Genomic DNA, 72,089 nt, shown 5'->3' with positions numbered 1-72,089 from the left:
TCTGATGATTTTTTGAATTTCCTCTGAATCTGTAGTTATGTCTCCCTTTTCATTTCTGATTTTGTTAATTTGGACGCACTCTCTGTGTCCTCTCGTTAGTCTGGCTAAGGGTTTATCTATCTTGTTGATTTTCTCAAAGAACCAACTTTTGGTTCTGTTGATTCTTTCTATGGTCCTTTTTGTTTCTACTTGGTTGATTTCAGCTCTGAGTTTGATTATTTCCTTCCTTCTACTCCTCCTGGGTGTATTTGTTTCTTTTTGTTCTAAAGCTTTTAGGTGTGCTGTCAAGCTGCTGACATATGCTCTTTCCTGTTTCTTTCTGCAGGCACTCAGCGCTATGAGTTTTCCTCTTAGCACAGCTTTCATTGTGTCCCATAAGTTTGGGTATGTTGTATCTTCACTTTCATTGAATTCTAAAAAGTTTTTAATTTCTTTCTTTATTTCTTCCTTGACCAGGTTATCATTGAGTAGAGCATTGTTCAATTTCCACGTATATGTGGGCATTCTTCCCTTATTGTTATTGAAGACCAGTTTTAGGCCGTGGTGGTCCGATAGCACGCATGGGATTATTTCTATCTTTCTGTACTTGTTGAGGCCCGTTTTTTGATCAATTATATGGTCAATTTTGGCGAAAGTACCATGAGGAGCTGAGAAGAAGGTATATCCTTTTGCTTTAGGATAGAATGTTCTATAAATATCCGTTAAGTCCATTTGGCTCAGGACTTCTCTTAGTCTGTCGACATCACTGTTTAATTTCTGTTTCCATGATCTGTCCATTGATGAGAGTGGGGTGAGGAAATCTCCCACTATTATTGTGTGAGGTGCAATGTGTGTTTTGAGCTTTAGTAAGGTTTCTTTTACATATGTAGTTGCCCTTGTATTTGGGGCATAGATATTTAGGATTGAGAGTTCATCTTGGTGGATTTTTCCTTTGATGAATATGAAGTGTCCTTCCTTATCTTTTTTGATGACTTTTAGTTGGAAATTGATTTTATTTGATATTAGAATGGCTACTCCAGCTTGCTTCTTCTGACCATTTGTTTGGAAAGTTGTTTTCCAGCCTTTCACTCTGAGGTAGTGTCTGTCTTTGTCTCTGAGGTGTGTTTCCTGTAGGCAGCAGAATGCAGGGTCCTCGTTGCGTATCCAGTTTGTTAATCTATGTCTTTTTATTGGGGAGTTGAGGCCATTGATATTGAGAGATATTAAGGAATAGTGATTATTGCTTCCCGTTATATTCATATTTGGATGTGAGGTTATGTTTGTGTGCTTTCATTCTCTTTGTTTTGTTGCCAAGACGATTAGTTTCTTGCTTCTTCTAGGGTATAGCTTGCCTCCTTATGTTGGGCTTTACCATTTATTATCCTTTGTAGTGCTGGATTTGTAGAAAGATATTGTGTAAATTTGGTTTTGTCATGGAATATCTTGGTTTCTCCATCAATGTTAATTGAGAGTTTTGCTGGATACAGTAACCTGGGCTGGCATTTGTGTTCTCTTAGGGTCTGTATGACATCAGTCCAGGATCTTCTGGCCTTCATAGTTTCTGGCGAGAAGTCTGGTGTGATTCTGATAGGTCTGCCTTTATATGTTACTTGACCTTTTTCCCTTACTGCTTTTAATATTCTTTCTTTCTTTTGTGCGTTTGGTGTTTTGACAATTATGTGACGGGAGGTGTTTCTTTTCTGGTCCAATCTATTTGGAGTTCTGTAGGCTTCTTGTATGTCTATGGGTATCTTTTTTTTTAGGTTAGGGAAGTTTTCTTCTATGATTTTGTTGAAGATATTTACTGGTCCTTTGAGCTGGGAGTCTTCACTCTCTTCTATACCTATTATCCTTAGGTTTGATCTTCTCATTGAGTCCTGGATTTCCTGTATGTTTTGGACCAGTAGCTTTTTCCGCTTTACATTATCTTTGACAGTTGAGTCAATGATTTCTATGGAATCTTCTGCTCCTGAGATTCTCTCTTCCATCTCTTGTATTCTGTTGGTGAAGCTTGTATCTACAGCTCCTTGTCTCTTCTTTTGGTTTTCTATATCCAGGGTTGTTTCCATGTGTTCTTTCTTGATTGCTTCTATTTCCATTTTTAATTCCTTCAACTGTTTGATTGTGTTTTCCTGGAATTCTTTCAGGGATTTTTTGTGTCTCCTCTCTATGGGCTTCTACTTGTTTATTTATGTTTTCCTGGAATTCTTTCAGGGATTTTTGCGATTCCTCTCTGTAGGCTTCTACTTGTTCTCTAAGGGAGTTCTTCACGTCTTTCTTGAAGTCCTCCAGCATCATGATCAAATATGATTTTGAAACTAGATCTTGCTTTTCTGGTGTGTTTGGATATTCCATGTTTGTTTTGATGGGAGAATTGGGCTCCGATGTTGCCATGTAGTCTTGGTTTCTGTTGCTTGGGTTCCTGTGCTTGCCTCTCACCATCAGATTATCTCTAGTGTTAATTTGTTCTGCTATTTCTGACAGTGGCTAGACTGTCCTATAAGCCTGTGTGTCAGGAGTGCTGTAGACCTGTTTTCCTCTCTTTCAGTCAGTTATGGGGACAGAGTGTTCTGCTTTCGGGCGTGTAGTTTTTCCTCTCTACAGGTCTTCAGCTGTTCCTGTGGGCCTGTGCCTTGAGTTCACCAGGCAGCTTTCTTGCAGCAGAAAAGTTGGTCTTACTTGTGGTCCCGGGGCTCAAGTTCGCTCGTGGGGTGCTGCCCACGGGCTCTCTGCAGCGGCAGCAACCAGGAAGACCTGTGCCGCCCCTTCCGGGAGCTTCAGTGCACCAGGGTTCCAGATGGTCTTTGGCTTTTTCCTCTGGCGTCCGAGATGTGTGTGCAGAGAGCAGTCTCTTCTGGTTTCCCAGGCTTGTCTGCCTCTCTGAAGGTTCAGCTCTCCCTCCCACGGGATTTGGGTGCAGAGAACTGTTTATCCGGTCTGTTTCCTTCAGGGTCCGGCGGTGTCTCTGGCAGGGGTCCTGCCGCTCCTGGGCCCTCCCCCACGGGAGCCCAGAGGCCTTATACAGTTTCCTCTTGGGCCAGGGATGTGGGCAGGGGTGAGCAGTGTTGGTGGTCTCTTCAGCTCTGCAGCCTCAGGAGTGCCCACCTGACCAGGCGGTTGGGTCTCTCTCTCAAAGGGTCTGGGGGCAGAGAGCTGTTATTATTATTCTAATCTGGGATCAGTTTAGACTTAAGTTTTATGTATTGCATAAAAAAGGAGAGACTCGATATTTTCACATGGAGCCATCAAAATGTGTCCCTGTTTTTCATGTAGGGCAGTGGCAATACCGTGAACTGCGTACTCAAAGATGCACTTTGGACTGTTGTTCATGGACTTAAATATGTCGAGGCAGATCAGATCCTGTACTCTCACAGCTGGATATAACTAGGACCAATTTGAGTAGAAACTGCCCACATCACACTTGATGGGGCTCTGGCCAAGGTCATGTGTATTCAGGCTGAAAGCCCGAGTCTCTGCCATCATAACAGAAATATCAGTGTATGAAGAAGATGGCAAAACGACACAGGCATCCCTTGAAGTGAATGTTTATTGTGCTTGAACTCTTGCTTCTCAGCTAGTGAGAGGTTTCAACCAGGCTCCAGGATAAGGAGACCCTCTTCTTCCTCATGGCCCCACAGTTCTCCTAGATTTCTATCCTACTTCAGTTTTATCCCATATAAATCCCTTGGTGATATTATCTATCTATTTGTCTACTGTAGCACCATGAGTGTGTGTGTGTGTGTGTGTGTGTGTGTGTGTGTGTGTGTGTGTGTGTGACTTGGAAAATGTAAGCAGTTTTTAAAAGATTAATAAATAATAATTTTAATTTAATTTTGTATATAACAAATTATTGTAAAAAATAAATTTAATTTCAAGAGGAAAAATTCACTTGTAATAATACCTTATTCAGGGCTGGAGAGATATCCCAGATCAGCAAGTGCTTTTGTGTACAAATGTGAGGTTCTGAGTTCAGTCTCCAGAACACACGTAAAACAAAACAATGAAAACCTACAAGTATAGGTTTAAACATTCACTTGTAACTCTGGTACTGGGTATATAGAGACAGGAAGATCCTGGCCTTGCTGGTCAGTCAGTCTAGCTTAGTCAATGGGTCCCAGGCCACTGAGAGACCATGACTCAGAAAATAAAGGTGGGCCCTGGTTTCACATCAGGTGTGACAGCCCAGTCTGGTCAGCTCTCATGAATTTTCCCTGTCCAAAACACCTCCAATTTCTAGGCCTTCACACACTACTCATTCTATGTCATGGTCCAGTCTGACCTAGCCTGGAGTGCATACTGCACCACTGTGCACTTATCTAGCCACAGGAAGTGACCGTCATGCTATCTCCAATATCCAGGCTTTGCTTAGGCTATGCACCCTGTGTGCTAGCCTAACCTGGTGACTTACTAAGTTATCAGACCACCCATGTCATTCTCCTGCTCCCAGGTATGTCTCAGGCAGTGCAGCTTGTATGGTAGATTGAGCACATCTGTTCATTTGTCATGTCCTCAAACTTTGCAATCACCTTCACTCCTGTGATCCAAATCCAAAAAAAGAAAAAAGAAAGGAATACAAAAAGAAACACTGAGTGTGTTACCTGATTACTAACTCAATAACATGATCTAAAATCAACAATGGTTGGACAACAACAAAAACAAAACACAGCTTCCACTCAATGGAGGCAACCTAGAAGGTTACATTAGAAGCCAAATGAACAAAAAAAGAACAGACCTTCAGGCCTCACTAGAAAAACACTGACAGTATAAAAGACCAAGCCTGTAAATCTCCCCATAAATCTACATGTCCTATAGAAATATTCCTCAATGAGAACTATCTAAACCTTAGGACACAGAACATAAAACAGCAGTTCAGCAAGTAACCCAAAGAAGACATAGCTCTAATGAGAACACTGAGAAACACCTGAGTGATGCCCAAGAAAATATAAACATAGGAAAGAAATGAAGAAGACATGTCTAGGATTTGAAACCCAGTAGGAAACAGGAAAAATGATGAAAAAACTCAAGGTGAAATGGAAATGAAGTGGAATAAATAAATAACACAATTAGGAAAGCTGGGAGAAGCCGTAACATAGGAAGAATCAAGTTGATGAATTACTCTACACTAGGAAAGAATTTGAAAAATTAATACGTGAAAGGAACATGCAGAAACTCTGAGATGCCATGAAAAAAATCTAAAACTTTGAAATCATAGACAGAGATAAAGAAGAAGAATCCCAGACCAATGGTATAGCCCCAGTCTTTAACAAGATCACACAGGAAAATTCCTCTAAGACGAGGAAAGACACATGCATACAATACAAGGACACAAAATACCAAATAAGACACAAAACAAACTACATGGTATATAAAATAATATGATGCTAGCATTAAAACAGATGGATCATTAGACAACAAAGATTCAAATACTAGTGCACAAAAGTTTAGCCATTTAATATTTGATAAAGATGCTAAAAAGACACACTGGAAAAAAATACAGGATGTTCAAGAGATGATGCTGGGAAACTCTGATGTCCACATAGAGAAGAATAAACTTACTTACCTATCACCTTGCACAAAACCTAACTCCAAAGAGATCAAAGAACTTCTTGTGAACCTGGAACACTAAAATTGCTAGAAGAAAACATAGACAGTGCCTTAGATCATATAGATGTTGGAAAAGACTTTCTTAAGAGGATTCGTGTAAGATGATGTCATTGTGCAGCAAGGCAGGTTCAGGATAAGGCAAAGCCTATCATTGGATGAGAAGGAAGGGTAGGTGTTGGGAAAAGTCTAGGAAAGAGAGAGAAGGAAAAGAAGCAGAAAAAAATCAAGATGGAGACAATGGAGCAGGATGATCCAGATCCAGGCGGACTGGATCAATTTTATCTTGTCTAGGTGTGCAGTTAATATCTTTATTAATTGGCAGTGAATTTGTTGTGTGCATGTATTGTGGATTGAGAATTTAACATATAAATCTGATTGAGAAATTACAAGTTTCTAGAACTTTGATTTTACCAGGGAATGTGAGGAAAGTTCCAGGTGGGCAGAGAGGTTGGCAATAGAATGCCTGGGGCTAGAATGGCCCACGGAATGGATGTGTGTGTCAGGTGTGGTAACAGCCCACCAAGGGAAATGTGTGAAAAAGTGGCTGGCAGAGAGGGAGAGAGAGAGAGAGAGAGAGAGAGAGAGAGAGAGAGAGAGAGAGAGAGAGACTAGTATTGGTAGCCTACCATCCGTTTTTTATGTTTAACAACAGATTCCTTTTGTCCGAGAATTAAGGCTAACAACTGACTTGTGGGATTTTGTAACTCTGCCAAGCTTTACACAACTAAAGAAACAAGTTAATAAAGAGGAGGCTCACAGAATGGGACAGAATTTTTACCATCAAGACACCTGACAAAAGACCAATAGGTATTTAATAAAAAGAAGGGTTTTCTAATAGACAAAAACAAGTTACCAATTACAAATCATTTAAAACAGAAAGCCCTCCAAAAAGAAATAAAAATGGCTATAAAAATTGTCAAAGTGTTCAACATTCTTAATGATTATGGGATTAAAAGTTTCAAATACTTTGATACTTCTTAGTATCCCAATCAGAATAGCTGAGAACAACAAAACAACTGAAGATAAATGTTGGACAGAATGTGGGGAAACCAGAGCCCCTATTGACTGTTTGTGGGACCTGGTCCAGCCACTCTGGAAATAAATAAATCCTAAAAAATAAATCTAGCAAGTGATCTAGCTATACTACTGACATTCTATTCCATAGACACTGGCCTAGCTGTGCTCATTGCTGCTGTGTTCACAGTGTCTGGGACACGGAAATGACCTACGTGCCCTGCATCTACTGAGTGGCTCATGGAAAACTACTATATGACCTATAGACTACTATTCAGTTATGAAGAAAATGAAATCATGAAGTCTGTGTGTAAATGGATAGAACTTGGAAAATACTATGCTGGGTGAGGTAACCCAGACCCAGAGAGACAAGCACCCGCGTTTTCTCTGATTTGTGGTTCCTAGATCACAGTCTTCAGATGTATGTGCATAACCTAAATACAAATACATAACAAATACAGAAACTAGGAAAGCAGAAAGTATCCAGTGAAAGAAAGAGCGCTCCCAAGAAGCTGAGGACCAAGGTGCTATTAATAAGAAATATGAAAAACAGGAGCTGATCTTTGACTGAAGATGAGAGATAGAGAACAGTAGATGGAAAGAGGAGGAAGAAAGAATAAGTAACACTAAGTATGTTTGTAAAAGCCACACAGGAGGCACCTACAGTGCCATGTGCCTTTGATTCCAGCACTCGGGAGGCAAAGACAAGTGTATGTATGTGATTCCGGTGCCAGCCTGGTCTACAGAATGAGTTCCAGGACATCCAGCGCTAATAGTGAGACCCTGTCTCAAAAGATAAAAACTAAGAAGCCATAGAGGATCATATTTATAGTGTATATAAATTTATTACATATCATACACAAAACCAAAGGTCAGCTACTTGATGTAGTAACGCTGTCACAAATTGTCTAATGACAACCCAATAACAAAGGTGAAAAATTTTGTTTTGAGTTGTTGGTTAAGGAAGGCCAAGAGTAACACACACACACACACACACACACACACACACATGCACACATGCACACATGCATACACACACACATATGCACACACACACACACACACACACACACACACACACACACACACGCACACAGTAGAGGCCATTTCAAAATTTGCAGCTAAGTCCCTATTGTTAATAACAGTGCAGTGGAAGGGAAGCTGCCAAGGACAAAAACAATCAACATCCAACCCTGCTGCAAAGCCTTTGAATCACAGCCATGACAGCCGCACACCCAGATCTCCCCAGAGATGGAATAGTGTCCGTCAGATCTTGGTAGTAACCCGCAGCCATCTCATTGTACCTACAGCCAACCCATTAGGAGGGAAGTCTTACCGGGCACGGTAAACGCAGCCAACTTCCTGGGGTTGGTGAGGCCATGGAACCCAGATAAGAGCCTACTACTGCCACTTTCCTCAACCAGCATAATGTCTACCTACATTCTCAGAATTTACCTTGTCTTATGCCCCCAGATAGGATGCAACCCTCACCATTAGAGAAGCTTCCTTTTGCAGAAGGTGGAGGGTACTACAAAGATCCCAAACAGGTCAAACTTCAGACACAACTGAACATGGGCTGGTCAACCCCACATCACACAGGTAGACAGTAGACTGCACTGGGAGACTGTATGGTGGAGACCCTTCTGCTCTATCGACATGGCCAAGTGACCAGTCTTACCAGGTGCAGACATGCTGGACTCTCAAAGACCCCTCTGTATTTGTCTGTGCCTGGAATGTCTGTAATAATAGAGCATGCCCAATAATAAAACGAAATGGAAAAATTGAGAATGTTCGATGTCACAATAAACAAGAGAGCTCTATAACAGCAGAAGGACCTGAGAAAACCTTATTCTAGAGAAACTTCAATGACATCAAGAACCAATTTATCTGTGCAAAATGCAACACCATACTTCAAGCACCATCTTCCAGTGCAAAGGAAAGATTATTACTATAGACGGAGAAGAGTGATGTATAAAATACATCATAAAATCATAAAAATGGATGGGCAGGGAGGAGCAGGAAGGATATGGTCCCCATCAGGCTCCATGAGGCAGGACAGTGTAGAACAAGTGAATGATAGAGAGAAGTAAATGATAGAGAGATGGGATACAAGGAGAAGCAGAACCGTGTACGCACAGTGAAGAGAGGCAGAGCTAGAGACGTGAGGGTAGGGAGGAACCTGACAGGAATAGCCTGTGATGGCACCTGCACCCATGGTGGGGTCCTGGCTTGTGCTGCCACTGAGGGCCATGTCTGGTTCTGTGTTGATGTCCATGACCCATGTTACCACCAAAGGCCATGGAGACATCCCTGGTCTGGGTTGGCACCTGGGACAATGTCCCAGGTCTGTGCACAGCTGGCTCCACACCTCCAGCTCCAGCACTGAGAAGAACTATCCCTACCCCTTGCCTTGACAGTCTGGGAGAGCTGGCCTCAAAGGCATGAGAACAGAGCTGCTGCTTCTCCCTGACTGGAGCACTGAGGGAGAGTGGACCCCACAGTAGAGCTGGACTTGCTAGCAGAGGCATAAGTTAGCCAGTCACGAGGGCATGGCCATTGGAAAGCTGGCCTTGCTCCTCCCCTGGGAAGCATGGGAGAGTTAGCCACTATAGCATGAGCATGGGAGAGAAACTAACAGTTACCACACAGATCCAGATTCAGGGTTTTGACTTGACTCACCCCAACATCTACCCCATGTATGCACTGCAGGAGAACATGAAGGGGCAGGTCCTGCAGAATCAAAACTGCAAGATCTCCATGAGACAGAACAACGATGGAATATCCAAGAGAAGTCCAGGTGAGGATCTGGAATTGATAGTGTAGCAGAACCAGAGGTCTCTAGCCAGACCAATAACTCATTGTAATGACCATTTGCAAGTAAAGCTGCTTGACAAAAGGGTATACTGTGTGACACAAATTGTCACATGGGAGCTTCTACATCAAGATTTTGGGGTGTTTTGTTCATTTTGGCAGAGAAGTTTTAAGAGCAGAAGGGACAGATATGAATAGGATTCTGGTGAGTCAAGTGAAATTCACAAAGAACCAATCAGAAGTCTTTTTAAAATCATAAAAACGGGGTTCATGGTTGGCAATTGTGAAATGCTTAGGCTAGGGTACACATGGAACTGAAAACTGGACTGTATGGCACTAGTTTTAGTAACAATATAAAGAAAATTTTGGTTTATATCTTAATGATTTCCTACTCGGTATTAACAACCTAATAACATGCTAAGTGTCATTATTAAAAGACGAGGAGCTTTCCGTTATGATGAGAGTTCTCTTCCGGTTGCACTGAGATAGCTTAGGAGTGGGGGCAACCTCAATGGCACCTGGCAGTCAACCCTAGAGTTTTCACCTCTAATGAGTTATCCTCACTGAGACATCATTCAAGATGCTCTAGCACTCATTGTATTTCTAGACACAGGAATTCAAGATGTTCTAGAGCCTCTGTCTACTGAGTATAAAACACAGGAGACTCCTGGTCTCAACAGAGGGAAATGTGTTTGTCTCCAGCCTTGGTTTAGATTAGTGCGCAGGCAGGAGGTGCGTGGGGAGCACTGTGCACTGTCTGTGCAGAAGTATATGGATGAGTCCTCGTGATGGGCAGCTGTGATGCTCAGAGATAGAGGTTTGTCTGTCTTATTCAGAAGGACAGTGAGTCCCTGTTCTTCCGTTATGTCCACATTTGAAAGAACACTCAAAAGCAACTGGAACCCTGCCCCCGGCTCTTGCTTGTACCAGGAGACATAAGCAGTGGCTCTGGCTGTAGGTGCAGATGATGACAGCTCTGTCTCCCTCCTGAACTCTCAGGTGAGACGGGCGCTGCTCCACCTGCTCCCCTCTGCTCACACCTGTGCAAAAGGAAAGCAGGAGACCATGAGGCTGCCATTCCCAGACATTGCTTTCCTTTCTACAGTGATTTCAGGCAAACTTGAGGAGGCCGCTCCACAACTGACAGTGGACACTGACAAATGACTCATTTCTTAGAGTCACACACATTCCAGCTGAATCCACAAGCATAGGAATAAAGGTCCAGTCAGTGACTTCATTGTTTTCCCTCAAGACTGTGGCCAGCAACACAAGATGCTTCTGTTATCAGCTCACCTCCTCTGTCCTCTACAGCACTGAAGATTATTTAACTGTTTCCCCAGAAGGCTAATGACTGCAGGCTGCTCTTAAGCAGGTAACCCTTTGTGAGTTTTCAATCCATTCCGTGTGCAGAAACTAAACCTAGACACTATTGCTGATGCCAAGAAGTGCTTGCAGACAGGGCCTGGTATGACTGTCCTCTGAGAGGCTCCACCAGCATCTGACTAAGACAGATGCAGATACTCACAGAGCCAAATGTTGCCCCGCCTTCCCAGTTTCCCCTCCACAACCCCACTATCCTATCTCCCTTCCCCTTTGCCTCTGTGAGGGTGCTTCCCCACCTGCCCACCCATTCCCTCCCCACTGCTACCGCATCCTCTTACACTGAAGTATCAAGCCCCTAAAGGCCTCTCCTCCCATTGATGCCAGATAAGGCGACCTCTGCTACCTATGTGCCTGGAGCCATGGGTCCCTCCATGTGTACTCTTTGGTTAGTGGTTTAGTTCCTGGGATCTCTGAAGGTTCTGGATGGTTGATATTCTTGTTCTTCCTATGGGGTTGGATTCCCCTTCAGCTCCTTCAGTCCTTCCCCTCACTCTTCCACTGGGGTCCCCAGGGTCAGTCCAAAGGTTGGCTTTAGGTATCTGCAGCTTTGCAGCCTCTCACAAACATCTGTGTTCTGTCACATGTCCTACTGGTGATGGGAGTGCATCATGTTGGGAGGGTGGAAGGCAGAGTGGACGGTAGTGAGCGCTCTCTGTCGTGCTACCTACAGGGGCTTCTTATGCACAATAACTTGTTTCTACAACTCAGGATATTTCTGTAGTTCACAAAGGGTCAGAATATAGGCATAAATTTCATCTAGCAAAGAAAACCAATCGCAACTTAGGCAACAAGTCTAAGTTCTGTGGACTTTTGTCAACCCATGCATATCTTGTCTGCTGGCTCTGGGCTTTGAGGACCTGAATGTTTGTAGTGGACTACAATCTAATGCTGTATACATTATCACAGCTTCAGCACACTGAATGTGTATAAAATGTGTCAAAGCAAGTAATGATGAAAGGAAGGTTGTTTTGAGTTCAAAAAACATATGAATAAGCACCAGTAACCACAGACTAAATATAACAAAGCAGCCCTTTTCCAGAACTTTCTCAAGGCAGACTAATTTAGACACAGCTTCCTGGCATGTAGTATAGGTTATATCTGGGAAGGCAATGAAAACAAGGCAGAAAGCCATATCCAGATTCAGGGTACACTGACCAGATTAGGTTGTATAACTATGTTCTGATAGCCAACAATAATAAATATACCTTATAAATTGATTTTGTTTGTCATACAAGGCACAAAATTACGTCCAAGAACAATCCAGGGAACATAATGTACCTGGGTATTCTTTAGACCACATCTGAACAAGCTCCACATCTTAAGCAATCTTCTGTTCTCCAGCTCAAAACACCCATGAATCACATTTGACACTCCTGCATGAATCACCATTCCACCTGACAGCTGAGGGTCGAATACCACAACCTTCTTACTGAATCTTGCCTGCCATGATTATTCCAAATTCTATCTTCCGATCATCAAGGATAGCTGTGTCAACCACTAGGCATTCTTCCATTTTAACTCCTGAACACTAGAGGGCAACCAAGAGCTCAGCTCAAATATCAAATACTTCAGTTAGATGTCTGTTGGCAGATTCAGTCAAAAACTATTTCCCTTTGAGTTTCAGAAAGACAAATATTGCGTTATTTTTTTCTTTTTCATTTTTTACTGGATATTTTTTATTTACATTTTAAATGTTATCCCCTTTCCCAGTTTCCTGTTCATAAGCCCCCACCCTTCTCCCCTCCCCCTTCTTCTATGAGTGTGTTCCCCAACCCATCTAACCACCCCTTTCTTCCTCCTCACACTGGGGGGTGGGGGAGGTCAAGAATACGCGGGTCCTAGATTTTAAGGTGTATATACACATAGATGTGTGGAGAAATGCCATTGAATATTGACTAGTAAAGGATATGAGAGAGTGAAAACAAGCTCCTAATGGAGTGCAGAAAGTGGAAGATAAGCAGAAAGACAGAGAAACAATATACAGGTAACAGGAAACTAGAAGGAACTCGAAGTGGGAGTCAGGGAGCCAGCAGCAGGAGGGGCACAATGGAGGGGTTGATTTTATATGCTTCTTGATTGAGTGACGTAATGTGAAAGCCTGCCTGTCAGCCAGACTCAAGACAAGTCTTGGTCTGCTGGCAGATTTCCTGGCCTTCTGACATACGGAATGATAAGAGGAAACACACTTTAAGCTCACTGTGAGGGCCCGAACATTCTATTACTCTTGGTGGAAGGAACAGGGTGGAAGGAAAAACTTCGGGTAGGAACAGATATCCTGTGTACATTGGCCACTGTCTGTGCTAGCTTGTGACTTTGTTTCCCACCACACAGTAAACTTTATAAAGGTGATGAGAAATACACTCGATGCTGCCATGATACACCCCTGCAGCCCTCCAGATTTCAAATTTTGTCTCATAGTCTTCTTTCCGATTTTCCTATAATCATCCTCACTCCCCCTCAGAGGACTGTTTGACTTCACACGGGCAGGCCTGGTGCAGGAGATTTGGGAAATGGCCAAGCTTTACCATTTTTATTGATTCTTTTGTCCCTGGATTTATAAACTTCTCATATACTTGGTATTTGAATTAAATTCAACATGCACAATGCAGAAATAGACACTGTGGCTCTTGCCTTTTGTACACAGGATGAGAAAAAAGGACCGTTTAAGCACAGAGTAATAATTTGTGGTCAGAAAGGGCAGCATGGCAAAACCTTATTTCTTTAAAGACAGTAAAAAAACACTATTCATAGCAAAAATACGATTCCAGTGTACCAATGAAATTTATTGTTTTTGTTTTGTTTTAGGGAGGTTGTAGCTGTTGTATTTGATTCTGATTCAAGTGTAAATCTGCAGTCAGGTGTAGGGCAGTGGACAGTGCCAGGAAATTTGGTAAGGTTGAGCAGGGTGTAAGCCGTGGGAACATCTGAGAGGACAGTAGGAGCTTCACCTGCTTCTGACCAGATCCCTGTCATGTGACCACACTCCCTACATAGGAACTTGACAGGTCAGGTCAATCAGAATAGAGTTCTCCATGCTAATGAGGTATCTAGAGGTCCTGGGGGTTTAGCCAATAAGCTTCCCTTCCTGGGCACTACTTCCTGCAAAAGGTATTCAGTCTTTGGTCTACCTTGAGAAGATGGTTTGCACACAATTTCCAGGATGAACAACCAACAAACAGTTTAGAACCAAGGACTTTCTCTTTTATCAAAAATAAAAAACATTGTGGGGAGCATGGAGAAGGCCTTCATCTGCAGAGCTGCACCCACAGAAGGACCCTCTGCCCTCCCAGACTCACCACGACTGACTGAGCTAAGCAGAGTTCCCTATCCTCCCATCCCTGGTCTCCTCAGCCCATTGGCCCAACTTCATTCCCAACTCCCCAAGACGCAGTAGTATCTGGATGTCCAGGAAATTGGGAGCCCGTGGGCACTTCATCACTGGCCTGTGAACCCAGACCCTCCATTTCAAACTCTCTGCAGTTTCCAGTGGTAAGTAGATGTCCAAAAGTCAGGGCGCCCTAGCTTCAGCCTCCCACATCCTAGACTGTGTTGTCCCAGTCCTTGAGCTGTGTATCAGGCTCTTCACTCAAGCCTAGTACCTGAAGGCAGTGCAGGGTAAATGCAGGCTTAGGCTCCATATTCTCTCTGCCCAGAAGCATTCCCACACCCCAGGGACAGAGCAGAACTGGAAACCACAGTCAGGGGCCATGAAGTCTAATCCAGTTACCCTTAAGAAGAATTCATTCCAAATCACTGCTAGCATCTTCCTTTATGTACAGCTGGTGCAGACGATTCCAGCGCGCTTCACCTTCTAATCTTCATTTAATAACAACCATTTACTTTTAACTTTAACTTCTATAGCAGCCTGCTGTCTGCCATGATTGTGCTGACGTTTTGGTTGCATGGATCATTGGTGCCTTCTCATCCTTTCATGGTCGTATTAGGGGTCTGTTGGTTGGCTGTCTTGGACATGATAGGTTCCTTCCTGGCTCTCCTCCTTTTATCCCTTCTTTTCATGAAATTTATTATGTGTGTGTTCTTTCCACTTCCATTTATAGAGTTGCTCTAAAGAATTTCTGCAGTGTTGTCTTAGTTGTTGTGAATTGTTTAAATTTATGCTTTTCTAAAAATTTTTTCATTTCTCACTTGAAAACATCACTTGACAAGTATAGCCACCCTGACTGATAGTTAAGTACTCTCAGGCATTAAAATATGTCAGCCCATTTTTAATTGGCTCTTGTGAGTAACCTTGTTTTTTCTGATGCTTCTGGTTTGAATTTTTATATCGGTGTTTTTCACTTATCGTTCTTAATGTCATTTTTACATGTCATGGAGTGGTTCTTCTCTGGTCCTGACTGTTTAAGTTTTCAATGCTCTCTAGTTTAGATCTCCTAATTTTTACTTGGTTTAAAGACTTCAGGTATCATTTGATTGAATAAATTCTGTTCTCAGACATTTCTAAATTCCTTCTTCTGCCCCATTAATTCTTGGATTTGGCCTTTTGGATGTGTCCAACAGTCTTGGAGTTTGGGTGTCTTCACTCTACTTCTAGATATTTTTCTAGTTGTATTGCTATGTCAACCTCATCCTTCTTCTCTGAAATTCATCCATCTTACCTGTTAATGACACTCTCTGATGTTTCTCTTTTATCTAATTGGTTCATTTTCAGAGTCTCAATTTTCTTGCTGACACTTTCCTACATTTTTGTTTGTTTTGTTTTGCTTTGCTTTATTTTGCCAAGTTACTGGCTATTTTGTTCATTTTTATAACTTTCTTATCCACATCCTGATTGACTTTTCTAAATTGTTCTTATATGTACTTGACTCTCCCATACATGGTCATTTATATTATTTCAAAGGAGATCACTATGTCTTTATCTGATATATTGACTGTCTCCTTCCATGTTTATTACTGAGGAACTATAACTTTGGGTGGATGTCACAGTGGGCAGCTGTCTCATGTATTTTGTTTATTCATTAAGCATTGTGCAATTGATGGATGTGTCTTCTAAGTTTTTTCTTCATCTGTTTTTTTTTATTTCAATTTGTCATATGATTTCCCCTGGTAATTTGTGTTACCTATGGCTGTTTAGCAGAGAATATGTCTGTACTACCAGACATAATAACTTAGCCAAATTTCCAATGCTGACTTGCAGTAGAAAATACTAGTGCATTTTTCCAAACCCCCAATAGATTTTAATGACATTTGGATGAAAATGTTCAGATTTTAAACTACTATTTAACTAGTGAAATGGTTTTAAAAAGGCAAAAGAGAAGAAGGATTAAATGAGAAAGGAAGCATGAGGGTCATAGCTTTGGGCAGTAGAGAAGCTGTTATAAGACTAGAGTCATAACAAATATGCAGTCTTCTAGGAAGGTCTTTTGAGAATGAAGTCATGAGTTTACAAAAGCCATGGATACATACACAATATTGGACCTCTTAGTAGTCTATGGTTGTCATGAGGCTCCAACCCTATAAGAGGAGCAACATTCTATTGGTTGCTGGAGGAGGGAAAGCCATATTCCTCAGTGGCATAGGTACTGACAAGGAATTTATCTGTGCTCCATTGACTCCCACACTCATATCCACCCTAGTGGAAGAAACCCTAATTAAGTGCAGTGGGCCACTTAAAGGGAAGGACATAAATATAAGACATGTATGAAAACTGTTGAAAGAAGATGGGGTTTGTGGGGACAAAAAGAATAGTCAGCAAAATGGAAGGAATGCAATCAAAGTACATATATAAATAAATACATATATGTATATATATAATTATGTAGTAAGGATAAGTTTAAAAATTTAAAATACCTAATACCTTGAAGTAGAAGATATCATGCATAGAGTCATTATTTCTTCCTTTTCAGGATGACATGGTCTCTCTGGTTGGGTGGATTATATATCAGTTTCCACAGGTAGAAAGATCTGCTTGCCTCATGAATTGAACCAAGTCCTCAGTGGGTCCTTGCAGATGAAAGACCACTTTTCTGTCAGAAGTGTTGTTGTTGTTGTTGTTGTTGTTGTTGTTGTTGCTGTTGTTGTTATGAGACCCCTGTTTGGATTGTTTTGGTTGCTGTAATGAAACACTGACAAAAACCACTTTGGTTAAGAAAGATTATTTCAGATGCTACTTCGACCTCCCAGTACACCATTGAGGAATGAAGTCAGGACTTAGGACAGGAACCTGGAGGCAGGACCTGAAGCAGAGACGAGGAAAGAATTCATGAGCACAGCTGAATTCTCAGTCTGTGAGCCTCACAGCCCATGCAGATGGACACCTCACTGCTGACCACAGCGGGTACTGTCAGGCAGACACAGCGCAGCACAGCTCTCTTGCTTGGCTGGTTCTATGTGGAGAAAGGACTGCCCCCTTTTGTTTGTTTTAGTTCTTTCTCTTAAATGACACATGGCGCTTTTACCTTAGCTGTTTTTCATGTTATCCCAGAAACCCACGTGCTGTCTGACAGTTCACCCAGATGTGTGCTGGGAGCTCTGTAGTCTCCACATGAACTACCTGGAAATAGGGGATGGAGATTTGGCTAAAAGAACTTGCAGCTCTTTTAGATGATTTAGATTCCGTGCCTAGCTCCCATCTGTTAACACATACCTTTCAATAACAACATATTAAAGGAATCTAATTTCTTATTCTGGCATCCATGAGCACAAGAGCACACAATTCACACACATACAGGCAGGCAAAACATTTATAAAAATGATATTTTAAAAATAAATCTTTAAAAACATAACTGAAAACCCATTACCCAGAATTTAATTTCCCTGTTACTCAGGTTAGATATTGGACATAAAAAGCCAAATGTAGAAGACTTGAAAAGGAGGTTTGATGTTTTGTTTGCTCTGAAAATTCAGGCCCAACGTACATATGATGTCAATTAGTCCCTGATGGCTTTATTATTGACTCCTGAATCCTTACTTCCAATAGCATGTTTTCATCTTGATTTAAGTATATGTGTAGCATGTTGGCAAATGACACAGCTTCTTCTAAGTCCCATCCCCACCCCACCCCACCCCCACTCTCCACTCCTGCCACATACACATATGAGATTTGGGATAAGAAAGATTTGTTCTTCTAGACACCAATTGCATTCTGGGTCTCACTGTATTTTCACAAATCTCAGTACATGAGATGTCTCTATGCAGCTGTCCCTCCCAGTTGCTGGTCAAGCTGACCTTCAGCACTCCAGCCTCAGTCCCAGATGCAAAGACAAATTTTTGTGGTAATAACCCAGTCACCACCAACGATTTCATGGGGAAAACTCCTTATAATCTGTCTCCGCCTACCTCACTCATGCTGGATCTCCTTCTCTGAGTGGAACCTTTACCAGAAAATAAGTTTTGCTCTTCCAGATACCACTTTCTCAACTTAAAGAGAAACTGATACTGAACAAATTACTGTGGTGCAAGATTCCCAACTGTGGAAAATACAACACCTGTTCTCTGTGATCTAATTTTAACTCTGTATAAAGACGAAGTATTATAGAAAGCCACTCACCATAATTCTTTCTAAATTGCATGCCCTGAGGTTTTACTTAGAAACACAGTTCTGATGCACACCACAGATGTAGCATCCACAGTTGAGATCTTCTTGTTCAGGGTGTGCAGGTGTGCATCTCAGCTGCACTCCCTCCCTCAGAGGGGCTCTGCTTAAGGAGCCCCAGTTTTTGTTCAGCTTGTGCTGTCACTTCTACCACTGTGTCAATTCCCAGAGAGCACAGAAATACTTCCCCGAATCTTCTGGCTGAGAGGCTGAAATGACAAGGCTGATGGACTTGAGTGATTTCTGGAAAATTACAGAATAGCGGCTGCTCCTCTGGTTCTGAGAATCAGAAGAAGCTTGGCGGATAAGGAAAATTATATCTCCACTTTGAAGCTGCTTGTACCAGAAAAGATAATATAAGTTCTGACTTGTCTCATATGAACAGTCCAGGGTGACTTCTTCCCCCTCCTGCCTGCTTGCTGTTGACTTGACCTGAGTCACTTTCTGGGCCACATTAAATCCTGAAAAGCAATCAGAAGAACAAATTAAAAGCTTACCCTGTGACAGTGTGAACAAAACACTGCTGGAATTGGGCACCTTAGGTCCCAAAGAGAAAGCTGACTGAATACACATTGTGCTGGCTTCCCTCCAATCCTTCTTGCCCCTTGTGTCTACAGGAACTGTCATATGCCTGGGACAATGCTTCCTGTTGAATACCCTTAGTTATACATGATGCATCATACCAGGCAAAGCCAAGGCCACCAGCACACAGAGCAGGCTGTAAGGAGGCATGTGGCACATGTCCCCCTGCAGGAGTGTGTCCGTTCTCTCTCAGCTCAGAGATCAGTGTCTGAGTGCCTGACAGTGTACATGTTCACTGCTTACATTCTTACATAGCACCCCAAACAGGAAATGGGTTTTTGTATGATCATAGGCAACAAGTTCTACGTAGAGAGAAAAGGTGTAGTTCACCGCAGACTTTTACTTACTTCCTTTTCTTTCTTGTTAGGTAAATGAGGCAGCACTTTAAACAGAGCATAGGGAAATCCATTCTGAGGACGAACCTGCATTACACACATGGGTATTATTCAGTGCGATAATTCATCATGAATCATATGTGATAAGGAATGCACTTACGGACCATTATATGTTTACTTCTCTACATCAATTTGCTAATAAAGGTTAACAAGGAAAAAGTCCTCACAGGCCCTTGCATCTCCCCATGAAACACTGATCTGAAGTAACCTTCCTCCTTTAATGAGTGCTAGGGTTTATTTAAATTCTATAATCAACAAAGCTAGTTCTAAATCCTGTAGTAAAGGCCAGTCCATTCGGGTTCCAGAAGACCTCTGTCTGCTTAAGTTCTGTGAAATTGTGACAGTAATAGAATGATAGTCTTTGGAGGTCTAGGAGATACTCGTTGAGTCAGTTCTTTCTGTACACCATGAGGACCTATGTGTGGCTCACCAGCAGCCACATAAGAATCCAGATGTTGTAGGGTACACCTGCAGTTTCAGACCTGGAAAGCGAAGACAGAAATATTCTCAGGTTTCACAGGTCAGTCAGTGTAGTTGAGTTGGTGACATTCAAGTTCAGTGAGAGTGTCTACCCCAACCCCAAATAAAAAGGTGGACAGCAATAGAGAAAGATAGCAAATGTTGACCATGAGCACAGATTAAAACACACAGACAGACACACAGACACACAGACAAAATAAACAGAGAGAGAGGGAGAGAGAGAGAGACAGAGACAGAGAGAGAGAGACAGAGAGAGAGAGACAGGCAGACAGACACAGGGACACAGAGACACAGAGACAGACAGAGACAAAGACATAGAATCTGAGAAACACAGAGATAAAGAATGATAATTAAAAAACTCATATTTACAAACACAGATTAACTTTTAAAAGTCTAAAATTAAGGTTCATTCAGAAGATGGTTCTTTCACTCTTAGATAGAGAACTCTACATATTATATGTCCTAAAAGTTTCCATACCATTGCCCTGAAGTCTTACTTGTTAAATTCTATTTAATTTTCATTTACAAAATGGTCACTGATAAGCTTGCCATGTCTCTCTCTGACTCAAGACTATTACATGTGCACGGTACAAATAACCTGCAATCATTTAGGGGCATGTTAATGCCATGTAAATTGGTGGTTGGATTTTTGTGTACTATGGTCTTGCCATTTAGAATGCAGTTCATAATCTTTCACTCGCTCTCGTAATCCCAATGGATGAAATAACTCAAAAGAGACTTGAAAGAGAAAATACAAAAAGGTCTCTGAAAGACTTTCAGGCCTCTCTGAGACCAAGTACATCAGAGACTACGTCTGGACTCTGAGGTATCTTCCTCTGTCCACTTCACTGCTGAGTTTTGAGATCACATGCCCTGGACTGCAGTGTCTGTACTTAGCAGGAGACCATGGGAGCCACAGCAGCCTGGGGAGCTCAGGATGGCAGGGCTCTGCCCCTGCTCTAGTTCTCCACAGAGCAGGTGGATGTTCTGCTGCATGACCACAGCCTCTGAGATGTGGCTTTGGAGTGCATTGGATTTGAGTCCTGGGCTAAACAATCAGTCTCATTCTAAATGCTCCTTGGTCTTTCCTTGTGATTTAATTGACTGACAATACTTCAGTGAAAATAAAGCTTAAGAGAAATTGCTCGACTGTGAAAAGCACTTGCTGCTCATGGTAAAGGCAGAAGCTCAGCTCCCAGGACCCATTTGACAAGCTAGTGTCCTGCAAAACCTGAAACTCCAGCTTTGAGGGAGTAGACACAATCTTCTGGCCTTCACACGCACACATGTGTGCTTACACGCAAGTCTGTGTATGCTCGTACATACGTACACAAACAAAAATAAAATCTTTTAATAACAATAAAGCTTAATATTTATGGAATCATAAAAAACAAATCAATAATTCAGGAAATTAACGATAATGTTGTACTTAATTCAGAAGTGGGATGGTTGGTCAGTAAAGGAGAGGAGGGAAGATAAATACTGAGGCCTGCCCCAGCTAGGATGGGTTGAGTGAAACAGCATTGGATGAGAGCCAAAAGACTGATGGTTCCTGGCCTTACATGAAGCTTAACTCTTTCTTACTGTTCTGTGCTAAAAATTTAAATGTTTATTATGGTTATGTGTTTCATTAAATGCTGGGGAAACTTAAATCTCTATCTCTCTTATTATTTACTTTATAATTCTCTATTCTTACCTAAGTACTGGAATTCTTAACTCATTATAATTTACTTTATAATTCTCAGTGCTTAAATAAATGCTGGGAAACTTAACTCTTACTTTATAAATTTACTGTATAATTCTCTGGCAATTAGCATATGCTGTATGATATGATATTATATCATATGTGGAGGATTAAGTAAAGAAATTCTTTGTTTTTTTTCTCTCCTGCCTGGAAGTCCAGCCTCTTATTAGAGAGAGCTTGGAGCAATTAACTTTTAGTGAATCAGGAAAAGAAAGTCATGCGCACAGAAAGAAGTACTTTTACACAAGCAAACATGCATAGACATACATACACATTCACACACACATTCATGCACAAACAAACACGTCGGGCCTGATCATCTGTCTCATCAACTGCGCATGTATTTATGCATACATACATGCACACGTCTCTACTTACACATGCATATGGATGGAGCAAAAGCCCCCATGAGCAAGCTCCATAGAGTAAACGCCAATACAGAAAAACCTCACTCGTTCTGGATGAAAAAATAAGCTTTAATCTTTATTGCTTAGAGAAAGAAAAATTTCTTTTGATTGAGTATGAAAAGCCCTGTCCTGGTCATCAAGAAGAAACCTGCTGTTAAAGAAGAAAGCTGCCTCATGGTTAGAAGAAGCCTATCTTCTTTCTCTGCTCTCTTTCCTCTCTCTGCTCTCTCTGCTCTCTGCTCTCTGCTCTCTCTGATCACTGTGTTTCAAACATCTTCAATGGTATTTTCTGTCAGGAGCCATCTTAGGAAGGCTAACACATACAAGTGACCTTCTGGAGACAACATATCATATTACACGACTGCGATGGATAATTCTGAATTGCAAGGCTTTCAGAAATCTCACCTCAGGATTGAGTCTTATTGCTGATAAGCTTTTCAGTCATTATTAGATCAATATAACAATTCCTGAGCATTATCCCACATTATTAGGCAGATTTTCTGGAGAACAACTAAGACATACTTTTTTGTAGCAATTCTATGTAGACAAATTGATGATTCCATAATTCCTAATAATTATTCCATAAAATTCCTAAATTTATACAAGTAATGTTAAGCCCTCCGTAATATGAAAGCTGGAATTGGTGCTCTGGAAACTTTCATTATGTGTGTAAATTAAATTCTTCTTTCCCGTCTGACGTCATTTGTCTGTTGTAGATACACCTTCATCCTTGTGAGGACCTCCTGGTTTACATATTTGAGTTTCTTGAAGGTAGATGTGGATATGAGAGGCAAAGCTAGAGGAAGTAGAAGAGGTGAGTGGTCATGTAAATCACCACTTCTCTGGTCATGAGACAAAATTAAGGTAAAACAAACGTCTATGTGATTTCTATCCCAGAAGCCAATGTCAAGGTCTCCTGACCCTGAGTTGTAACCTCCACACATTAACATCATTGACAATAGAGTAGGTAGACGGGGCCTTTATAACTTACAGTTAATACAAACCAACCACACAGAGAACTAGTTGTACAACTACTCTGAAGAGCAATTCATCTAAACTGGTTAAAGCCATGGAAAACTCCAGCTGTTTCTGAGGAACAAGGGGAATAGAGAAAAGGAAGCTGTGACTTTAGCTTGAGCAGTCTCCGGACTGAATGAGTCTAATCCTTACACCCACTGTTCCTGCAAATGGCAACTCCTGTGCATCTGTGCCAGGCTCAGCCCACAGCAGGGCTTTGCTGGAGCCTCAGCTGCAGGTTTGGGTCTGGGCTGCAGGTGTGTGGAGAGCACTGTGCCCTTGCTGCACAGAAGTAGGTGGCTGAGTCTCCAAGCTGAGAGTCTTCGATGTGCAAGGAGAGACATTTCTCATTTTTCCTGAAGAAGATTGTGAATCTTCCGTCTTCCTTTTTATTGGACACTGAACGTATGGCTATCAGGAGTACAGGGCCTTCCCCAGGGAACTGCTGATACCATGGGAAGTAGTCAAAAGCACTGTTCTCATAACTGCAGTTCAGAACTGTGGGTCCTCCTTCCCAGACTGTCAGAGATTGGGGACTTTGTTTCACCTGCTGCTGGTCACGTCTCTCCTGCTGGCCACTCACCCCTGTGTAGAGAAATAACAACTGTTGTTAGCTTCCCAGGAATGTACTTCCTGCTTACGATATCATGACTTCCTAGTGCCCCAATTCTCTTGTGCCTCCACATTAACCCCATATCCTCGGGTTTCTCCTCCATGACTCACAAGCCAGGTGAAGGCCTAGGAGTAAAAATGATGCTGTCAGGATCTTGTCCATTCCTCCTAGACTGAAGCTTGTGGGGAACTCAGGTGGCCTTTTATCTCCCCACAGAGCACTGTCTTCAACTTCACAGGCACCTCCGTCCTTTTAGGAGGCTCCACCCTTCACAAACACTTTTTCTTCTAAAGCTCTTTCTGACCTAGAAAGCACTTCCCATTCTGCTCAAATTTAGTACTGCTGTAAGCAGAGCCCTGAGACTCAGAAACCCTGACATTGTAATTCTGCCATCATATGTTGTCGGTAAAATTTGTGTTGATAAAGCCACCAAGTATAGCAGTGTGGATTTTCTGAAATAAAAAGAAAAGAAAGAAGGAAGGAAGGAAGGAAGGAAGAAAGAAAGAAAGGAAGAAAGAAAGAAAGGAAGAAAGAAAGAAAGGAAGAAAGGGAGACCAATGATCCAGCTAATGTAATACCATTTATATACATTTATCTAGGGAACTGAGGTCACCATAAAAGACAGATACCTGTGTCTGTATGTTATTCTAGCACCATTGACCATCGCCAAGATAAGTATGCAACCTAGTCAGACAATGGATGAGCAAAACATTAATTATATCTGAAACAAGAGAGTAATATGCAGCCACAAAGAAATATGAACATCTATAGAAAAATTAATGTTATTGAAGGACATGATGTCAAGCAAAATAAACCAGATGTGTAGAGATACACATACATATGTATTCTCCGGTGTAAAAACAAAAAGAAAATGAAAGAAGGGGAAAATGAAAGTAAAGAAAATAGAAATTAGATAAATGAGTAGAAGAGTGGATTTGGAGGGGGAAAGGAGAGGACAGCAAAAGGGAAGGCAAGGAGATGGGAATCACTACAAATGCATATATTAAAATGTTACTGCAAACCTACTAACTTGTACAATCAATGTGTGCTAAGAATTATGATATTTATGATTAAGAATGGATGAATTTTTTCCATTCTAAAAGCTTATACACACACATACATAAAAAGACTTAAAATGGAATAACTATACATGGGTCACGAATAGGCCGACCAGACACCACAGGCTAATGAACAAAAAGGCAGTGCCAGAAATGGGTTACCTCTTTGGGTGTTTGAGTAAATTTTCTATCTATTACTAAGATAAATAACTAAGAAGCCACTGAGATAGGGATTAAAATTCTTTCAGTTTACATCCAAATCATCAATGGCTCAGGAGAAAGTCAAATCAGGGATTCAAGCTGGAAAACTGGCAGGAAACAGATGAGTGCCACTTACTGGCCTGCTCCCCCTGGCCTGCTCACCTTATTGGTTTACACAACCCAGGACCTCCCACCTAGGGGTGACAATGCTCACAGTTGTCTGGGCCCTCTCACGTCAATAATTCATGAAGATTATATCCACAGACATGTCCCCAAAACTGTAAGACAAATAAAATCATTTGACTGAGGCTCTCTTCCCTTGGGTATCTCTAGTTTGTGTCAAATTAATATAAATTAATCATCACAACTTACCACTTGTCAACCTGACATATAAAAACAGCATTATTTTACCATAATCTTTATTTGCTTGTTGATTCCCCAAGACCTCATTTTTGGAACACAAAGTACAAACAGTTATAAATTTTAAGTAACCAGTCTTTTAAAAAACTCAAAAACTTTAACATTTAAAGTCTTCTACCACTGGGTTCCTATATAATTCAAAACAAGTTACAAACTTCATAATCCAACTGATAAGAACCAGGGCACACTTAAATCAAACAAAGCAAATTCCCGGTGCCTAGCCTTAGCTTCTACCCATGTTCCCTTCAGTCCTGCAGCTTTCACTCTGCAAAACCTGTCATGTGGAAGACTCTTACACATTACCAGGTTGGGTTTACAGATTGAAGTGAAATCCTGACCTCCCCAGTCCTCGGTGTCTATATGTGGGACCTTAGATAACTCCCAGAAGATTGGCTTCAGTTAATCTAATTCATGATAGCTGATTCTTTAGCCACAGCCAATCAGGGTCAGTTGATCCAGGTTTCATATCCAGATTATTCATTCAAAATAACTCTTCAATTGTCCTGATCACAGCTTTTATCATCTACTCATCTACCTCAAGCTTTACAAACCAAGCCCCATTATGTGTACCTCATTCAACATACTTATGTTTCAACTGCCCAGAAGAGCTCATTAAATCTGACCTCTCTATGGTATTTTCTAGCCCCAAATTCCAAAACATTTTCACAGTCTTTCCAAAAGGCAACGTGGTCAGGATCATCATCATGTCTAGATACTAATTTCCATATTAATCACGTTCTGCTGCTGTGATGAAAATCTGACCAAAACCAACAAAGAGTTTATTACATTTTACTAGTCCCAGATTATAATTCATCACTGCGGGAAGTCAAGAACTGAAGCAGAGAAAATGGAAGAACATTAATTAATGGCTTGCAATCCATGGCTTAGCTTTATTTCTAATACGACCCATGACTACCTGCTGGGGAGTGACACTGCACGACTGGACTGGGCCCTACCATATCATGCCCATATGCTAATCTGAGGGGAATAATTTCTCAGGAGATGTTATCTTTCCCTGAATATCTATATTTGAAAACATGTAACTAGAACATTGCTGTTGACCAATAGACCCATAGACCATCCCGGCCAAACACTAAAATACTCTTGGTTACCAGCAGTAACTTGTTGGTAAGAATCTATTGCTTAAGGTATTACACACTTGAGTCATAGAACATGGATAAATCCACCTGGTACTGATCTGGAAACTTCATCCCTACTGGAGAGCTTTCATATTGCTGGGAAGCACTAAGCATGGTACCAGGGGAGAAAAGGGATTATCAGTCTCACCTAGCTGTGAGCACTGTGAGCTATAATAAAAACCGCCCTGACAAGACACACCCATTGGGGCAATAGTTGTGCAAATATCATGGCACTAACCAACCACTCTCTGATAATATTCCATAAGAGATACCCCACACCTGGCACCATTATTATATCAAAAATCTCTGACTATGCATACCATGCCCTAGGGGAGAACTTATTACTATTCTACTAAGTACATATCGTACAAATCCGACCGCTAATCACTTAGCATTGTGCACATAGATTAATGGAAATCTCAATCCTCGTTAGAGGAACTAATTGCAGTAGTTTATGATTAACACTGTGTCCCACTATTGGCCCATATGCAGGGAATGTCTGTGTTATAGTCAGCCCTAAGGAGACATTTGTACCACATCCTGTCCTCCCAAGGTTAGGGATTATTGTCGAATAAAAAGTAGAAAAGGTGTCAGAGGTGGTCGATGACTCTAAGTAAACAGTGTCTTCTGGGTATAGCAGGAAAGTTGCCTAGATGAAGTCTCAGTTTCAGTGACAGCCTGCAGAAGGCCTGTGCAAGGTAAAGGCAGACAAAATCCTAGCGTGGACAGTCAACATAAGCATGAATACAGCAAGTACACTTAACCACTGAGCCATCTCTTCATGCCCTGAGCATTGGGGATTTTTTGCAATTATGAATCATACAAATTCAAGACAATAATGAATTATTATATCTTATTACTAGTCCTGGTTATGAACCAGATGAACCAAAGAAAACATATGGTCCTTTCAATTCAGGGAATTTAAATTTTGTAATCATCATTTACAGGTGTCCACATTTTACATCCTCTTACAAATGTAGGTTTAAATTTACTTAATTTCATTGTATCTTTATAAAGACTGAGTTAACTAAATGTATCTGAAAATATGCCTGCGAACAATAAATTAGGAGTTAGTGGATGATCCACCCTGGAAAGTCTGTGGTCTCCATATCAGTGAGAGAGGATTGAAAACGCTCTGCACCACTCCTGGGCATATACCCAAAAGATCCTCCAACATATAACAAGGACGCATGCTCCACTATGTTCATATAAGCCTTATTTATAACAGCCAGAAGCTGGAAAGAACCCAGACTTCCTTCAACCAAAGAATGGACAGAAAAAAATGTGGTACATTTACACAGTGGAGTACTACTCAGCTATTAAATACAATAACATCATGAAATTCTTATGCAAATGGATGGGACTGGAAAATATCTCCCTGATATTTTTGCGAGCTAACCTACTCACAAAAGAACACACATGGTATGCACTCACTGATAAGTGGATATTAACCCCAAATATCAGAATACCCAAGATACAATTCACAGACTTTATGAAGTTCAAGAAGAAAACCAAAATATGGGTACATCATTCTTTCTTAGAAGGGGAAACAAAGTACTCACAGAAGGAAATATAGGGACAAAGAGTGGAGCAGAGACTGAAGGAAAGGCCATCCAGAGACTGCCACACATGAGAATCCATCCCCTATGTAGCCACTCAGAGCTCTGTGGTTCCTCAGCTCCCATGTCTCAGAATGCCCTTCCTTGTGATACTGTTCCACCTCAGAGACGTGTGGTTTCTGGGCTGCCATGTATCTGGATTCCCTCCCATTGGGATACCTTATCCCTCAGAGCTGTTGGTTCCTGAGCTTCTAGGTCTCAGGCAACCTTTCCATCTGAGCAGAAGCATAGCCCTGGCCTTCAGGGAGAGCAGGCATCTTCATGGTGTTCACTTGCAAATTCCTTTTGTCAACACTATGGGCCCAGGATAAACAGATATATAGGTAAATGACTGGATAGATACATGGATTTGATCTCTAATTCAACTTAGGCACCATAGAAAACAATTCTTGAATTATTTTAAATAATTTAAATCCTAGTTTACTGAGAAACATGTTGAAGAGCCAGGGCCTTCAGCCTCTCTGAAGCAGCGCTGCCCCTCTGTGGCCACACAGGAAGTCTTCACTCACAGTTTCCTGACTTAAGGCCTAGGCCTGAGGAAATGCATTGAATATTTCTCTGGGGAAGATATTTCTGAGAAGGAAAGAGAGTTTGTCTATGTTGAGGTCAGTTATAGGGTGGTTTTCTTTCCTTCCTTCCCAGCCTTTTCTCCATGCAACATCATGAGTCCCCATCTTTCTATCCTGCCTAAAACCACTTCCTTCTGGGAAATGAGAAAATCCACTCATACAAAATGAAAACATGAAAATGCTCACTACTTACAATAGAGCTTTAATAAGCAAATAACTGCATTTGACACAAGTTATATTTTATTAACCCCTTATTTAGACAACTTGTACCCATGGTGATTATTAAGCCACAAATATTCTTTTTCACTAAAATCCTTATATTTTATTCTTTGAGATTATAATATAATCACACAAATTCCCTCTTCCCTATCATCTCTTCAAAACCTTCCATATAGTCCTCCATGCTGTCTTTTGAAAGTTATGGCTTCTTCTTTTATTAATCATTGTTATATATATATATTCCTCAGGACTGACCAAACCGTATTGGATAACCAATTGGTGTGCTCCTCTCAGGGAAAGACCATTTCCCCACTATCGGCATTCTTGGTTTCCAGTAGTTCATTGTCTAGAATGGAGACTGTGTGTGCTTTCCCCATCCACTTTAGCTGCTGTGTTGCAGCTCCTGTTGAGGCAGTTATGTTGGTGAGACCTCATCTGTGCAGCTTCCAACATTCCTAGGAGACACAGTGAGTTACACAGAGACACCTGATCCTCTGACTCCTGCCATCCTTCCTGCTGTCCTCTCTAGGGTTTCCTGAGCCTCAGCAGGAGCAGGGGTTGTACTGTAGACAAGCCCACTGTCACTAGGATCCACAGCTCCTCACTTTGATTTGCTGTGGTTTTCTGCAATGTCCTCCATCTCCTAGTAAACTCGTGGAGACCCCACAACCACCGCTGTACTAAACCAGACAATCCCTAGCTGAGTTCTAAGTATTTGTCCTTAACTCATGCATGCGCATTTAGAGAGTCTGCTCATTTTGTTCATTATAGGATGAGTCAATCATTCTCTTTGAGTTGTAAAAGCTTTTAAGATAGTTAAAGTTATTAGAAAATTTTAAAAGTAATGATGAATAAAGTTAATGATTAGAAGATTCAAAAGTCACTGTGGGTGCCACCTTTGTGTGGGAAAGTGGTCCTGGGTTTTATAAGGAAGCTAATTAAGGATGCGTCTGTGAGTGAACTAACAACAGCCTTCCTCCATGGTTTCTGTTTCATTGTCGTGTTTTGTCCCTGCCTTGATTAGCACCAAGGATAGACTATGACTTGGAAGTGAAACCTAAATTAATCTGATCCCCTTCTAGGTAGACTTTACTCAATGTTTCATCATAGTGGCAAGAAGGAGACTGGAGCGGGCAGGTATCTGTGCATCCTGCATCTTGCATGGTTCACTGTTTTTACTGTTGCTGAGGTTCTGTCTCCTCACTAACCCTGACCCTGTCAGAGCAGTTCTACCTGGAAGCCTGTTTTCCCTTCCATTCCTTTTTCTCCTCATCATTTATGATTTCTGCACACTGTGCCTTAAATGATCACATTGATTCTGTCCCCCATCAGCTTCTCTGCTAGTTCTAAGATGGACATTTATGCTTTAGGAGGGTGTGTATTGAGCAATGAAGATAAACACCAATGTCCTGATCATACGAGGCCAAAGCTTACCTGAGGTTACAACTCTACCAATACAGGAAAGGGAGATTAAATCGGACAGATATTCTTTGGGGTTTCCCGTGTCTTGTGACTAAGAAGAGACATAAACACAGGCTGAAGGTTTGTGTACAGGCTGCAGGTGTGTGGGGAGCACTGTGCATCCATAGCACAGAAATAAGTGCCTGAGTCTGTGGTCTGGGAGGAGGAGATGTGCAAAGAGCTTCGACTTTCTTCAGTGACTGTCGTGGATGTCAGTCTTCCACTCTGCTTTGTCCCAGAAGGATTGTAAAACAGGCTGACGAGGCTTCCCCCAGGACTCTGGTAAAACCACTGCATTTGGTATATAGAGGTGGAAAAGTTGCACTCCAGGTCTGCTTTCTCTCCCTCCTGCAGAACCAAGGACACAGGACTCTGCTGCACTTGCTGCCCCTTCATCACTGATTAGAAAAAAGGAAAGAGACACAGTTGGCTGCCATTTCAGTGTCCACAGAGTCCTGGGCACACCCATGTCCTCTGAGAAGGTGGGAGCTCTGCAGGACTCCTAAAGTGCTCTCCCCACTCCTCCATGTCCTGAGCCAGATCCTATCAGGTGCCCTGATTGCTGACAGTCAGACTCACAGAAAACCTGGGTGCACAGAAGCCCCAGCAGAGAGCACAGCAGCCTCTTCATGGTGCTTGTGTGGCTGCTGGAGACAGAAACAAGTAACCAACCCCTGGGCTGTGGTCTAAGGGTGGCTGTTGAAGTGTCCCATCCTCCATCCCCCTTCCCCAGTCCTCTGCAACCAGTCAACTCCACCCAGGAACCCTGCCAGGCCACACCCTGCTGAGATCCCTCCCAGCCTTCAGAGCCTGAAGCTCCTCCCAAACCAGACCTGACTAAGAGTCCAGGTGAAGAACAGTGAGGGGAGGAGGACATTTTGAGATGACCCTGGAGTTGTATGGGATTAGGAAACTAGGATCAGGGGAGGACTAGGCCATTCCAAGACAACATGCCTCAGCTGTGTACAGAGCCTGGCAAACTCAGGAAAACAAAAAACAAAAAACAAAAAAACAAAGTTAACTCAGGAAACAGGCACATGTTCTAACTAAAGACCTTTTACTGGGGCCTCAAAGATGGATGAGCAGTGAAAGGTACTTTTCTTTCCAGAGGCCTTAGCTCCCTTGCTAGCATCCACACCAGGCGACTCACAGCATTCTCGCTAGAGTTCAAGACGATTAGATGGTATCTCCTGGCCTCCTCAGAACCTGGACACAGGTACCAGATGTTTACATAGACCCACACTCCTAGACATGACCAAAAAAGAAAAGTCTTCATCAGTGACATAGTTTAAGTGAGATCAGTGCTGTAGAAAAAGAAAGAGGAACACAAAGATCCAGCCAAGTGTAATGGTTCCCTGGCCTTGGAGTGCATTTTAAACTGTGGGACGCTCCTGCAACAGTCAGGTGTGTTCTAAATGCTGGTGAAAAATGTGACCCCATAAGAAAGAAGTGCACTGGGGAAAACTAATGCAGGAGTGCTGCATTCTAGAGTGATAGGGGCAGGGTGGGCAGCAGCCCTAGTGTGGTGGTGCACATGGTGACTGCAGGAAACACTGTGCTGTGCAGAGGACTACATTTTAAAAGTTTCACCATAAAGAGACTGGATGCTGAAAGAGACTAGCGATAAAAGACAAATCTCGGTCCCCAGCTCCGAAAAAAAAAGAACCAAAAAAAAAAAAAAAAAAGACAAATCACAAAATCTGATCAAAAACAGTTTACAGCCAACCTCCTGCCCTCTGAGCTCAAATAATAATAGAACAACAAACATTTCTACTTTGATCAGAATCCTAGGGCATAATTAGGGTAAAATTTTCCCCTTGAGTAAAAATGTTGTTTCTCAGGCTGAATCAGATCGTTCCAATTCTAAACAAGTGAGTGACAATTAACAGCTATCCCATGGGAATGAAGCACTTCCCACCATTCTACGTTCTCTGTCCTGTTGTCTTTGTAGAACATGGCAAGTCCCTGAAAGTGCCTGAGTCTAGGACCCTGGTCTCCTACTCTGCAAGTCTCAGGTTGTGTCCAGCTCAGCACTTGTGACTCAGGGCAGAGGAGCACTCAGATCCCTTGGTCCCATTGTCAGGGGATCCTCAGTTGGTGAGATGTTCACCCTTCCTGTACTGAACCTGAAAGCTCCCCACGCCTGAGACAAACAGAATTCCTGTGTGAGCTTCAGGAGGCACTGGTGACCCAGATGAGAATGTCACACATGTAGGGAAGGATCCTGAGGGACAAGAGATGAACAGCTGTTCCTCAGCTCCAGAGCAGCTGCTGAGCATGCACAAGTGTAGCCATCATGGTGGGGCTCTGCACCCTCCTACAGAATCAGTGCTGTGTGGGGAACTCAGTCACAGGAGGGTCTCTGTTCAGACTGAAGCCACACACTGTTCTTTCTGTGAAGAACACCCACTGAGGCAGAGTGAAACAGAGCTCTCCAAGCTTTTGTGTACACAGCAATTTCACCAAGGTGAGCAGAAAGCAGCTCACTCCTTCCTGAGAGACTCCCAGGAAGCAAATAAAGGCTGAAGAGTAGGAGAGGTAGACAGCTGTGCTCTGAGCTTGAGGAGGCTTAGACACTTTCACTGTAATAGCATTAGAGAGACAATTAGGAAGAGACACTTTCCTTTTGCTCCGCCTGCCTCTGGCATCTGTGTAAAATGTGCTCTGTCAGAACACCTACTGAGGCAGTAGAGGGGGTTTTAAAACAATATAATAAATTAATATAAGAACACAATGTATTCAGACCAAGTCCACCACCACCCTGCTTCCTCTAAAACTGCTCCTAGAACCCACTATATACTACCCCTCCCTCCACCTCCCCCCACTACCAAAGCCTGAAACTAAAAATAGGGCATTGGAGGAGAAGGAAGTTTAAGAGTACAAGATGGGGTAGTAGAATGCAGATAGTTTAATGTCAAAAGGGGGCCGTGAAGGAGTGTGTAAGTGGGAAGCAGGACAGGATGGCAGGGCAGGGCTAGGACAGAGGTTTGTGTGAGTTTATTCTCATCAATGAAGAAGCCATATACTCTTTTAAAGGGAGTGTCCTTTGGAGGCCCAATAAAAAAAGGAGAAGTTCACAGCTACAGTGGACTTCCCACTGCCCTTGCTGCCTCCCCAGGGTGAATTCCAAGGGATTCTGATCATGCACAGAGGAAGGCTTATGCTTTCTAAGTGCAAAACTTGTGAGTTTTTTTTTTAAAAAAGAAGGGTATGAAGTTATGAACTGGAATGGAGAAAATATTTTAGAGTGATAAAATTACAGCATCTTTCCACATTGCAAATCAAGAGCCCGGATGATAGAATTCAGACGCTGAGGAGTGACTGGACTTCTACACAATGTCGTCAAAATGCCTGGGAAAGATGTGATTGGTGTTGCCAAGAACACTGCAGGTGCATTACACTATGGAGACTGAATTAAGGAGTATATGTTTGAATAAACATTGGGAACATGCATTAAAGAAAAACAAGCCCACTGTAGGGAGCTGCAATGGGCTGCGCCTCAAAGATGGCTCTGGTTTCTGCCTTCCACCCTCCCGATGGTGTGCGCTCCTTGTAGTAAACAAGTCCTTATTTGGCTATGCCTGCCTGGCCTGCTAGGTTCCGAATAGTGACAGCCTGTCTGCATGACCCACGTGGCACTTTGGGATTGGTTGGCGTTGGGTACTTAAGCTGATGTAGGGCGTTCCCTGGGGTAGAAGATTGTATCAAGGTTCCTGAGTAAACTGCCTGAAGAAGATCTCCTCTGGTCGTGTCTTCCTTGCTGGTCGAGGTTGGGCGCAACAGCCCACCACAGACAATCTTCGTTCATGAACTCAAATTCATCAGAAATCAAATTCATGAGAACCTCAGTTACCTATTCTGAGTATTACCAGTCCCTTGGGTTTTCTTACCAAATGTAACAATTCACCAGTGTCACCTGCTGTATTCTAGGCCCTGCCCACAGGAGAGATTATGCAGTGCATAGGTACCAGGGGGCAGGAGTTTTATAAGCATCATCTTCTAATTCCAGTACCACAATTCTTACTCTAGCTGGTATTCTGAGGGTTAACAAGTCTCAGTAATCGATCCCCCCTCCCTGTGTGTGTGTGTGTGTGTGTGTGTGTGTGTGTGTGTGTGTGTGTCTACATGTGTCCACTATGTTCATAGCAGCCTTAATTATTATAGTCAGAAGCCGGAATGAACCCAGATGCCTTTCAACAGAGGAATGGAAACAGAAAATGTGGTTCATTTACACAATGGAGTATTACTCAGCTATTAAAAGCAATGACTACATGAAATTTTTAGGCAAACATGAGACTAGAAAGTATCATCCTGAGTGAGGTAAACCTGTCATAAAAGAACACACATGGTATGCACTCACTGATAAATGGATATTACCCAAAAGCTCGGAATACCCAAGAAGCAATTCACAGAGCATGTGAAGCTTAAGAAGAAGGAAGACCAAAATGTGGATACTTCAGTCTTTCTTAGAAGGGGGAATAAAATGATCATGGGAGGAAATACAGGGACAAAGAGTGAGGCAGGGACTGAAGAAAAGGTCACCCTGAGGCTGCCGCACCTAGGGATTACTCCCATATGCAGTCAGCAAACCCAGTCACTATTGCTGATGCCAAAAAGTGCTTGCTAACAGGAGCCTGGTGTAGATGTCTCCTGAGAGACTCTGCCAGAGCCTTACTGATACAGATGAGGATGCTTGCAGCTAATCTAAGCATGGGGACCCCAATGGAGGAATTAGAGAAAGGACTGAAGAAGCCAAAGGGATTTTCAACCACATAGGAAGAACAACAATATCAACCAACCAGACACCCCAGAGTTTCCAGGGACTAAACCGCCAACCAATGAGGACACATGAAGGGACCTATGGCTCCAGCCACATATGTAGCAGAGGGTGGCATTGTCTGGCATCAATAGGAGAAGCCCATGATCATTTCCCCAATGTAGGGGAATACCAGGGTGTTGAGGTGCGAGTTGGTGGATGGGAGTGGAAGCATCTTCACAGAAGCAAGGGCAGGAGGTGTGGGAGAGGGGGACAAGGGATAACATTTTGAATGTAAATACCTAAAATATAAAAAAATACATGTCTTTTATGAGAGTGTGAACTACACTGATCTGTGTGTATAATTATAAATATATAGAATACAGTAGGAACTACATTGATTTAGTAAAGTGGCCGTAGTAAGTTCTCCCCTAAGGTCTCTGACCTTTCTATCTATATGAGTTAATTAGGTTTGTGGGCATATGTTAGTTTCCCCCAAGATAAAAGTGCTACTGTTGCATCCCTGTGGACATATTGCCACGGTGCACATTGTTATGGTTCATTGTATTTTATTGTCTTTATTCATTTTGGTAGGATTAATTATTGCTCTTTTCCCTGGACTCATGCATAGCACCATTGGTTACTATGAGAACTTGTCCTCAGAGAGGAATCTTCAAGTTAGTTCTAACTAAATCCCTCCAGGTTCTATGCCAGAAGCATGCAGTTTCCTTAAAAACAGGGTCTTAACTTCAAATTCTGGGAGGGCAACCAAGGGCCTATTTCATATAAAGGAGTCTCTTGACGCCCCCAGTTAACAACCGAGGGAAGGGTTCCATACCTGGCACTGGAGCTTTTATTAGACCTGATATTCCATCCACGATTGAGGATTGCTCATCTGACAGATGCTATTCTATGTTGTGCCATTAGAAGTAGATTTGGCATTTATAAATTCAATTAGGGGGCTGGAGAGATGGTTCGGCAGTTAACAGCACTGACTGCTCTTCCAGGGGTCCTGATTTCAATTCCCAGCAACCACACAGTGACTCACACCCATCTGTAAATGAGATCTGATGCCCTCTTCTGGTGTGTCTGAAGACAGCTACAGTGTACTCACACACATAAAGTAAATAAATAAATATTTAAGAATAAATTTAATTAGACATTCCACTTTGCTCCCTAACCAGTAAGATAATGAGGATATCTTCTTTGTGTACACAAACATGAGTCTTTCTTGAGCGACTCTATGGCACTGTAGTCTTTATTTCAGAACTTTCTTCCTTTACAGATATAAAAATGACTACTAGAGCATTTTATTTTTAACCCAGTATTTTTTTACAGAAACCTTGTCCTTCTTTCCCATATTTCAGAACTATTGTCAGAGGATCTAATTCTAATATCAGATGACTGAAGATACCAGGATGTCAGGATTTAACAAAAGTTAGACAAGAACAGACCTTAAGAGGGAAGGGTCTTCTGGACAGTCTTTTAGGACCAGGCTGCACTATACACAGTGCTTAGGACAAAGAAGGACCTGCATCTCAGGGCATCATTTTGAGAGTTCCAAAGGCTGTTTCATGAGCAGCTTCTCTAAGTGAAGGCTGTCAGGGAGTGCGGTGGTTTGAAAGAGAATGGCTCATAGGTTCAAATATCTGAAAGTTTGATTCAAGCTTGATAGACTATTTAGACGTGAGGTATGAGGGGTGGCTTTGCTAATGGAGGAGGCAGGTGGTGAGCTCTGTTCTCAAAGCCCAAGCCAGGCCCAGTCTCTCCCTCTCTGCATCTGATGTGATCAGATATAAGCTCTCAGCTACTGCTCCAGGGCCGTCCTGCCTGCTACTGTGCTTCCTACCATGACAGTCATGGGCTCACCCTCTAAACCCTAATCAAGTCCTCATTTAAAGGTTTCTTTTATGAGCTGATTTGATCATGGCATCTCTTTACAGCAATAAACAAAAACCTCAGATGTGAAGTCAGGCTGAACTCTCTGTAAGAACCAAGGAAAAGAAGAATATAAATAACTTATAGAGGAAAACTCAAACAGATTTTTAAAGACTAGAGTCTATGTTTCTCATTTCAGTCATAAATTTGAGGGGTAATAGAAGAAGATTGTTGGAGAATTTAAGTCACTATATTTTGTAAGGCATCTTGGTAGAGATAAATCCCATGTCAGGGTTTTCCTGGAAATGTTTGCTGTGAGAGTTTCCCCACCTAGGGAGAGAACTTTATATATGAGGATCAATGCTCAGATTGTCTCTAGTAATGACTTCCATGCTATCCTGTCAGAATATCCACTAATTCCTAGATTTCTAGGTGTCTGATCTGACATTTGTCCATGTTTTTCAGGAGGCTAGGTAAATACCACTTACTGAAAGCTCTTATGCTCCCTCACAGCCCCCAGCATTCCTGCACCCTTGGTTCATGTGCAGCTTCCCCTGCCGTCTCCCTCACTGTGTCACTCAAAGCACAGTAGTACAGGGAAGAGTCTGACAGCTGTGCTGAGGGCTTCTGCAGATGGAAAGACCTGTTGTTCTTATGGAGAGCGGCGTGGAACCCTTCATGCTCGGTCCTCTTGCTGTCTGTGAAGCTCCACAGGAGTATCCGAGGGGCTTCATTGAGATATTGCACATACCAGAATACGGAAGGATTTGAATAAGTAGTCTGGTAGGTGCAGTTCAGCACCACATGCGACCCCTCTGTGACAAGAACCCGGCCTTCTGTCTGGGTCACTGAGTCTCCATTGCTCCTTCCTGAAATAAATAAATAAATAAATAAATAAATAAATAAATAAATAAATAAATAAATAAGAATTACTTTTGTATGTGAAGAGGAACACTAAAGACTTCTAGAGTTGTAAGAAACGGACATCATTAACCCTTAGAGTTGAACATAACTTACGGAGCATTAGGAGGAGCACGAGAACAGAGCAGGTGTCAGGAAGCATGTTCATAGAAGAAATGACACTTGGTCCTTGAGTGCACCAAGGTCACAGGGCAAGTCCTCTGCAGAATCTCCTCAAACTCCTCACTCAGAGACAAGAACTTCTGTCTGCACAGTGAGTCTGTCATGTTAAGTCACCACCTGAATGAGATGTTAACCACATCTGAAGAGGCAGCGCCCTCTGCTGATTTCCCTTCAACCTGTACCACAGAGGTCAGCACAGCACATTGTACATAAACTTAGAACCTCACTGAAAGGAGGAAGGTCTCAAGCCCCAAGGGGATGGCTGAAATCACAACTGTTACTGGACTACGTGTATCCTATGGTATTTAGCCTAATGATTATATATAAAATAATACAGACACATCTGTTAAATTTTATCTATATTCTCTTGGACTTTTAGTTTTTCAAGATTGCTATGCAATGAATTTTGTTTGTACTCACCTGCTCCCTCCCTTTCTGCCAAATCCATCCCCTCTTTCATACCAAAACAATGTGCCCCACCCCTTTTAAAATAAAGCATATCGAGTTTTGTGTTAGAGCTTGTACTATTCATATACTCTTGGATACATGGCCTTCAGTGGAGAGTGATCTATGTGCCAGTGTCTGTACCTTTAAAAAAATGGAATCTCATCTCCAGCAGATACCAACTGCCAATAGTTCCTTAGTAAGGATGGGAACGCCCACTTTCCCTCTTTGTGACAGAATTTTTGACTGACCTGATCCTTTGCAAGGTTTGTCAACCCTGTGAGTTCATATGTGCAGTTGTTCTGCAGTCTCCAGAAAATGCTGTTTCCTTTACAAGTTCATAGAGTCTTCCCACCCCCTCGTGCTCAATGAACTCTGAGTCTTGGGAGGAGGGTGTGGGATGTACATGTTCCATCTGGGGCTGAGTGAGCTACAACGTCGTCTTCTCTGTATCATGGTGGGTTCAGGTCACCGGTTAATCACTATATGCTACAGAGAGAAGAAAACTGTCTATAACAGTAACTCATTAGGAGTTGGTTTGGTAATATGTCTATTTAGCAGAATAATAACCAAAGGGTATCCTATAGGGTCTACAACTTTTCTAATCACAGGTTCTTAGCCCTGAAAATGGCCCCATAACCCTTCAAAATAGTCACAAATAACATAAAATTCCTTGGTGTCACTCTAATCAAGCAAGTGAAAGATCTGTGTGACGAGAACTTAAAGTCTCTGAAGAAAGAAATTGAAGAAGATCTCAGAAGATGGAATGATCACCTATGCTCATGGATTGTCAGGATTAATATTGGAAAAATGGCCATTTTGCCAAATGCAACTTACAGATTCTATGCAATACCCATCAAAATTCCAACTCAATTCTCCATAGAGCGAGAAAGAGCAATTTGCAAATTCATATTCAAGTTTGGAATGACCAAAAACCCAGCATAGCAAAAACTATCCTCAACAATAAAAGAACTTCTGGAGGAATCATCATCCCTGACCTCAAGCTGGGTTACAGAGCAATAGTGATGAAAACTGTATGGTATTGGTACAGAGACTGGCAGGTAGATCAATGGAATAGAATTGAAGACTCAGAAATGAACTCACCCACCTATGATCACTTGATCTTTCACAAACGAGCTAAAACAATCCAATGGAAAAAAGATAGCATTTCAACAAATGGTGCTGGTTCAACAGGAGGTCAACATGTAGAAGAATACAAATTGACCCATTCTTATTGCCCTGTACAAAGCTTAAGTCCAAGTGGATCAAGGACATCCACATCAAACCAGATACACTCAAACTAATAGAAGAAAAAAAAATGGGAAAGAACCTCAAACTCATGGACACTGAGGAAAATTTCCTGAACAAAACATCCATGTCTTATGTTCTAAGATCAAGAATTGACAAATGGGACCTCATAAAATTGCAAAGCTTCTGTAAGGCAAAGGACACTGTCATTAGGACAAAATGGCAACCAACAGATTGGGAAAAGATCTTTACTAATCCTACATTTGAGAGGAGAGCTAAAATCAAAATATACAAAGAACTCAAGAAGTTAGACTCCAGAGAATCAAATAACCCTATTAAAAAATGGGGTACAGAGCTAAATAAAGAATTCTCAGCTGAGGAATACTGTGTGACTGAGAAGCACCTAAGGAAATCCTCAACATTCTTAGTTATCAGGAAAATGAAAATCAAAACAATCCTGAGATTCCACCTCATACCAGCCTGTCAGAATGACTAAGATCAAAAACTCAGGTGACAACAGATGCTGACAAGGATGTGTAGAAAGAGGAACACTCCTCCATTGTTGGTGGGATTGCAGACTGGTACAACCACTATGGAAATCAGTCTGGAGGTTTCTCAATTAACTGGACATAGTGCTACCCAAAGACCCAGCAATACCACTCCTGAGCATATACCCAAAGCATGTTCTAACATATAATGAGGACACGTGCTCCATTATGTTCATAGTAGTCTTATTTATAATAGCCAGAAGCTGGAAAGAACCTAGATGTCCTTCAACAGAGGAATTGATACAGAAATGTGGTACGTCTACATAAGGGAGTACTACTCAGCTATGAAAAACACTGACTTCATGACATTCTAAGGCAAATGAATGGAACTAGAAAATATCATCCTGTGTGAGGTAACCCAGTCATAAAAGAACACACGTGTAAGCACTTACTGATAAGTGAATATTAGCCCAAAAGCTCAGATTACACAAGATACAATCCACAGACCACATAAAACTCAATAAGATGGACAACCAAAGTGTGGATGCTTCAATCCTCCTTAGAAGGGATGACAAAAATATTACCAGGAGAGATATGGAAACAAAGTATGGAGCAGAGACTGAAGAAATGGCCATTCAGAGCCTTCTGCACCTGGGGATCCAGCCCTTATACATACAGTCAACAAACCCAGATAATATTGCTGATGCCAAGAAGTGCATGCTGACAGAAACCTGATATAGTTGTCTCCTGAGAGGCCCTGCCAGATCATGACAAATACAGAGGCAAGTGCTCGCAGTCACCCATTGAACTGAGAATGGGGTCGCCATTGGAGGAGTTAAAGGATTGAAGGAACTGAAGGGGTTTCCGCCCCATAAGAACAACAATACCAACCAACCAGAGCTCCCACCATACAAAGAGTACGCATGGCCAGACCCATGGCTCCAACTGCATATGTAGCAGAGGATGGCCTTGTTGGGCACCAAAGAGAAGAGAAGCCCTTGGTCCTCTCAAGGCTGGATGCAGCGGTATAGGGGAATGTCAGGGTGAGGAGACTGGAAAGGGTTGGTGGTTGGGTGTGGGAAGAGGATAACATTTGAAATGTAAATAAGTAATATCCAATGGAAAACTGGCATACAAAAAGTAGATAAGAAAACAGTAAATAAATAAATAAATAAATAAATAAATAAATAAATAAATAAATAAACGAAAATGGTGCCATGTATGGGTTTCAGTTTATGGAATAGACCATGACTTGAATCAGACATTTGTTGATTACTTCCTTGTCATTTGTGCCACTATTGAACTAATGGGCATATCTGCTAGGCTATGGTTTTAGCTCATAGGGTCTAGAGCTCAGAGAGACTGGCGTCTGTTTTCTCTTTCAGCATTATGTGTAACACATTCTAGCACTATGAAAACTGTGCAATCACACTGATGGTTCATGGTAAGTACCAGCTTAATTTTTCCATGTTTTGTGATTTCATTAATAGGTTTTTACCATCGAGTTCTGGGGGTTGACCAACAGTATTGAAATAGCTCATAGTATAGAGGGGAATACAGAACCTCACTAGCCAATAGGAAGTAAGCTACTTCTGGCACTTAGCGTTTTGCTCATTATCCTGTGTTGGTCTAATGGGGCTTTGTTGCCCCGTCGTAGGATAACTCCACTTAAACTCTTTATGAATGTGTAGGTATGTATTTATGGAAGGATCTATAATTCATTTCTAAGTGAAATTTTCAAAATGTACAATGGGAAAAGAGCTTCATTTTTTCACATATACATCCAAGAACATTAAGTACCTAGAATATTAAAAGAACATAAAAATCTAAACATCAATAAATCAAACAACCAAATAAAATTGGAGCATGGAACTCTATAAATAGTTCTCAAAAACTGAAGGACAGTTAGTGTTAACACCTCTAGATATCATGACAATACAGATTAAAGGTACTTCACGGTTTCATTTTACCCAGAAATAATGGCTAATGCCCAAACAAATAAACAAGCAAATCAGAAACAAATGAATGTACTATTGTTTAATGACCAATTCATCAGCTGTATGTATTCCCTAACTACCATGAGCAGAACAACAATGAACATGAATGATCAGATGCAGTCTATAGAGTTACAGAGTTGTCAATAACACAGAACAAAGAAAATATCCCAGGATCATCTGATAAACCTATTTCTAGACTTTGAGGAAACTTTACATTGATTCCATAGTGATCCATTAGTATGCACACCCATCAGCAGTGAATTAATGTTCCCCTTTCTCCAAATCAAAGGCATTATTTCTCATCCTTTGCTTTTTGGTTCTTAGCTATCATTTTTAGTACTACCCAAGTAATATAGAATCTCAAAGCAGCTTTAGTTTTCATTTATGTAATAAGTGGGGATGCTGAACATTGTAAAATGTTTCTCAGCCCTTCAGTATTCAGTATTCTTTGTTTAGTCCCATCTTTAATTTTTCAATTGGACTTGTTTCTTGATGTTTATGGGTTTTAGTTGCTTGTATACTCTACATATGTATAGCTTAAAAGGATTTTCTCATTCTGTAGGATGGCTCTCCACGCACGTGTTGGAGCACTTAGCTGTGCAGAAGGTGTTTAGTTTCACTGGATCTTGTTTATTGCTTGCTGAGCTTATGTCAGAGCAGAGTATAGAATGGAAAGCAGAAGTGGAAAGTCATATAAAATTATATCTACTACTGTATAAGTTTCCTATGTCTATACACATATTAAATAGACTGAGCCTATAATGGGACAACAAAGCTCTTAAAGGACACCATGGAATAACAAATTAAAATCCCAGTGCCAGGATGAGTATTATTTTTTGAAGTTATTGTCCAATGGAGTTCTATATTCCCTCAAATACTACACTTTATTGCCAGTTCTCTATATTGGCTGTATATTGGCAGTGCTCTCGTTACTGTCCAGAACTTGATGATAAAACCCTATTCTGAATGAAACATATGCTTAAGTAGTAAAACATTAAGAAATGAAGCTGGTACTCACTTAGAAGCTCACCAACAGACACATTTATTCACTGGCTTACTCATTCTCTCACTCACTCACTCATTCACTCACTCACTCCTCACTCACTCACTCACTTCCTTATGGTCCCAAGACATCCAGTCCTTCACTAGGTAATTACTTGCTGCTTTTACCCAGACTTTTTAGTGAGAATGGAGAGAATAAAAATAGAAAGATATAACGTGTTTAAAGCTACAGACATGATAGGTGCAGACGAACATCAACCGTAATCATTCAATAGATCAATGCTGGTATAGAGAGTACACGCTACTTTTCACTGGAATGCTGGAAATGGTGCCTGGACGGTAAGATACCCCAGAGTAAAAGAATAGAAGATTTTTCACTTAAAGAAAAGGTTCCTGCAAAACAGTCTCTTTGGGCCCTTTCTGGAAAAAGTTTATGCTGGGAAGTGTTTTCCTTAATTTAGTCACTTAGACATTCAGGAGCCATTCCCTGTATCAGTGATAAAGGGTCCAGACTACAGGGGAACTTGGCAGGAGAATTCAGTGTCATTTGCCTAATGCTTGTTTTGAAGAATGTACCAGCCTGGTATCACTAATGCCTGCACTGAGGCACACAGGAAAGCTAGGGATACCAGGCACGGTACAGCACAACCAGATTCCTGAAAGCCTTGAGAGGCCAAAGGGTGAAGTTGGCAAAACCCAAGTCATAGTGGTGACCACTGAGTGTTTCAGATTCCAGGAAGAGTAAATGTCTGCTGAGCAAATCTGCAAGATTTGAAAACTCTAATGCATGTGCATAGTAGAAGCAAGTATAACTAGATATTAGAGTGCATTTAATCATAGAAATACTGTAATGGCTGGTTATATGTGTCAACTTGACACAAGCTGAAGTTATCACAGAGAAAGGAGTCTCAGTTGAGGAAATATGTCAATGAGACCCAGCTGTAAGGCATTTTCTCAACTAGTGGTCAAGGGGGAAGAGCCCAGCCAATTGTGCCATTCCTGGGATGATAGTCTTGGGTTCTATAAGAGAGCAAGCTGAGCAAGCCCAGGGGAAACGAGCCAGTAAGTAACATCTCTCTATGGCCTCTGCCTGCTTCCTGCCCTGCTTGAGTTCCAATCCTGCCTTCCTTTCATGATGAAGTGTAAGCTGAATAAACCATTTCCTCCCCAACTTGTTTCTTGGCCATGATGTTTACGCAGTAATAGAAACCCTGACTAAGACAAACACCTACCTCCAAACCATACCATTTCAGGATGCTGCTCATTTTAACACCTCATGTTCAGCACTTCTTGGAACTGGAAGATTTACCTCAGTAAGTCAAGGGCCCATCTAGGACTTAATGCTACACACAGAGATTAGGGGCCTTTCACTACTAAGTCCTTCCTCATGATCCACAAGTATTCAAACCTTTTTATTCTGGACAGTAAAAACAAATCTGCTAATATATATATATTCATATATATATGTATATATATATATATATATATATATATATATATATGAATATAGTTGACCAAGTGCCTTTGTAAGATGTTGGAGCATCGTTTGGGTATATGCCTAGGAGTGGTATAGCTGGGTATTGAGGCAGAAATATTCCCAGCTTTCTCAGAAACCACCAAATTGATTTCCCAAGTGGTTGTAAATGTTGGCATTCCCACCAGCAATGGAGGAGTGTTCCCCCTGCTCCATATCCTTGCAGCATGTGCTGTCCCTTGAGTTTTTAATCTTAGTCATTCTGATGGATATAAGATGGGACCTTATAGTTGTTCTGATTTGCATTCCCTGATGACTAAGGACTTTGAACATTTCCATAAGTGTTTCTTGACCATTTGAGATTCCTCTATTGAGGATTCTGTTTAGTTCTTTACCTAGTTTTTGGTTATTTGGGTTGTTGGTGTCTAAATTCTTGAGTTCTTTGTAAATCTTGGATGTTAGTCCTTTGTCAGATATAAGATGGGTAAAGATTCTTTCTCAACCTGTGGGCTGCTTATTTGTCCTATTGACAGTGTCCTTTGCCTTACAAAAGCTTTGTAGTTTCTTGAAGTCCCACTTATGAATTGTTGATCTTATAGCATGAGCCATTGGTTCAGGAACTCATCTCTTGTGCCAATTCATTAAGGGTATTTCCCACTTTCCCTCCTATGAGATTTAGCATATCTAGTTTTATTTTGAGGTCATTGAACTACTTGGACATGAGTTTTGTCCAGGGTGGTGACTATGGATCTCTTTTCATTCTTCTATAAGTCTCTCAACTGAATAATGTATAAAGAAAATGTGGTACATCTACACAATGGAATACTATTCAGCTATCAAAAACTAAGACATAATGAACTTTGCAGGCAAATGGATGGGACTTGGGAGTATCACCCTGGGTAGGGTAACACAATGCCCAAAGATATGCATGATATGAACTCATAAGTGGATATTAGCCATGAAATGCAGGGACCACGTTACACTCTACAAAACTGAAGAATCTAAACAAGAAGGAAGATCCAATCTAGGGAGCTTGAATTTCACTTACAGAGGGGAATAAAATAGTCATAAGAGGCTGATGAAGGGAGGGTACTGTGAGGAAGGGAAGGGAGATAGGGGAATGGGGGAATCAGGATCAGGTGTGGAGGACAGGAGAGATGGCTAAATGACCATTAAAATGAAGGGAAACTGCAATTAGTGGAGGTGAGGAAGTAGGGGGCATCTCCAGGATGAGACAGAGACCTGGGATAAGGGAGGCGCCCAAGAATCAATGGGATGACCTTAGCTGTGACTCATTACAGGATATGGAACCTGAAGAAGCCACCTCCTGTAGCCAGACCGGAACCCCAGTGGAACAATGAAACATGATTCCACCCATAAAACTTTCAACTCAAAATTTATCCTGACTACAAGAAATGCAGGCACAGGGGATGGAGCAGAGACTGAGGGAATAGCCAACCAATAACTGGCCCAACAGGAGACCATCACATGGACAAGCACCAGTCCCTAACATTATTAATGATACCATGTTATGCTTGCAAACAGGAGCATGTTGTTGTCTTATAGGCCCCACCCAGCAGCTGACTCAAACAGTAACAGACACCCAGAGCCAAACAATAAACAGAGCTTGGAAACTTATGGAAGAATAAGAGTGGCCCCTGAAGGGGATAGGAACTCCAAAGGAAGACCAACAAAATCAACCAACCTGGGTCTCTCATAGTCTGAACCACTGTCATGGTTAGATTTTTACTGCTGTGAACAGACAGCATGACCAAGGCAAGTCTTATAAGTGACAACATTTAATTGGGACTGGCTTACAGGTTCAGAGGTTCAGTCCATTGTCATCAAGGTGGAAGCAGGGCAGCATCCAGGCAGGCCTGGTGTAGGAGGAGCTGAGAGTTCTATATCTTGTTCCAAAGGAGCCAAGAACAGACTGGGCATCCTCAGGAGGATAGGAGGTAGATCTCCAGGTCTACCTCCACAATGACACACTTCCACCAACAAGGCCACACCTTCTAATAGTGCCACTCCCTGGGACAAGCATATGCAAACCATCACAACCACCAACCAAACAATATACACAGGCTGGACCTAGGCCTCCCCACACATATGTAGCAAATGTGCAACTTGGTCTTCATGACGGTACCTAACAACTGGAATGGGGGCTATCTGAAAAGCTCTTGCCTGTATGTGGGATATGTTGTTCAAGCTGAATCGCCTTGTCTGGCTTCAATGGGAGAGAAAGTGCCTAACCTTGTAAAGCCTTAACATGTCAGGATGGGGAGGGAGATATTCAGGAGAGCCCTCACTTGCTCTCCTGAGAAAGTGAGAAAGGGAAGGGCATGGGGGAAGGATTGTGGGAGGGAGTAACTGGAAGGGCAGCAGCCATAAGTAAAACAAATTAATTTTAGTAAAATAATTATTAACTTATTCAAAAGGGAAGATTCTTTATTCTGATATTAGCGTATGAAGAATATTTTGTGATTGCTCCTCTACATCTTTCATTTCAGTTGAAGAAATACAAGGTCATTACACTTGAAGATGTGTACACAAGAATGGCCAGAGTTGAGCCTGGTTTTTCAGGTTTTAATCTAAGCTCGTGGTATTTTGCCTCAATCAAAGGACAGGGGAGGGAAAGGGATGGGCGTGGGGGAGAGCGGAACGTGATCTGGTATTGGGTGGGGAAAAGGACTGAAGCCTGAGGGCCAGCAGAGAGAATGGAAATAGGTGAGCTTGACAGGAAGGAGTTTGGGAAGACCCTCAGAATGTACCAGAGACCTGGGAAGTGAGGGACTCTCAGGACTCAAAGGGGTGGACCCTATATGATAGGCCCTACAGATGGGAGAGGGAACTTGTTGAATCCACCTCCAGCAGAAAGACTTGGCATCAAGTGAGGGATGGGGTCTCTATCCGACAGCCAAAACTCTGACCCATAATTCTTCCTGACTCAGAGAAATGCAGGCGTGGAAATGAAGAAGAGCCTGAGGAAAAGAAGGTCCAGCGACAGGTCCAAAGTGGATTCCAGAACAAGGGGAGGCCCCAAGACCTGACACCATTACTGAAACTATGGGGCATTCACAAAAAGGGTCCTACCATGACTACTCTCCAAAAGGCCCAACAAGCAGCTGAAAGACTCAGATGCAGATATGTACACTCAACCAGTGAACAGAAGCTGCTGACTCCTCTGATTGAATTGAGGAAAAGATGGAGGAAGCTAAGGAGGAGGGCAACCCTGTAGAAGAACCAGCAGTCTCAATTAACCTGGAACCCTGAGATCTCTTAGACTCTGGATCACCAACCAGGTAGCATACAGCAGCTGAGATGAGGCCTCCAGCACATATACAGCAGAGGCCTCCTGGGTCTGGGTTCAGTCAGAGAAGATGCTCCTAACCCTCAAGAGACTGGAGACCCCAGGAAGTTTAGAGGTCTGGTAGGGAGGGGGGTGGGGATGTCCTTGTGGAGATACCGTTTGGGGGAGTACAGGGGGCCTGGATGAGGTATGGAATGTGAAACTCTCGGGGGAGGGGTGGTGGACCAGGAGGAGAATAAAATCTAGAGTGTAAAAATAAATAAATAAATAAATATTTTTTTAAAAAGTCACAAGTTTTGAAAGGGTTCACCTCAGCTACTAACAACATCCTTTTCTTTTCGAGAAGACATAAATACTAACTCCATCTATAGTTGGGGTTTGTTAGAAGCAAATGATATGATATAACAAGCACTGTACCCACAGCACAGCAGCAGTGTGTGCAGCCAGGAAAGGGACAGAAAAGAGCTCTGAGGAGAGGCCTTTTCACCATCTGGGAACTGTGATGAATTCCTCTTCTCTGTCAGTTAAAAAATTACTAGGTAGGAAAATCTTGAGCACAATATAGAAGCAGAGAGAACACAGTAGACAGAATCAACTGATGATGAAAATCTTATACTGGCATGAGAAAACACATATATGATAGATAGATAGATAGATAGATAGATAGATAGATAGATAGATAGATAGATAGATAGATTGATAGACAGACAGAGAACAGAGAAAGAACCTCTGCAGAGCAGAGGCATCATTCAGGAACCTAAGAGTGTAGTGTCTTCTGCAAGGCTAGTGTTTATAAAGGTCTTTAAGAAGAAACCATTTAGGACTCATTTAGGTCTGGTCATTTTGAATAAACACAAGATGGTTGATTGGCACCAGCTTTGTCATAAATATGTCCTGATCAGCTCTTGAATGTGTTCAGGTTAGCATCAGTTTGTAGGTAGGGGCCACTTGTGGACAAAAGTCAAACCATGCCTCTGTTTTAAACTGCCAAGCTTTATCTCAGGTAAGATGGTGAAGAGGCCAGCCATCTTTGAAGTCCATCATTGTGGGTAACTATATGCCCCTCCTCCCTACCTGTCTGCCTAACAGTGAATCTATTTAACTCCTACTCCCTCTGTGTCATCAGTGATTTTAGTCTTCCATTGTTTCTTTGTCACAGTTAAATTTATTAAGATAGCAGGGTGGACCTCCAACTGAGTCCTGCCTGTGCCACTGCAGGGCAGCTATGGAAGCTATGCGACTGCAGTTCTTGGTGATATGTTCAGCCCCCTAGATGCTTGGGGCCTGAGGATTCTCTTCTTGTAAGTTTTTCACCTCTAGACAGAAATAAAGGCTGGAGATCAGAAGTTAGCGTTTACATTTTCCAAGTACATGTCCAAACTATCAAGACCTGGCCCCTTGAAAGGTACAGCCTCTGAACTTAGATGTCCCTGTTCCCATTACCAATAAATTAAACTCACCAACTAGTTGAAGGCATAGGGCCGTGAAGGTTCTCAGAGTTGATCAAATCTCGCTTCTATAACAGGGGATGCAACTCTGGACTCTTAATTTGGAACTAGATTCCAACAAAAGAAGAGTTAGTTCCCAATACTGAGAACACACTCTAGTCTATTTTCCAGAGCCCTGGGTTTTAACCTAACCAGTCAGAGCAAAGCTTAGTACATGCACGTGCGCACACACACACACACACACACACACACACACAAACACAAACACACACACACACACACACACACACACGTCTAAAGGGACAGAAGCACTGCCACATTGCCATCTGCCAGTTGGCACTTGCCACCTCACTCTGCCACTAGAACACACTGTGAGATTCCTGAATCCAGAGCTCCTCAGAAGAAATTACAAAGCCATTCCATTCTCTGCCTTCTCTAGAACAGTTAAGAGGCAATGGTTTAATCCAATAAGACATGAATGTGGAAAGGGTTTTACACAGATCCCAGGGATGCAGAGATCTGTTTGGCAGGCCCATTCGCAACTCAGCTTGTGCATTACCAAAGGACCTGGTGCCAGACACTGACATCACCAAAGACTGACCTGGGACAGTGGGTCTGAGTTTGTGACCTCAGGTCAATGAAAGTAAAAATGTGGACTCGCATATGTGTATACAAAGCCAAGGCAATCTTTAATAAGAGAATTATAGAAAAGTGAGGATAAAAAAAGTAAAACAAACTTGTGAGAGAGACTCCAGAGAGGAAAGAGCTGGCAACCGTCTTATCTAAGGTCTTTATGGGGCTATGGAAGAGACTGGGCATGTGCCTGTGTAATTATGCTGACATTCGTTAATTATCTGGGTGATCATGCTATATGCATGTCTCAACTTAGGAAATGACCATGTAATGTTCAGGTACTAACCACCCATTAGAAGTTGACAAAGCCTCCACTACCTACATTAGAATTGTGCTTTCTTGGATGCTGACCTTGACTGTCTAATAGCTGATAGTCACTGGCTGGTGTTGACGTTTCTGCATCTCAGGTGTCTCTAGTGCTGTTAACTATATTAAGATTTTTATTCTTTAGACCAATAAGAAAATGCCACATGGGACAGAGAATTCTATGAGAATGCAGAAAGGAAACCAAATTGGATCTGGACAAAATTAAACAAGGGGTAAAGTGACAGAAAACAAAATATATATAAGAACTTTGACCCAGGCTTTAAACAGCACAAAGGACGGTAGAATGGGCTGAACAGGAGTATGGCCAGTGTTTATACCTAGAGCCCTGAGGAAAGTCATAAAAGTGTGACCAGATCTGAGACTTCATCTATGAAGTTTTCTTGAACCAACATCGATAACCTGATCATCCAAAGGAAGAGTCAAAATGTGCCTACAAGATGCAAGGAAGGAATGTGACTGAGTTTAAACAAATGCCAATGACCAGATAGTGCTGCTCTTAACCTTGGTCCAGGAAGCTTTCTTTTCATTGAACTAATGCCCTGATGCATTAAAAACTACCCAAGGTGCTGAGAGTAAGTGCTGAGGGTTCAAACCTAAATGGGATATCTATATCAGCCCCTCCAAGGCTGGGGAAACATCACAAAAGAGGGGATTGAAGAACTGTAGAAAGCCAGGGATAAGAGGAATGCTCACAGTAATGAGAATAGGAGACAGAGGGTGCTTATCCATAGGTGAAACATCTACCCACTCCTCATCCCAACAAAGCTTAGGGAAAATCTTAGAGGAGAAGTGGAAAAAAAATAAGATTGAGAGTATGAAAGCTTTAAAATCTTTTCTTTGGACGTGACACGGCTGTTGCCCAACATGGACTCACAGGGCCTGCAGTTACCTGCACCAAACATGCACAAGATCAAGACATGTAAAACTTCAAGTATGAAGAGTAAAGAGGCTCCTGAGGCCCCTTCCATGCTGAGGAGCAATTGGTGGCGGTTGGGGCAAGGAGAGTCATTATTTCTTAGAAAGGAGGCCCCTTGTAGGTTGCCCGTGTATCAGTGAATGATCCACACCCATAAGCAGAGGGGTACCACTCATTAGAGTCACAAGATTATGAAAAATAAAACGGAGGAGGAGGAGGAAGAAGATTCATGAAGCTTAGAGCACTATGTGTTGAGACTGAGGTATTGGCATAAGGTAAAGATTTCAAATCAAGTCTGCTGTAGTTCAGGCCTTGTGGGACCCAAGGTTTGGGTGCAGGATGCAGGTGCCTTGGAATCACTGTGCACTAACTGCACAGAGGTAGACAGCAGAATCACTGGGCCATATGTCTCTGATGTGTAGAGAGACTTGCAGTCTGGCTTTATTGAGGTGAGCTGTGAATCTGCCTTCTTCTTTTTCACCATCAGAGAAGATGGACACCAGCAACTCAAGGCCTTTCCCAGAATGCTGTCTATACCACCTGAAGTTGTTAGCGGCACGGTCACTGAATGTGCAGTTGAGAGAGGTCATGGCTCCCTCTGGGACAGTGAGGGATTCTGGGCTCTGCTGCACCTTCTGCTGGCTGCTCACCCCTGTGCAGAAAGACAAAGGTCAGACAAATAAGACTGGATGCACTTGGATGGTAACATTCTAGAATAACTTTTCCATGGGCCTCCCATCCCTTAACTAGAGATTTAAAACATCTGTGTTTCTACCACTGTCCTAAATTAGACAGTGACATCATACATCACACCTTCTATCCAAAAGAAATGCCCAAACTCACAATTAAACTGGAACCACAGGATCACTAGCGAAACACTCAAGGATTTCATCATTTTCTCTTTATCTCTCTCTGCTAAGGATTCAGATCTCATGCCCGTAAAAATGAGTCTCACATTTCTAATGTTTCTCCTTCTGGAAATATAAAAATGATGTTCCCCCAAGTAGAGCAACTTTTCAACACCCTTGTTTCAACAGCAAGCCCCTCCCCTTTTCCCTTCCCCCTCCTCTCCTACCACTTCCCCCAGGACTCTCTCATTCAAAAACACTTGAGAGTTTCCTCCAGAGTCTCTGAGAAGAGTCTGCCATCTTGTGGATATTGACAGTGACCAAAGAATTGAAAAAAAAAAAAAAACAAAAACAAAAAACAAAAAACAAAAAAACTTTCTTATGTGAGATGTCCAAAGTATACATCTGACATCTTAGTGACAAAACAAATTCAAGAGGCATTTCCTCCAAGACAATGTGGGAGAAAGTGTATGTTTTCATGTATTTCAAGTTAGATTTGAAATATTTCCTGTTACCCCAAGCAGCCACCTTCCTGGGTTCAGTGACTGATACATTTTCTGTGACCAACGCGAAGTGAGATCTTATAGATCAGGATTATTTCACACTGCACAGCTTCTCTTGGTGCCAGACAACACAAAGGTAAAACACTTCACCTTTGACATTAGAAAGCCTGTCTTCTAACTAAAGGATTTCTGGAAAAACCCGATGGGTTAAAATCTCACTTAAGAGACATGATTCCATCATAAAATATAAGGAAGAATTTTTTTTAGACAGGGTCCGCTGTGGTGGTTTGAACTGGAATTTCTCCCTTAGGCTCATATATTTGGTGCTTAGTCACTGACTGGTGACACTATTTGGGAAGAATTAATAATAGATGAGGCTTTTTTGGAGGAGGTTTGTTATTGGGGATGAGCTTAGAGGATTCAAAACACCAAGCCATTCACAGATGGCTTTTAGAGAGCAGGTTGAAAGCTCTTACTTACTACTTTAGCACTATGACTTCCTGCCTGCCTACCTGTCTGCCTGCCTGCTATTGCCATGCTACCTGACATGATAATTATGGACTCAACCTCTGAACTGTAAACCCCCATTAAACTTGTTCACAAGAACTCATCACAGTGGGAGAAAAGTCAGACAGGATGTGGTGGTATAAATGGAAATGCCCCCCCATAGGCTCATAGGGAGTGAGTGGCACTATTAGGACTATGGGTTTTGGAGTAGTGTGTCACTAGGCATGGGCTTTAAGATTTCGAGAGAGCAGGGACACTTTCTTCCTGCTGCCTGCAGATTTGGGTGTAGACCTCCCAGCTCCTCCCCCAGCAACGTGTCTGCCTGCGTGTTGCCATGTTTGTAGACATGCTGACGTCTCTGAAACTGTGATCTAGCCACAATTACATGCTGCCCTTTATAAGAGTTGCCATGGTTGTGATGTCTCTTTATAACAGTAGAAAGCATAACTAGACACGGGGCCTCTCTTTGTAGTTCTGGATGGCCTGGAAGTCACTGTAGTGATGAAGCTGTACTGGGAATGCTTTTTACTGTTATAATATTTTCTATAATAGTAGTTTTCTATGATAATTTTCTACAATTTTATTTACTTTAATTGCAATTACTTTTGAAATTAAAATATAACTTTAACAAATATTCAGAGTCCCTTAGGAAATATCATTGTATTTTGCACTAATCGGAGACTTGTGTCCAACTAGGAAGCCAGAGTTATCTATTGTGTGTGGCAGAAGCCAAGGAGCCAAATCCTTTTCTTCACAAAAACCTTGTTCTTTAAAAACATAAGAAATGGATTTCTCGATAAATGTGAAGGCCCAAAGATGCATGACAAAGGCATATGAGAGCATCTGCCATGACTTAGAAAATGTCTGACTATTCAATAGAAAGCCTTAAAGACAATGCATGGACCAGAGGATGACAAGATAAAATATATAATACACTGAATGCGGTATAAATAGAACAACCACATAGTAATGACAAACTAACAGATTATACTGGCTGAAATCAGGGTTGTACTGGAAAAGCTAAACTTGATGGTAAGGGAGTGTGAAGACCTACAGGTTCACACAGGAGAGTATTACATTAGACCATGAGCCAAAAAAAAAAAAGCAACAGTACATTTAGTGTTACTCCTTTGTTTTCAACAGGAGTAAATGGCTATTTATTCCAAAGCATATAAACCTCAAATGTAAAAATTTTATTAAAAATTATGTCAGAACCCTTATATACACAGAAAACTACACATGTAGTTATCTAATATATTGTTAGGAACACATCTAGTGTTAATCTATTGTATCTTATTCATTTATCTTTTGAGTTATGTAAGAGGGAACATGCTACAAAAGATATTAATTTTGCATTTATCTATATATCAATTTTTATCATATTTATTAATTTTGCATCACTTCAAGCAAATGCATGTTGCTTTTGTATTTCAGCTTAATATATTTTATTCATTCATTGAAAAGTTCACATAATGTATTTTAATCCTATTAATACCATATCTCCATTTGTTGGCCACTCTCTGGTGAGCTTGCTAGACTCTATATTTTCTTCAGCAATGTCACTCTGTAGATGCTCAAGCATCTCATTGCCACCATCCTCTGGGTTCATACAGAGCATTATGGATGTGTGCCTTTTTTTTCCAGCAAGTTTGGAAAGATTTATAGTCAAGATTTCCTCAATTATTCCCCTTTCCCTTGCACTTTCTCCTAGGATATTTATATTGATGTCTTTAATATGAGAAAATATTCTGTAGATCTCTTTGATTATGTTCATTCTCTCTCTCTCTGTCTCTTCTTCTTTTTCAGGCTGGGTCATGTCATTTGACCCTTCAATTTTAAGAATTTTTTATCTTGTGTGATAAAAAAATATGTTAATAAATCCTCCGATTGTATTTTTAAAGTAATTTCCTTCACAAAGTGACTCCTCTGCCCTGGTAGAGTCCTGAGTTATATAAAATACAGGAAAGCCTTTGGGTCATTCCTTCAGGGAGGCACCTGACAGGCCAAAGCAAGCATTATTTTTTGATAAGAAGGTCCACTTTGTTTCTACCAACGACAAAACACTACACAGTCAACTGTACAGCGTAAGGGCTGTCTGAGTCAGGAGGATAAAGGGGGGAATAGCTGAGACAAAAAGCTAAAGAAAGTTAAAGGCTATCTGAGGAGTATTAGAGAAGCCTAATACAGTAGAAGCTTATATGTGAATGTGTTTGTGTATGTGGATATGCATGTGTGTATGTGTATGTGTGTGTGTGTGTGTGTGTGTGTGTGTGTGTGTGTGTGCATATGTGATCTGAATGAAATTGCCAAATAACTGGGAAGGCAAGAGTCCCAAGTAAACATTTCTTGTCACCAAATGAAGCTTTCAGTACTGTGATTTGAGTTGTTGGCCAATGGAGTCCCATGGGAATCCCTAAACAATGCAGGCTGAAGTAAAGACTATACATTGCTCTCCACTAACGGATGGTGAGGCCCCACTGCTGAAGACAAGACTAGACAACTCATTTGTTAGGGAGAAGTTGAGCTTATGCCTACATAGATCCTTTACCCCTAAGTTCATCTTCAGTAAAGAAAGGTACTCTGCACACTACCAAAGGAGAAACATAAGCAGCAACTCAACTACAAATCCTTTGGTTTACAACACTGCCCAGCTTGGTGAGAAAGTTGTGGGAGTAACCAACCAATATCAGGTTTGATGTAAGGCTCACACCCATACATGACAATGCGTGGGTGAACCAGAACCTGAGACTAGCTATGCCAGGGACCTAGGGTAAACCAAATAATATTGTTCTATTAATGGAATGTAGCAATAAAATGATTCCAAATGACATTCTGCTGTATGCAGAGATCAGTGCCTTACCCAGTCATTATCACAGAAGACTCCTCCCACAGCAGATGGGAACAAATACAGAGACCCACAGACAGACAGTATAGAGAGAGTGAGAGACCTTAAAACACTCAGCCAGAAATGAATGTCTCCATTAATATTCCTCTATCCCTCCACCTAGGACTTAGGGGATCCTGATGAAGAGGAAGCAGAAAGACTGTGAGAGCCAGGAGGGATGGAGAACGTTTAGAAAAAATCTAAATGATGGACTCTCTACACAATGCAGAGAGGAACTCCCAACTACACATCTTATGCCACCAAGGGAAACCTTCTCTTCCAGGAATGGATAACATCATGTTGGAAGCCCCACATGAAGACTTTCAGGCTCTGAAATCTTGTTAAGCTTTGGTTTTACCTATCCTCTAGGCTTGCAAACTGCACTGAACAGAACGAGAAGAGAGCTCTGCAGTTAATGACAGCTGCAGAAAAGAGAATCAGCTTTCTCCAGAGATAAGATGGTTGATAAGTTATCTAACCCCAAGTGGTCCTGTAAACACATACACATAGAAGAAATGCTAAATAGATTTAGCAACTGCATGTATATGCATGTATGTGTGTATATGCATGTGTGTGTGTGTGTGTGTGTGTGTGTGTGTGTGTGTGTGTGTGTGTAATTAAAGAAGAGGACATGGATTTGCAATGGAGTAAGGGAAATGTGAGAGGATTTAAAATGGAGAGGGGTTTGTATAAGTATGATACACCTATAGGAAATTTGAAACAATGTTTAAATTAGTAATAATAATTGATCTCTGTAAAATACTAACATATGAAGTTCAGATAAGGAAAGGCATAATCCACTTTTCCTTATTTCACAAACATTCACACACACATACACACAATTGCTGAATCTATTTAGCATTGCTTCTATGTGTTTATGGGACCACATGGAATTAGATAACTTATCAACCATCTTATCTCTGGCGAAAGCTGATTCTCTTTTCTGCAGCTGTCATTAATTTTCTGTGTTTTTTTGTTCGTCTATGAGTAAGGTCCTGTGAGATTTTCCACATCTATGTTGACATGACAGTTGGTTCATCTATGGAACACAGCATGAGCAAAAACTCCTGAATACACGGACTCTAAGGGTCTTATGAAGAGCTGTACACTGTGCAGTAAGAAGATTTTGTACTACATCATCTGCTCATTAGCATACATCCATTCTTGGGAATGATTTTTTCCTTATTAAAAGTTTTTCTTTCTTTGTTTCTTTTTTGTTCTTTCTATTTTACTGTTTTCTATTTTTTATTGGTTTTTTTTATTTTCATTTCAAATGTTATTCCCTTTCACGGTTTCCTATCCATAAGTCCCCTATACTTCTCCCTTTTATAAGGGTGATCCCCTCCCAATCCACCCCACTTCCTGTCCCCCAACATTTCCTTACACTGGGGGTCCAACCTTGGCAGGACCAAGGGCTTCTCCTTCCTTTGGTGCCCAACAATGTCATCCTCTGCTACGTATGCAGCTGGAGCCATGGGTCACTCCATGTATAGTCTCTGGGAGCTTTGGTTGGTTGACACTGTTATACTTATGGGGTTGCAAGCCCCTTCAGCTATTTCAATCCTTTCTCTAATTCCTCCAACAGGGGTCCCATTCTCAGTTCAATAGTTTGCTGCTAGCATTCACCTAAGTATTTAACATGTTCTTGTTGTGTCTCTCAGGAGACATCTATATCCGGTTCCTGTCAGCATACACTTCTTATCTTCATCAATGGTATCTAGTTTTGGTAGCTGTATGTATATATACATATGGGCCACATGTGGGGCAGGCTCTGAATAGTCATTTCTTCAGTCTCTTCTCCAAACTTTGACTCCATATTCCCTCCTATGAATATTTTTGTTCCTCCTTCTAAGAAGGAGTGAATCATACACACTTTGGTCATCCTTCTTCTTGAGTTTCATGTTGTCTGTGGATTGTATCTTCTGTAATCCGAGCTTTTGGGCTATTATCCACTTATCAGTGAGTTCATACCATGTGTGTTTTTCTGTAATTGGGTTACCACACTCAGGATGATATTTTCTAGTTCCATCTATTTGGCTATGAATTTCATGAAGCATCATTTTTGATAGCTGAGTAGTACTCCATTGTATAAATATGCAACATTTTCTGTATTCATTCCTCTGTTGAAGGACATCTAGGTTCTTTACACCTTCTGGCTATTATAAATAAGGTTGCTATAAACATGGTGGAGTGTGTATCTTTGTTATATGTTGGAGAATCTTTTGGGTATGTGCCCAGGAGTGGCATAGCTGGTCCTCGGGTAGAAGAACCTCCAGAGTGATGTCCAGAGTGGTTCAACCAGTTTGCAATCCCACCAACAATGGAGGAGTGTTCCTCTTTCTCCACATCCTAACCGGCATCTCTTGTCACCTGAGGTTTTGACCTTAGCCACTCGGACTGGTGTGGGGTGGAATCTCAGGGTTGTTTTGATTTGCATTTCCTTGATGACTAAGAATGAGCATTTCTGTGGGTACTTCTCAGCCATTAGATAATCCTCAGCTGAGAATTCATTGTTTATCTCTGTACCCCATTTTTTAATAGTGTTACTTGGCATTCTGGAGTCTAACTTCTTGTGTTTTTGTATATTTTAGATATTAGCCCTCTATCAGATGTAGGATTGGTAAAGATCTTTTCCCAATCTGTTGGTTGCCGTTTTGTCCTAATGACAGTGTCCTTTGCCTTACAGAAGCTTTGCAGTTTTATGAGGTCCAAGTTGTCGATTCTTGATCTTAGAGCATAAGCCATTGGTGTTTTGTTCACAAAATTTTCCCCAGTACCCATTTCCCCACTTTTTCTTCTATTAGTTTGAGTGTATCTGGTTTGATGTGGAGGACCTTGATCCACTTGATCTTAAGCTTTGTACATGGTGATAAAAATGGCTCAAAGTTCATTCTTCTACATGCTGACCTCCAGTTGAACCAGCACCATCTGCTGAAAAGGCAATCTTTTTTGCATTGGATGGTTTTAGCTCCTTTGTCAAAGATCAAGTGACCATAGGTGTATGGGTTCATTTCTGGGTCTTCAATTCTATTCCACTGATTTACCCGCCTGTCTCTGTACCAACACCATGCAGTTTACATCACTCTTGCTCTATAATACTGCTTGTGGTCAGGGATGGTGATTCCCCCAGAAGTTCTTTTATTGTTGAAGATAGTTTTCGTTATCCTGGGTTTTTTTGTTATTCCAAATGAATTTGCAAATTGCTTTTTCTAAGTCTATGAAGAATTAATTTGTAATTTTAATGGGGATTGCATTGCATCTGTAGATTGCTCTTGGGAAAATGGCCATTGTTACTATATTAATCCTGCCAATCCATGAGCATGGGAGGTCTTTTGATCTTCTGAGATCAATTTCTCTCTTCAGAGTGTTGAAATTCTTATCATACAGATCTTTCACTTACTTGGTTAGAGTAACACCTAAGTATTTTCTATTATTTGAGACTATTGTGAAGGGTGTCATTTCCCTAATTTCTTTCTCAGCCTGTTTATTCTTTGAGTAGAGGAAGGCTGCTGATTTGTTTGAGTTAATTTTATAACCAGGCATGTTGCTGAAGTTGTTTATCAGGCTTAGTAGGTTTCTGGTGGAACTTTTGGTGTCACTTAAGGAAACTATCATATCATCTGCAAATACTGATATTTTGACTTCTTCCTTTCCAGTTTGCATCCCTTTGACCTTTTGTTGTCTGATTGCTCTGACTAGGACTTTGAGTACTATAGTGAATAAGTAGGGTGAGAGTGGGCAGCGTTGTCTAGTCCCTGATTTTAGTGGGATTGCTTTAAGTTTTTCTCCATTTAGTTAAAGTTAGCTACTAGTTTGCTGTATATTGCTTTTACTATGTTTAGATATGGGCCATGAATTCCTAATCTTTCCAGGACTTTTATCATGAAGGGGTGGTGAAATTTGTCAAAGACTTTCTCAGCATCTAATGAAATGATAATTTGGGTTTTTTTTTTTTTAGTTTGTTTATATAGTGGATTATGTTGCTGGATTTCCCTATATTGAACCATTCTTGCATCCCTGAAACGAAGTCTTCTTGATCATGAATGGATGATTGTTTTGATGTGTTCTTGGGTTCAGATTATAAGAATTTTACTGAGTATTTTTGTATCGATATGCATAAGGGAAATTGGTCTGAAGTTCTCTTTCTTCCTTGGGTCTTTGTGTGGTTTAGGAATAAGCATAATTGTGGCTTCATAGAAGGACTTGGGTAGTTATTTGTCTGTTTCTATTTTGTTAGACAATATTGATATGAGGTCTTCTATGAAGGTCTGATAGAATTCTGTACTAAACCTATCTGGTCCTGGGCTCTTTTTGGTAGGGAGACTTTTAATGACTTCTTCTAATTCTTGTGGAGTTAGGGGGTTGTTTCGATGATTTATCTGATCCTGACTTAACTTTGGTGCCTGGTATTTGTCTAGAAAATTGTCCACTTCCTCCAGATTTTCTAGTTTTGTTAAATACAGGCTTTTGTTGTAGAATCTGATGTTTTTTTTTTAATTTCTTCTGTTTCTGTTGTTATGTCTCCCTTTTCATTTCTGATTTTGTTAATTTGGATATGGTTAGTCTGGCTAAGGGTTTATCTATCTTGTTGATTTTCTTGATTGTTTGTATAGTCCGTTTTGTTTCTTCTTGGTTAATTTCAGCCCTGAGTTTAATTATTTCCTGCTTTCTACTCCTCTTGGGTGTATTTGCTTCTTTTTGTTCTAGAACTTTTAGGTGTGCTTCTAAGCTGCTAATGTATGCTCTCTCCTGTTTCTTTTTGAAGTCACTCAGAGCCATGATTTTCCTCTTAGCACTACCTTCACTGTGTTCCATAAGTCTGGGTATGTTGTGCCTTCATTTTCATTAAAGTCTAAAGAGTCTTTAATTTTTTTTTTAGTTCTTCCTTGACCAAGTTATCATTGATTAGAGTGTTGTTCAACTTCCATGTATATGCGGGCTTTCTCTTGTTATTGAAGACCAGCCTTATTCCCTGGTGATCTGATAGGATGCGTGGGATTATTTCAATCTTCTTTTATCTGTTGAGGCCTGTTTTGTGGCCAATTATATGGTCAATTTGGGCGAAGGTACCATGAGATGCTGAGAAGAAGGTATATTCTTTTGCTTTAGGATGAAATATTCTGTAAATATCTGCTAAGTCCATTTGGTTCATAACTTCTGTTACTTTTTCTATGTCTCTGTTTAATTTGTGTTTCCATGATGAGAGTGATTCCATTGATGAGAGTGAGGTGTTGAAATCTCTTACTATTATTGTGTGAGGTGTAATGTGTGCTTTGAGCTTTAATAAGCTTTCTTTTGTGAATATAGGTGCCTTGTATTTGAAGCATAGTTATTTAGGATTGAGAGTTCTTCTTGGTGGATTTTTCCTTTGATGAATATGAAGTGTCCTTTCTTACCTTTTCTGATAACTTTTGGTTAAAAGTTGATTTTATTCAATATTGGAATGGCTACTCCAGCTTGTTTCTTTAGGTCATTTTCTTGGAAAGTGATTTTTCGAGGCTTTTACTCTGAGGTAGTATCTATCTTTGTCTCTAAGGTGTGTTTCCTGAGTGCAGTAGAATGCTGGGCCCTCTTTACATATCCAGTCTCTTAGTCTATGTCTTTTTATTGGGGAATTGAGTCCAATGATGTTAAGTGATATTAAGGAATAGTGATTGTTGCTTCCTGTCATTTTTGTTGTTAGAGGAGGAGTTATGCTTGTGTGTCTCTCTTCTTTTGGTTTTGTTGCAAGGAGATTACTTTCTTGATATTTCTAGGTTATAGTTTCCCTCCTTGTGATGGAATTTTCCAACTATTATCCTTGATAGGGCTGGATTTGTAGAAAGATACTGTGTAAATTTGGTTTTGTCATGGAATATCTTGGTTTCTCTATCTATGTTAATTGGGAGTTTTGCTGGATACAGTAGCCTTGCCTGACATTTGTGTTCTTTTAGGGTCTATATGACATCTGTCCAGGATCTTCTGGCTTTCATAGTCTCTGGTGAGAACTCTGGTGCAATTCTGATAGGTCTGCGTTTATATGTTACTTGACCTTTTTCCCTTACTGCTTTTAAAATTCTTCCTCTGTTTTCTGCATTTGGTGTTTTGGCTATTATGTGACAGGAGAATTTTTTTCTGGTCCGATCTATTTGGAGTTCTTTAGGCTTCATGTAAGTTTATGGGCATCTCTTTCCTTAGGTTAGGGAAGTTTTTTCTATAATTTTATTGAGATATTACTGTCCCTTTAAGTTGGGAATCTTCACTCTCTTCTATACCTATTACCCTTAGGTTTGATCATCTCACTGTGACCTGTATTTCCTGGATGTTTTGTTCTAGGAGCTTTTTTCATTTTATGTTATCTGTGAGTGCTGTATCTGTTTCTTTGGTATCATCTGCTCCTGAGATTCTCTTTTCTATCTCGTGTATTTTGTTGGTGTGGCTTGCATCTATGATTCCTGATCTCTGTCCTAGGTTTTCTATCTCCAGGGTTGCCTCCCTTTATGCTTTCGTTATTGTTTCTATTTCCAGTTTTAAATCCTGGATCGTTTTGTTCATATCCTTCACCTGTTTGGTTGTGTTTTCCTATAATTCTTTAAGGGATTTTTGTTTCCTATTCAAGCGCTTCTATTTGTTTACTTTTGCTGTCCTTTATTTCTTTAATGGAGTTATGTATGTCCTTATTATAGTCCTCCATCATCATCATAAAACGTGATTTTAAATCTAATTCTTGCTTTTCCAGTGTGTTTGGATATCCAGTACCTGCTTTGGTGGGAGAGCTGGGCTCTGATGATGCCAAGTAGTCTTAGGTTCCTGCGCTTGCCTCTCGTCATCAGGTTGTCTCTGGTGTTAGCTTGTCTTGCTGTTTCTGAAAGTGGCTTTGCCCTCCTGTAGTCCTGTGTGTCAGCACTCCTGTAGACCTGTTTGCTTTCAGCCAGATCTGGGAACAGAGAATTCTGCTCTCAGGTGTGTAGGTGCTCCTGGTGACTGGCTTTCAACTCTCCTCACAGGCAAAAACCAGAAGGTTCCTGCTCCTGACTGCACCTAGGTCCTGTACCCAGAGGGCACAGATGGCACTAAGCAATTTCCTCTTGGGTCAGGAATGAGGGCAGAAAGTATTTGTCCCCTCTGTGTTCTCAGAAGTGTCCACACTTATGAGGCCCCAGCTCTCTCCCACAGAGGATTTGGGTGTAGGGAGCTGTGGTACTGGTTCAGTCATTTCTGGGTGCAGGCAGAAACCAGCCAGTTCCTGCCTCTGACTGCTCCTATATTCCTGTATCCAGAGGCACTATGCAGTTTCCTCTCGGGCTGGGAATGTGGGAAGAAATGTGAAGAAGTGGTTGTCTGTCCTGAGGTCTCAGGATTCTCCACACTTCTGAGAGTTCAGCTCTCTCCCCCATGGGATTTGGGTACAGGGAGCTGTGGGATTGGTTCAGTTCCATCAAATGTGTTTCTGTTTCCTCTTCTAAGCACATATCTCAGGTGCAGTCCTTTTACCTGGGACATAAGAGTGCGGTACTGGCTTCCCTCTGCACACAAATGCAGGGCTCAGCCCTCCTTTAAATTTTCCCATAACATTCAGTACTTTCTAGCAATTTCTCTGATCTTCTTGGTTAACTGAAAGGCTAATGTTTTTTCCACCTCCCCCCTTTATGGTGGCTGCCAGGATTTCTTGCTTTCCTACAAAGTTTTTCTCTTAAAATCTATTGAAAATTCCTTCAAGCTCTCTTTTCAGACTGTTTTAAAATTGTCTTTCTAATGAAATCATGGCCCAAAAAAGGAATTTCAGTTCCCGGTACAGAATTTAAAAGACTTCTGTATCACCTATACCTCCTCAAAGCCTCCAGGAGCAGGTTTTGGTACTGGCTCTAAGTTTCTGGGGAGCATGGTGCGGCCACCACACAGATGTAGGTGGCAGCGTCATCCAGCAGGGAGGCTGTGATGTGCAGGGTGCTGTGCTTAGCGCCTGCATCCAGAGTTGCCGAGTATCTTCCCCTTGATGTTTTCTCTTCCTTGTTTGTCAGGACTGTCAGGGACACAGGAGCTCTGCCTCTGTCTTGTTTGTACCACCTCAAGTTGTTGAAGGGAGTCACAGTGTAATTGCATTGAAGGACACAGCTCTCTCCCTGATGGACAACCAGGGACTGGGGACTCTGCTCCACTTGGGTCTTGCCAGCCACCCCTATTCAGAAAACAGTGAGAGAGTCCAGAAATCAACCATCTAAGCTTAGATGAGATCCTTCCTTACTCTCTACAAGCATCTCAGGTTATCCACAAGCAGGCCCATGTGTCTCTCCTGGCACACAGAATTACATCCTTCCCAAATCCTAAGATGCCTTCCTGTGGCCCCCAGCTAACACCTCCACTCACTCACACTGATGATGCAGCCACAAAAGCACCCAGCAGGCACTCAGGTGCTTCCCCATGGTTTTTCTGCAGAAGCCTAGCCCAAAGCTGCTGCCTGATTCATCAGCTTTTTCTTCTAGCATTAAATGGAGACTCTGAGGAAGTACAGCCAGCCAGTCAGAGACTGATGCACACATGCACTCACGCAGGCATGCACGCAGGCATGCACGCAGGCAGGCACACACTCACCAGCTCCTGAGGTAGGACTAACGCTCGCACTGCCATCTTGGGGTCAGAGTTGTACTTGCTCAAAATCTCTGAGTCAGTTTTTTGTGGTTGCTTTTTACTGTTGGCAATTTGATGCCAAATGTAAACTCCTATGTATGTATGTATGTATGTATGTATGTATGTATGTATGTATGTGTGTGTGTATAAGAACCACAGAAGGGTGTCTATAATAATTTATCTCAGGACTATGTAAGACAGTTAATACTTACTTTCCTCATCTGAAAATAAATGCCAAAGTATGTTTGAAAGTTTGAAGAGAAATGATTCACAGTAAAAGCTAATGATAATGACAAGCCTCAGTTTAGTGCTCACCTAAAATGTACATGTCTTTAGAATGTGACTTTACCTCTGCTCTATTTGCAACTATGTTACCAATTTCAAATGACGAATTTTGTCAAAAAGCAGATACATTTAAATTCTGTGTAAAATATATGTATTTTTATTAATTCTTTGACAATTTCATGTTAAAATACAAAGTGTCTCTGATTAAATATAAAATTCTCCTCTCATAGTAATAGCATGATTTTTGATCATTCATTATTAGTTCAACAATGCTTTTCAAGACCTATGCTATCCAATTGCCCATAAGGATCAGCAATTCTCTGTGCTCATAAATTACACACTAATTCAGGAATAGTTGAGTGTCTGGCACAGACACCGAGAAGTGGAAAGTGCTGAAGGTTTTGAAAACTCCTTTCTTAAGGCGTCACACTTCTCAGTGAAAATGGAATTGTGAAATGTTTAAGTGTGTGAGGATTTACTATATGTCTGAGATCTGATGCACAGAGATGATGAAAACTCTAAAGGAACCTGGAATAACCCTTTCATACAGGACACAGCAAGTTTTTATGGGAAAATTACTAGAAGTAAAGACGGTGTGATCTCTGGTTTTGTGACAGCATGGACAGGCCATAGCACCCACATAGTTAATCTAACACTTGTCTAAATCTCACTGTGAAATAGTTGGGTCCCATGGGATCATTTTGAAGGATTTAAAAGAAAGATGCTAGCTTGTCCCTGTGATTCAGGAGGTAGAGGCAGAGGCAAGTATATCTCTGTGAGTTTGGGGCCAGCCTGCTTTACAAATAGAGTTCCAGGATGGACAAGGCAACATAGAGAGACAGTGTCTCAACTTTAAAAAGAAAGAAGAGAAAGAGAGAGAGAGAGAGATCGAGAGAGAGAGAGAGAGAGAGAGAGAGAGAGAGAGAGAGAGAGAGAGAGAGAGAAAATGATGCAGTTTCCCATAAAATAGTAGGAACTCTGTCTTTTGCACCCTGAGTGTCCCCTTCAGCTCTCCAGGCTGTTGTTGCTCCTGGGTCCCTGCTCTTTCTCCTTCTCCTTAAGAATTCAGTGGAGTAGATTCCGCTCAGGTTACTCTCCACTTGCAAAGACTCCTAGTGATGGGCAGCACAAACACAGCCTGAACTGGCCTCTTCTGTAACCAGCAGGGCCTCAGGGGGAGCAATTGGGACAACTCAGCCACAAGACCTTTGACCTAGAGTTTGTCCTGCCTGCAGAGTGTTCTGGGACCAAGTCTAACAGAATCATCATCAAAGAGACCAGCAGAGGGGAGCAGATGCAGAGTCCACAGCCTCATAGCAGGCTACACTCACAGAGTCCACAGCCTCATAGCAGGCTACACTCACAGAGTCCACAGCCTCATAGTCGGCTACACTCACAGAGTCCACAGCCTCATAGCAGGCTACACTCACAGAGTCCACAGCCTCAGAGTTGGCTACACTCACAGAGTCCTGCAGAGGATGGGGAGGAAGGACTGGAAGAAACAGAGGTGTCAAGGACAACAAAGCCATGAGAACAAGATCCACAGAATCAACTGATTGGGACATATGGAGACTTGCAGAGATCAGGGATCCTATAGGGGTCTCCCCTAGCTCCTCTGCATCTATGTTATGGCCAAGTGGCTTAGTGTTTGGGGGGAATCCTAATAGTGAGAGCAGGGACTGTCCCTGACTCGTTTGCCTACTTGTAGAACCCTTTCTTCATATTGGGTTGCCTTGACAGCCTTGATGTGACAGTTATGTGCCTGGTCTCCTCACACTGTGTTTGGTTAATGTCACAGGAGCCCTGCTCTTTTCTGAGGGGAGGTGGGGGTGTGGATCTGGGGGAAAGGGAAGGTAGGGTGAGAAACTAAGGGGATGAGAGGGAGGGAAAACTGTGGTTGGAGTATAATATATGAGAGGATAATAATCTTTTTCAGAAAAGAATTCCACAGGCCTTTGTTAGGGAACGATTGCTGCTCTCTCACATCTTTCCTTCCGGACTCTGTGTAGGTCATACTACCCAGACATCACTTTCCCCAGCACATTTGATTGTCTGAACATAGATGGAGTTTAAAATGTGGTAGACCATTTGCCTTGCTTGCATGGGGCTCTGGGTTTGACCCAGCACTGCAGACAAATAACTTAAATGTGATACCACAATGACCCCGGAGACTTGTTCGTTTCTCTAAGGATTTCTGAAGTTAATGTAGCCTGGCAGGAGGACACTTGTATGATTTTTCACCAACAGAGTTGAGTTTGGTCTCGCACGGAAGGCTGTGCTGAAGTCAGGGTGATCTCAGAGGCGGCTTCTCAGCAGCCAGACCACCTGTTGCCTCTCGGTTTGTGCTCAGCTCCCCCTGTGGTTTCTGCCACTGTGTCACCCAGAGCACAGTAGTACACGGCCGAGTCTGACTCTTGCACTGAGGCTTTCTGCAAGTGGAAGGACGTGGTTCCTTTATTGTATGTGGCTTCAAACCCTCTACTGCTTCCCTTCTCGCCAGCCGTAATGACTTTCAGGAGGAGTTGAAGACTTTCTCCAGGATATTGAACGTACCAGAAAAGAGTAGGGTAACGTATGCTTGTGGCTGAATAAGTGCAATTTATTCTCAGGAATCCATTTTCTGAGATGGTCATTTGGCCTTCGGTTTGAGTCACTGAGTCTCCATGAGTCCTTCCTACAGTGCAATGGAAGGAGAGAAAGGGAGAGGGAGATGAGCTCTGTGTCTCCTTGAAGATAATGGTCTTACATAACTCACTGCTGAAGACTTCTCTGTTTACTTACCGAGTAGGAGAAGTATTAAAGCCACGAATCCTGGAGAAAAGTCCATCTTTAGTGTCATCTAGAAAGTGGTCTTGATGTTTAGCATGAAGAAGTGTTAACTCAGAGAAAATGAGTCTTCTTAGATATAAATCACTCAGGCAATGAGCTAGTGCTATGAATCTGCGCCCCCTGGTGGACAGGAGCTGAACTGAGCATGAATTAACATTTGCCTCCTGCCTTCCTGATCTTATCAACAAGGCATATGTCAATATTTCCACCTACCATGGTATATTTCTGTGAATTTGGGGCAAGCCTGGTTTAAAAATAGAGTTCTGGGATGGACTGTTGCAACTTTAAAAAGAAAATATCTCAAGGTTGTTTTACTTCAGATCACAGCTCTAAGCACACACACACAAATAACACAGAGCTTTGTATGTTCTTGTATCTACTGTGAGCCAAGCTGCAATCCAGGGAACTCCCATCAAAGTGCTTCGGGTTAAACTCACAGAAAGCAGTAAGAAGTCACCTCATGCTGATTGATTCTGTTTTTCAGAACATGTAAAGGAGCTATTGACAATTTATATTTATCAAAGGAAATAAAAAAATGAATAATGAATGGTTTGGAATGCAAAGTCATTTTCTCTGTTCTAAAAGAACTATATTTTAAGTCTGTCACCTTTCCACAGAAGTTTTTCACATTGTGTAATCCATATACAAGTACTAATTAATATTTCAGAATCCCTCCTGGAAAGTGGAAAGTATGAGTTCTAGGCAGAACAAGCTCCACAACATAAATAACTGAATCCGAATGATCTGCTATTGATGTCGTATTTGCTCATAACTTCCCTCGTCTTCAACACGGGATAATCAACCATCAGGCAGGTGCTGATGCTGTGGTTCATGCTGGTCCAGCAGGAAGGATTCCTTCCACATTGATTTGCACTGGGGCCTGGCTGGTACCCACTTTCCATAAAGAATCAACCTGTGAAAATTCCTCAGATACAGACACAGGTAACAAATTCAAGGCCTGCTCTTCTGAGTTCATGAATCCCTTCTCCTTCTTTTCCAGTTTACAAGTCACACCAGCAGGACTTCTTTACAGAACTATGCTGTGATACTTGGAAAACACCAGACATAAAATTAATTCTTATACATGACAACAACATAAAGATTGGAGGAAACAGAATTTTTTTAAGTGTGTAACTTTATTTTCACAGAATGAAGAGTTCTATAGGTGGACGGGTATGCAACAAATATGCATTAACATTACCGAAATTTTTACTACTAATTTTTAATTCACTGGTTGAGAATTTTATACATATACTTAATGTGATTTTTTGCAAACCCATATGTTTTTCCTTCAACTCCTATAATATATGTGAGGTGGTAAACGTTCTCTCTGAACATGCATCACTTATCATACTTACAAGAATTGTAAAGTTGGTGCCTTTTATGGCTCCGAAGCCCCACCTTGGTGTTCCACTTGGAAAGAGAGAGGAGGTTACAATAAAGGATAACTTATTAGCCAAACTCCACCATTCTAACTTTGAGCACATATAGAACGTAAGGTGAGAGACAGAATGAAGGAGTCAGAGAATGAGAATTTGGGACGGCAAGAATGTGTTTATGGTAGCAGACCTGGGGCTGTGTAGAAAACTCCACACGGCAGCAGTGAATGCCGACTCAGAAGAACTGTGTGAAGGGTGAGGCTGGGGAAAAGGAACTCATAGCTGTCATTTTTCCAGTGGACTTCGAGGAACTGATCATGATTGGCTCATTGATAAGAGCATGGATTGGCACATAGCAGATAAACTTAGATACAGAAAATGAGAACTTTTATGCTATAATTTTGGAGGGCTATAAAATAGAATAAGTTTCCATGATAAAACCTGTTGCACAGTAGACAGTCAATATTTTCCTTAATAAACAAAAGGCCATAGTTTTTTATTCTTGCTGTGTCACTGCATGTTTAATTTCTTGACATCAATGTTACATGTCTATCAAGATTGAACTTTTGGGTGCCATCTTTTAGCTCTTGGCCTAAGGTTAGCTATGACTAAATCCATAATAAAATTTAGTAGTACACTTAGTATGAATGCATTACAGACCATCTACATTAAGGAAAGACAAACCCAAATAAATAAAAATGCACAGAGAATACAAAATATAAAGCATTAGAAAAATAAATGTCCCACAGCATTTTGCTGATAAAATATTAAATATAAAGAAAAACCAACAAGAAAAAAGGTACTAAATGAAGGTGTGTGTGTGTGTGTGTGTGTGTAACTCTTTCTACTAGGGACCCATAGAGGTCTTACTAGATCTGGACTCAGGAGCTTTCCTATCCTTCATTACAGTCTCTCCAGACTTACTCTTAGTCCAGTAATAGCCTGCTTACTGGAGCCTCTCCTCCAACCTCACTTCCATTCCATGGACTGAGAACCCAGTCCTCCTAGCTCTTTCCCTTGGACACTTTCAGAATACCCTCCTAGTGAATCTCCAATTCTTCCTGTCACCTGACAACCCACAGAAACACTCTACAAGGAACCCTATAGCACCACCCTTGCCTAGGTTCCAGAGAAGGCAACAGCAGTGAAATAAAAGAAAACTCACCCAACAAATGCAAGACTAGATATTGACACCAAAAAACACCTCAAAGATAACTACTACAGATAACTAGATCCCAGCACACAAACATGGGCATGAACAGCCAAGACAATGTTCCTCCTCTCCCAACTTTTGATCTGAGGTTGCTGTCTTTTTGGTGGGGAGGGGGAATCCATCAAGTGTGAGTGAGGAGCTGGTAGTGATTAAGTATTGGTTAAGTCCATGCTATATGCTCAGAAGTCTCTTTACCAAAGACCAGGAGCAGGAGTAAAACATGTCCAGTCCTCCTGTTTTGAGACCTTTGACAGTGTCTGGTCCATGGGACTGCTCAGAAAACTGATGCTCTTGCATGTCTCAATGTTATTGGAAAAATTAACTTAGACAACCTGCAAAAAATGGTTAGCAGTATTTCTGCTCCTTTCCAATGCAGAACTTGAAGAACTGACTATAGCAATAAGACAAGAGGATGCAATTAAAGGGATACATGTAAAAATAAGAAGTTAAATCATCTCTCTTTGCAGAAGGTAGAATGTTATACATAGCAGACTGTAAATATTTCATCAGAGCACTTGTAGAAGTGATTAATGCAATTTCAGTAAAATAGTAATCTACAAAATCAATAGACTTTCTATACATCCATAGCATACATGCTGAGAAAGGAATCTTGAAAACATTCCCATCACAACAACTTTCAAAATGGTCTAAAAATAGACCTAACCAAGAAGTGGAAGGTTCCTACTCTATAAAAAAAATTATTTATATAAATAAAGAAAAAGATTGGGGAAGACCCTAGTAGATGAAAATATATACAATGCTCAGGGTAGAAATAGCATTATGAAAATGACCATTCTACCAAAAGCAATTTATAGTTCAATGCAGTACCAATCAAAATCCCAATTTGTTACAGTAATAAAACTGAAGTTTGTATGAAACCACAAAAGTTTCAAGCTAGCTAAAGTGATCTGCAGCAGAAAAAATAAAGCTAGGGATGGGGGCTCCCACCCCAGAATTGGTATTCATAGCAGTGTCAGCACTTCAGGTTTCACAGGCTGTGAGACATCTGTCTAGGCCCTTCCAGCTTTCAAAGTCTCTGTTGAGAAGTCGTATGTGATTCTGATTGTCGGCCTTTGCATGTTACTTGGTATTCTCTAAGCTTCTTGTATGTTTATAGGCATCTCTTTAGGTTCGGATTTTTTTAATGATTTTGTGTAAGTATTTTCTGGTCCTTCTGACCTTCTTCTGTTCCTATTATTCTTAGGTTAGGTCTTTGCATATTATCCCTGATTTCCTTGAAGTTTTGTGTTAGAAATTTTTTAAATTTAATATTTTCTTTGATTCACATTGAAAGACCCCTTGAGCGGGGAGACCCTCACTCAAGTCTCGGGATGATGCGACCCCCCAAGAACTCACGTGAGACCGTCATTGCTGTAATAAACATGAGGTTTATTGACAGGAACCAGTGCACTGGGGTCGAGAGTCGTATCCCACGCAGGGGCAGTGGAGTTCGACCCCGAAAGGCTGGGAGAAAGGGTATTTAAAGGCAGAAACCACAACCCGACAGGGCAGGGATGGTGTCATTGGAAAGTGTCGAGAATAATAATGAAAAATCAAAAGGAGGAGCTTCCTGTTTCTCAAGATTGTTAAACTTTATGGTCCATCAGTTCCTGAGAGGAGCTTCCTGTTTCTCAAGATTATTCTCTAAGATTTTAATCTAACTTTATGGTCAGCTAGTACAGGTAGAGGGCAGGGTCTGGAATTTGAGGTATTTGGGGCTTTTTTAAACTTCTGACTTCTTAGCTGCATTTTTTTATTCTTTC

General features: G+C 41.5%; 4 gene segments (V, D, J or C); all 4 read right to left on the bottom strand.

Annotated features, from left to right (window-relative positions):
- Window positions 1-18,490: 18,490 nt before the first annotated feature.
- On the bottom strand, window positions 18,491-19,084 carry LOC134482281 (T cell receptor delta variable 1-like). The segment is given in 2 exon segments: window positions 18,491-18,804; window positions 19,027-19,084. Coding segments are annotated over 2 exon segments (372 nt in total).
- A 4,083-nt stretch (window positions 19,085-23,167) lies between these two features.
- Window positions 23,168-23,743, bottom strand: LOC134482197 (T cell receptor alpha variable 23/delta variable 6-like). The segment is given in 2 exon segments: window positions 23,168-23,553; window positions 23,692-23,743. Coding segments are annotated over 2 exon segments (438 nt in total).
- Window positions 23,744-30,276: 6,533 nt separating this feature from the next.
- Window positions 30,277-30,898, bottom strand: LOC134482280 (T cell receptor alpha variable 22-like). The segment is given in 2 exon segments: window positions 30,277-30,665; window positions 30,847-30,898. Coding segments are annotated over 2 exon segments (441 nt in total).
- Window positions 30,899-63,857: 32,959 nt separating this feature from the next.
- Window positions 63,858-67,732, bottom strand: LOC134482279 (T cell receptor alpha variable 10-like). The segment is given in 2 exon segments: window positions 63,858-64,171; window positions 67,687-67,732. Coding segments are annotated over 2 exon segments (360 nt in total).
- Between the last annotated feature and the right edge of the window lie 4,357 nt (window positions 67,733-72,089).

This window comes from Rattus norvegicus, chromosome 15, assembly GCF_036323735.1.
Source record: "Rattus norvegicus strain BN/NHsdMcwi chromosome 15, GRCr8, whole genome shotgun sequence".
Taxonomy (NCBI): Eukaryota; Metazoa; Chordata; class Mammalia; order Rodentia; family Muridae; genus Rattus; species Rattus norvegicus.
This window is presented reverse-complemented; position numbering and strand designations above follow the sequence as displayed.